The sequence below is a fragment of the Oncorhynchus nerka genome, linkage group LG25, assembly GCF_034236695.1.
Source record: "Oncorhynchus nerka isolate Pitt River linkage group LG25, Oner_Uvic_2.0, whole genome shotgun sequence".
In the NCBI taxonomy this organism is placed as follows: domain Eukaryota; kingdom Metazoa; phylum Chordata; class Actinopteri; order Salmoniformes; family Salmonidae; genus Oncorhynchus; species Oncorhynchus nerka.
Genome location: NC_088420.1, coordinates 55,681,338 through 55,753,426, shown reverse-complemented (window position 1 = coordinate 55,753,426; position 72,089 = coordinate 55,681,338). Strand labels below are relative to the sequence as shown.

The window sequence follows — 72,089 nt, the reverse complement described above, 5'->3', positions numbered from 1 at the left end:
CTTAGGGTCCCATTGACCTTTTGGTATGTTTACATCACATGTAGATCAATGTGTCCCTCCTCAACTGACAATTTAACTGGTACGCTGAAATGACCGCTAATTATTGCCATCAGTTTGTCTTTGCATGTATAGTTCGGAGCCTATTTTTTTTTTACTGTGCTGTAGTAGCAACATTAGAGAGAGCTAGGATTTCACATGGAACTAAACCTCTGATAAGTGACAGTCATTATCTAACGCTCTGCTTATCAGCTCTGTACCACTCAACCTGACCGCTGGAGTTGCACCTTTAATCCTGCTGATAGAGAAGAATCACACTCCATCCCCTTTAACTTCACACTCAATCAGACATATCCTCTTTAAAACTGTTCCTGAAGCACTTTCATAAGCCTGCTGTACAGCTGCCGATTAAACTGGGCATTGAACTTTACAGCTATGCCATGATACCCTTGTAACTGCCAGGTTCTATAATCATGGTGAGGGAGGAAGCGACTTCCCCCTTAAATGTTAATTGAATTGGAAAATTTGTCTGGAGTCATGATAAACTCGATGCTAAATGGGTGTGGTGGTTTGGTGTATGACTATGAGGGAGGGGGAGGACATGGTGGATTTAATTTGATTTGAATGTGAAGAACATTAAGTAGATGGCTCTGTTGAGTTACTCCATTTCCTTTCACCATCCTCATTTCTAAATGAAATTAAGATGATGAACACCGTCGATGAGGGCTATTCAAAATGGAAACAAATTTCAAATGATGCTTTCATGGCTTTCCACTGTGATGCTGGAAATGCTCTCCTGTTCATTAGGGGTCTGTGACCAGACAGCGTGAGTAGGACTGGAAACTAAAGGACAATCAACTGTTGCTGCATTGTAATGTGGAATTAGGGAATGTGTATTAACTTTACAAACATGCACACCATTGCTGGACTCCTGATTAGCGCAACACTTCTGTCGAAACCAATCTTCAAAGCAAACACACGCAAGTTGAAACATTTTTCTTCAATTTGCCACAAAATGAAAAACAGTTTTGTGCTGAAACAGCACATAGAGGTCAGGCAGCAATTTAAACTCTTCTGAATACCCTTCTCAGTGAGAATAATAAGATGAGTGGCCCCAACACTATAATTGGTTTTCCTTTGGCAGCCATCAGTGTCCCCATGGCGACGCGATCTGTCAACAGGTATCGCATCTCACTCCGTCTTATAGATCCTTCAACTCTTCAAAAGATCACGCCTCTTTACTTTTTTTACTTCAAAACATGGTTCTCCCAGACTACAGAGCCTTATATTTAGATGTCAATATATTTGTCTATGCCGGACTCCATTCCTTAGGACTGTGTTATTTGAGCAACATCTACACAAGATGTCAGGACTGGGGACTTGGTTTACTTAGAGATCAAAGTTCAGCGAGACTAAAAGGAGGCTCTCCTCTGAAGTGGGGGGGACCTTAAATCAACTTCATTGAAATGACGTGGAAACAACGTTGATACAACCAGTGTGTGCCAAGTGGGATGTAGGTCTTCTCACATACGAAAGGTGTAGCGTCTCAAGTAACCGTTTGAGGACATCAATCATCAATCACATCAAACATCTAAAAAAGGTCAACTGTTTATTTCCACTTATTCTATTTTTCACCAGTTTTGTGAAAATAGAGAGGAGCTGAGAGAGGAGTTTTTCGACTTTGTGTTTAAACTCGGGATAATTCAGTTATGAGAACATGGTAACAAACATTTTTCATAGTGTTTATTAGGGACGCACGATATAAATCGGTGAGCATATCGAAATCGGCCGATATCGGCTAAAAACGCCAACATCGGAATCATGTCTAGTTTAACAGCGATGTGCAAAACCAATGTCAAAGCTGACGTGCTTACGTATATCATGTAATGACGTCACGAAAAATACAGTGACACACAAAACAAAAGCAGAAAAATACTAAGCGCACACTTCCAACCTCTTGTTGGAAAGGTTGCATCCTACGATGGTGCCACGTTGAAAATGGGACTGGCTGAAATAGACAAATCCACTCATTTGAAGGGGTGTCCACATACTTTAGTATATATCTAATGTATTACACCTGAGCTTGAAAGAAATACTGCTTTAGATATTACAACAGTAGCTCAAAGATAATTTGACTTCAGACCAGGAGCATGGATGGATCCTTCAAAATGTGATTAAATACCCTGGCGTTATGAACACTGAATTGTTTGGTGAAGTCATGCATGACTTAGCGCTTTACCTTAACGCACAATCCATTAATAAAAATGAGGAGCATAGGTAAAAGAAAAATGTAAAAGCTTCAGAAATGTCCTTGAAAAGGAAGTGAAAAGTGGTGCATCAGCATCTTTATAGAGAATCTATGAATGACAAATTTTGGAAAGTCACAAGGTCCATGTTTTAATCCAGTTTATGAATTGATGAGAACTGGAGGACAATCAGGTCAACATTTATAAAAGGAGTCAGGTATTCGTTGTATTCCTTGTTTACGTTCCTGGATAAAATAGTTTTCAAGGAAAACAGTGGGCTAAAACGGTTTTGTCCAACCTGGAAGGCTTTGGATTGGCTAATTCCGTCCGACTGTGATTTGTGCCAGCGCTGTGGCGTGTATTCAAGGATGCCAAGGGGAGCCAGGCTTCCCAAATATTTGACCAATAAATGTTTTTAAATGTGTTTTCATAATTTTTCCGTCAATTCGCAAGTGGCTGAATCTAACCGGAGAAATCATCTGAGCGAGCCCACAGAGCTGTCATCAAGGCAAAGGGTGGCTACTTTGAAGAATCTCAAATATAAAATATACTTAGATTTGTTGAACACTTTGTTACTATAGGATTCCATGTGTGTTATTTCATAGTTTTGATGTCTTCATTCTACAATGTAGAAAAGAGTAAAAATAAAGAAAAACCCTAGAATGAGGAGGTGTGTCCATACTTCTGACTGGTAGTGTGTGTGTGTGTGTGTGTGTGTGTGTGTGTGTGTGTGTGTGTGTGTGTGTGTGTGTGCATACAGTTGAAGTCAGAAGTTTACATACACCTTAGCCAAATAAATGTCAACTCAGTGTTTCACAATTCCTGACATTTAATTCTAGTAAAAATGCCCCGTCTTAGGTCAGTTAGGATCACCACTTAATTTTAAGAAAATTAAATGTCAGAATAATAGTAGAGAGAATGTATGACTTATTTCAGCTTTTATTTCTTTCATCACATGACCAGTGGGTCAGAAGTTTACATACTCTTAATTAGTATTTGGTACCATTACCAATAAATTGTTTAACTTGGGTCAAACATTTTGGGCAGCCTTCCACAAGCTTCCCACAATAAGTTGGGTGAATTTTGGCCCATTCCTCGTGACCGAGCTGGTGTAACTGAGTCAGGTTTGTTGGCCTCCTTGCTCACATGCACTTGTTCCATTCTGCCCACACATTTTCTTTGGGATTGAGGTCAAGGCTTTGTGATGGCTACTCCAATACCATGACTTTGTTGTCCTTAAGCCATTTTGCCACAACTTTGGAAGTATGCTTGGGGTCATTGTCCATGTGGAAGACCCATTTGCGACCAAGCATTAACATCCTGCTGAGGTCTTGAGATGTTGCTTCAACATGTCCACAATTTTCCATCCTCATGATGCCATCTATTTTGTGAAGTGCACCAGTCCCTCCTGCAGCAAAGCACCCCCACAACATGATGCTGCCACCCCCGTGCTTCATGGTTGGGATGGTGTTCTTCGGCTTGCAAGTCTCCACCTTTTTCCTCCAAACATAACGATGGTCATTATGGCCAAACAGTTCTATTTTTGTTTCATCAGACCAGAGGACATTTCTTCAAAAAGTACGATCTTTGTCCCCATGTGCAGTTGCAAACTGTAGTCTGGCTTTTTATGGCGGTTTTGGAGCAGTGGCTTCTTCCTTGCTGAGCAGCCTTTCAGGTTATGTCAATATAGGATGCGTTTTACTGTGGATATAGATACTTTTGTACCCGTTTCCTCCAGCATCTTCACAGGGTCCTTTGCAGTTGTTCTGGGATTGATTTGTAGTTTTCGCACCAAAGTACGTTAATCTCTAGGAGACAGAACGCGTCTCCCTCCTGAGCGGTATGACGGGTGCGTGGTCCCATGGTGTTTATACTTGCGTACTACTGTTTGTACAGATGAACATGGTACCTGGTGTGGGGGCTGTGCTTTGGCAAAGTGGGTGGGGTTATATCCTTCCTGTTTGGCCCTGTCCGGGGGTGTCCTCGGATGGGGCCACAGTGTCTCCTGACCCCTCCTGTCTCAGCCTCCAGTATGTATGCTGCAGTAGTTTATGTGTCGGGGGGCTAGGGTCAGTTTGTTATATCTGGAGTACTTCTCCTGTCCTATTCGGTGTCCTGTGTGAATCTAAGTGTGCGTTCTCTAATTCTCTCCTTCTCTCTTTCTTTCTCTCTCTCGGAGGACCTGAGCCCTAGGACCATGCCCCAGGACTACCTGACATGATGACTCCTTGCTGTCCCCAGTCCACCTGGCCATGCTGCTGCTCCAGTTTCAACTGACCTGAGCCCTAGGACCATGCCCCAGGACTACCTGACATGATGACTCCTTGCTGTCCCCAGTCCACCTGGCCATGCTGCTGCTCCAGTTTCAACTGTTCTGCCTTACTATTATTCGACCATGCTGGTCATTTATGAACATTTGAACATCTTGGCCATGTTCTGTTATAATCTCCACCCGGCACAGCCAGAAGAGGACTGGCCACCCCACATAGCCTGGTTCCTCTCTAGGTTTCTTCCTAGGTTTTGGCCTTTCTAGGGAGTTTTTCCTAGCCACCGTGCTGCTACACCTGCATTGCTTGCTGTTTGGGGTTTTAGGCTGGGTTTCTGTACAGCACTTTGAGATATCAGCTGATGTACGAAGGGCTATATAAATAAATTTGATTTGACCTTCAGGCGTTTGGAAATTACTCTCAAGGATGAACCAGACTTCCAGTGGTCTACAATTTTTTTTTTTTTAGGTCTTGGCTGATTTCTTTTGATTTTCCTATGATGTCAAGCAAAAAGAGGCACTGAGTTTGATGGTCTGCCTCGAAATACATCCACAGGTACACCTCCAATTGACTCAAATGATGTCAATTAGCCTATCAGAAGCTTCTAAAGCCCTGACATAATTTTCATGAATTTTCCAAGCTGTTTAAAGGCACAGTTAACTTGGTGAATGTAAACTTCTGACACACTGGAATTGTGATACAGTGAATTATAAGTGAAATAACCTGTCTGAAAACAATTGTTGGGACAATTAGATGTCCTAAACTACTTGCCAAAACTATAGTTTGTTAACAAGACATTTATGGAGTGGTTGAAAAACGAGTTTTAATGACTCCAACCTAAGTGCATGTAAACTTCCGACTTCAACTGTATATAAACTCAGCAAAAAAAAGTCCTCTTACTGTCAACTGTGTTTATTTTCAGCAACCTTAACATGCGTAAATATTTGTATGAACATAACATTCAACAACTGAAGACATAAACTGAACAAGTTCCAGACAGGTGACTAACAGAAACGGAATAATGTGTCCCTGAAAAATGGTGGTGTGGGGGGGTGTCAAAATCAAAAGTAAGTCCGTATCTGGTGTGGCCACCAGCTGCATTAAGTACTGCAGTGCACCTCCTCCTCGTGGACTGCACCAGATCTGCCAGTTCTTGCTGTGAGATGTTACACCACTCTTCCATCAAGGCACCTGCAAGTTCCCGGACATTTCTGGGGGGAGTGGCCCTAGCCCTCACACTCCGAGCCAACAGGTCCCAGACGTGTTCAATGGGATTGAGATCCGGGCTCTTCGCTGGCCATGGCAGAACACTGACCTTCCTGTCTTGCAGGAAATCACGCACAGAACGAGCAGTGTGGCTGGTGGCATTGTCATGCTGGAGGGTCATGTCAGAATGAGCCTGCAGGAAGGGTACCACATGAAGGAGGAGTATGTCTTCCCTGTAACGCACAGTGTTGAGATTGCCTGGAATGACAACAAGCTCAGTCCAATGATGCTGTGATACACCGCCACATACCATGACGGACCTTCCACCTCCAAATCAATCTCGCTCCAGAGTACATGCCTCGGAGTAACGCTCATTCCTTTGATGATAAACGCGAATCCGACCATCACCCCTGGTGAGACAAAACCGCGACTCATCAGTGAAGAGCACTTCTTGCCAGTCCTGTCTGGTCCAGCGCAGGTGGGTTTGTGCTCATAGACAACATTGTTGCCAGTGATGTAAGGCAGGTCCTCACCAGACAACAGGCCTACAAGCCCTCAGTCCAGCCTCTCTCAGCCTATTGCGGACAGTCTGAGCACTGATGGCGGGATTGTGCGTTCCTGGTGTAACTCGGGAAGTTGTTGTTGTTGCCATCCTGTACCTGTCCTGCAGATGTGTTCGGATGTACCGACCCTGTGCAAGTGTTGTTACACGTGGTCTGCCACTGCGAGGATGATCAGCTGTCCGTCCTGTCTCCCTGTAGCGCTGTCTTAGGAGTGTCACAGTATGGACATTGCAATTTATTGCCCTGGCCACATCTGCAGTCCTCATGCCTCCTTGCAGCATGCCTAAGGCACGTTCACACAAATGAGCACGGACCCTGGGAATCTTCCTTTTTGTGTTTTTCCAGAGTCAGTAAAAAGGCCTCTTTAGTGTCCTAAATTGTCATAACTGTGACCTTAATTGGCTACCGTCTGTAAGCTGTTAGTGTCTTAATGACTGTTCCACAGGTGCATGTTCATTAATTGTTTCTGACTCATTGAACAAGCATGGGAAACACAGTGCTTAAACCCTTTACAATGAAGATCTGATTTTTACGAATTATCTTAGACAGGGTCCTGAAAAAGGGACTTTTTTTTAATGAGTTTATATCTCTCATCATACACACACTATGGACAGTATGTGGATAGAATGTAGTATATCTGAAGAATACATACTGTAGGATAGAATAGTGTACAGTAATAGTTCAATATGATGGCCTTGACTAGAACACAGTTTAAACATATGACATGGGGAAAAGAACTACGTAAACATTAGTCGAGTGACCAGTGTTCCACCAGGCGTATGTACTTGAGACGATTATTTTAAAATCGCACACAGAAAAGGTTAAGTATAAGTTAGTTGCTAATGGCAGCATGCAGTACCCTGGTCGACCTTCAAATGGAGGTACTCAATGAGAGAGCCTGCAAAGTCACTTCCTGGAGTAGCTCAAACTGCACATGTTATGTCTCCATGAGAGGCCATCGTAACCAACTTCATTTGGCTTCAATGTGCTATTGAGTCTTTACATAGGAAGGACTGGTGTCACGGGATTAATGTCCATTCATATATGCAGTCATTGCGAAGACCACAGGACCCCGGGAGACTGTAAAGAGTTCCAGTGCCTTGCCCGTTTCTTGTACAGAGCTCGAGAACAGCTCTCTTTCTGTGTGTGTGTGTGTGTGTGTGTGTGTGTGTGTGTGTGTGTGTGTACCTATTGTAGAGGATGCCATCCCACCCGGTAGACTGCCATGATGACTGTGGGGTGATTATGCTACCAGTTCAGGTCAGCCACAGAGCACCGCAGGGGTTTCACTGAAATCAGTTAAATGGTCTCGGACTCTGTTCCTCCAGCCATAATAGAACAAGCAGATGGCATTCATTAGGTCACACAGTAGCAAAACAGTTTTCAACGATACAGGAAAAAAAATGTTTTTTTATATATGACGATTAAGGAAAATATTGAGAAAATATCTTGAAATAAGATAAACTACTGGTATTAGGCCTATTTAGGTTCAAATAAGCAAAATGATCTGCCAGTTACATTAGATCATTTAGCTTGGTATGGAAAAACAAGAAATACACCAGTTAAGTGAATCATCACTCAGATATTTACACTTGCTTAGATTTCACTTTTTGCAGTGTACTGCCTCACCTCACAGCTACCACCACTCAAGCATCCCGAAATGTCTCATTTTAATGTAAATATTGTTCTAGGTATCCAGGAGATTGTCCTTTCGGGGGCATCTGAGATGAGTATTGAGGCCAATCCATCATGTTCAGACAGCTGTCAGGCTCACAGGAAAAACAATTAAAGGTTCCACATACAGGTCGAGCTCCACGGATAGTCAATGAAGCAACAGTTGGTTGCCTGCGTCCTAAATGGCACCCTATCGCCTACATAGTACACTACTTTTGACCAGAGCCCTATGGGCACTGGTCAAAAGTAGTGCCCTATATCGGCAATAGGGTGCCATTTGGAAAGCAGTGTCTGTGTGCGGTGCTGTGAACAATGGATTCATTAAAAGTTGCCAGGGACGAAGGAGAGGGATGGATGTGTGGTAGACTAGACACAATTAAAATGACCTATATTAGAAGGTTGAGGACTCACGGGACTATGTTGGAAGAGGGGGGAGATATTGATATTGTTTCCAATTTGGATTGGCAAAAACATACGGTGAAGGTGGTGTGCTGGGTTTATCTTCCCATCTCCACAGATCGACACAAAAAGAGTGTCTCAGAATTTATAAAATCATTATATGGTAAGGAACCTGTGTGCTCAGATAATAGGGAGAGTCTCCACTCTAGGTTGTCTGCACTGGCTAGCCCATGATCCAGGAGAGTGTTCATGGTCCAGACCTATAAGATTCTGCACTCTGGCTAGCCATATAGTCTACACTCTGGCTTGCCCATGGTGAATCTTCACTCCTGGCCAGCTCAACCACAGCACACATCATCCAAAGCCACCAGCCATCATGTTTGGCTAAAATGTCAAGCAAACTAAAAACAGGCATGTGGGCCAAAACTTCCACAGCTCAAAACACAGACACACATGGTCACATGTATGCATGCAGTACACATATACACACACACACACACACACACACACACACACACATTCTGTAAAATCAAAGTGCTATAACATTATAAACCCAGTTGGCATTTTGACAAGTCAATGCAATCTCCTTCTGCTGCCAACTCTGCCAGACACTGGGGTATAAAACACATTAGGCTATCTGTAACATGTGAGAGGCATACATCACACACAGTCATCTCAAGTTATTCATATATTTGTGTTGTATTTCAGTACAAGTCTGCAATGACAATGCAATCAAGACAGTAGCAAGTATTGAATCATGGAGCATATTGTTCTCTAACAGCACTTGACAAGCCATTGATTCCAGTCAATAGTCTCTACCCCACAGGCTCTGGGATTGGGGGTGGCTTATTGACATGCCACTTCGTCAGTAAAAAAAAAAGAAGTCAATTGAAGTGATTGATAACCTCTTATGTGTGGTAATAGACAGCGCATTACTTGGTGCATTCTGTATGATGAATCAGGCTGACGTGTGGTACAATTGGACCATAAAACCCCAAAGTGTGAGAGTGCAGTTACGTCCCCAATGGCACCCTATTCCCTATATAGTGTTCTACTTTTGACCATTGGGCTGCGGTCAAAAGTAGTGCACTATATAGGGTATAGAGCAGGGGTACTCAAGTACTATTTGAGAAGGTCCGGTAACACAAAATTCCTAGGTGGCAAAGGTCCGGATGGATATGGTCATTTATCGTCGTAGTAACAAACGCCCACCTTGCAACCCCACACTGTTCACGCCCTCTGGTTTGGCTGTTTTAAAGCTAATTACCTGCAATTCCACAACATTATCCATGTCTTGTGTGTGTTTAAATGATACCAGGGGCCAACCAAAGGAAGGGAGAGAGAGAGACTGGTGCCCCCAGGTAGCCTATGGATAGATTATTTGCTGCTGTTGAACAATTTGTCATTCATCTATCCCACCAATGTTCTTTCAGGAATACATTAATAGAACTTGCACATTGATGAAAACATTGAATGCAAGGACTCCAGTCGATAGGTGACAACTTGTGTTAAGTGAAAAAGACTGGCCATTAACCCTTATGAAGAAGAATTGAACACGCCAGGACAAGAGGTGAGGTAAAACTAAGCTCAATACAGATACAAAATCCACTTCATTTTAAATAACATACACAGATGGGTATGGGATTCCTGTTTTGTTTTCACAAACCAGTGCTCATGGTGAGATGAGATCTGCACGACCTCCATGCTTGTCACTGAACTGGCCATTTCATCACATTTGCATTATGCATATTTCAAACATGTCCTTGCTTACTGGAGGAGATTCCCAGATCAACATTACAGAAGAATAAGCCATGCATAGCTAATGCTTAATGGTAAATAACCGATATGTCCTAAATGGCTCCTACTTCCTATGTAATACACTACTTTTGACCAGGGCCCGGTTTCCCAAAAGCATCTTAAGGCGAAGATCCTCATTAGAACCTTCTTAGGAGCATCACTAAATCTCGGAGCCGTTTCCAAAAGGCATTCTTACAAAAGCCGCACTTGAAAACGCTCATTATTTACCAAATGCCTCAGACCACAAGAACAGCTAGTGCCTTCAGAACGTATTCACGCCCCTTGACTTACACATTTTTTGTGGCGTTACAGCTCTGAATTCAAAATGGGAAAACATGTTCTTATAGTATAGAAATGTTAGCAAATTTATTGAAAATTAAATACAGAAATATCTCAATTTACATGAGTATTCACACCCCTTTGCTATGACCCCGCCAAATTGAGCTCAGGTGCATCTAATTTCCTTTTATCATCTTTGAGATGTCGCTACAACTTCAATGGAGTACACCTGTGACCAATTCAATTGTTTGGACATGATTTAGAAAGACGCACAGCTGTCTAGATAAGGTCCCACCGCTGTCTAGATAAGGTCCCACCGCTGTCTAGATAAGGTCCCACCGCTGTCTAGATAAGGTCCCACCGCTGTCTAGATAAGGTCCCACCGCTGTCTAGATAAGGTCCCACAGTTGACAGTGCACGTCAGAGCAGAAACCACAAGCTATATTTGTTTTGGGGGGGGGGTAAACCACCGCCATTTTGGCATCACTGTGCCTTCTTCTGCTCTATACCATAACGTCCAAGGAACTGTCCGTAGATCTCCGAGATTGGGATGAGGCATGCAGTTGAAGTCGGAAGTTTTACATACACCTTAGACAAATACATTTCAAACTCAGTTTTTCACAATTCCTGACATTTAATCCAAGTAAAAAATTCCCCGTCTTAGGTCAGTTAGGATCACCACTTTATTTTAAGAATGTGAAATGTCAGAATAATAGTAGAGAATGATTTATTTCAGCTTTTATTTTTTTCATCACTTTCCCAGTGGGTCAGAAGCTTACATACACTCAATTAGTATTTAGTAGCATTGCCCATAAATTGTTTAACTTGGGTCAAACATTTCGGGTATCCTTCCACAAGCTTCCCACAATAAGTTGGGTGAATTTTGGCCCATTCCTCGTGACAGAGCTGGTGTAACAGACAGGTTTGTAGGCTTCCTTGCTCGCTCACACTTTTTCAGTTCTGCCCACAAATTTTCTATAGGATTGAGGTCAGGGCTTTGTGATGACCACTCCAATACCTTGACTTTGTTGTCCTTAAGCTATTTTGCCACAACTTTGGAAGTATGCTTGGGGTCATTGTCCATTTAGAAGACCCATTTGCGACCAAGCTTTAACTTCCTGACTGATGTCTTGAGATGTTGCATCAATATATCTACATAATTTACCATCCTCAGGTTTCCATCTATTTTGTGAAGTGCACCAGTCTCTCCTGCAGCAAAGCACCCCCACAACATGATGCTGCCACCCCCGTACTTCACGGTTGGGATGGTGTTCTTCGGCTTGCAAGCCTCCCCCTTTTTCCTCCAAACATAACGATGGTCATTATGGCCTAAAGGTTTTTATTTCATCAGGCCAGCGGACATTTCTCCAAAAAGTACGATCTTTGTCCCCACGAGCAGTTGCAAACTGTAGTCTGGCTTTTTTTTAATGGCGGTTTTGGAGCAGTGGCTTCTTCCTTGCTGAGCGGCATCTTCACAAGGTCCTTTGCTGTTGTTCTGGGATTGATTTGTACTTTTCGCACCAAAGTACGTTCATCTCTAGGAGACAGAACGCGTCTCCTTCCTGAGCGGTATGATGGCTGCGTGGTCCCATGGTGTTTATACTTGCGTACTATTGTTTGTACAGATGAACGTGGTACCTTCAGGCATTTGGAAATTGCTCCCAAGGATAAACTAGGCTTGTGGAGGTCTTGGCTGACATCTTTTGATTTTGACCATGATGTCAAGCAAAGAGGCACTGAGTTTGAAGGTAGGCCTTGAAATACATCCACAGGTACACATCCAATTGACTCAAATGATGTCAATTAGCCTATCAGAAGCTTCTAAAGCCACAACATCATTTTCTGGAAAGGCACAGTCAACTTAGTGTATGTAAACTTCTGACCCACTGGAATTGTGATACAGTGAATTAGAAGTGAAATAATCTGTCTGTATACAATTACTTGTGTCATGCACAAAGTAGATGTCCTAACCGACTTGCCAAAATCATAGTTTGTTAACAAGACATTTGTGGAGGGGTTGAAAAACGAGTTTTAATGACTCCAGCCTAAGTGTATGTCAACTTCCGACCTCCACTGTATATCTGGGGAAGAGTATAAAACAACATTTCGAGAAAGATACGTTAAAAACAAAGAGCACAGTGATCGCCATCATTGGGAAATTGAAAACAATACAGAACCACAGACTCTGCCTAGAGCTGGCCATCTGACCAAAATGAGCAACCGGGCAAGAATGACCACTCTGACAGGGTTACTTGCCTGAGATGGGAGAACCTGCCAAAAGGACAACAATCTGGGCTTTATGAGAGAGTGGCCAGGTGGAAGCCACTCTTGAGAAAAGGGCACATGACAGCACGTCTAGTTTGCAAAAAGGCACACGAAAGGCAAAATATTTGGTGGTCTGATGAGACTAAAATGCAACATTTGGACTGAATGCAAAGTGCTATGTCTTCAGAAAACCAGGCACAGCTCATCACCCGTCTAACGCCAGCCCTACAGTGAAGCATGGTGGTTGGCAGCATCCTGCTATGGGGATGCTTTTCAGTGGCAGGAACTGGGAGACTGGTAAGTATAGAGGAAACAATGAATGAAGCCAAATACAGGAAAATACTTAACGAGAACCTGTTTCAAAGTGCAAACGACAGACTAGGATGAAGATTTTCATTCCAACAGGACAATGAACCCAAGCAACACTGGAATGGCATCAGAACAAGAATGCCAAAGTCCAGACTTGAATCCCATTGAAAATCTGTGGAAATACTTACGATCATTGTTCACTGCTGCTCCCCATTTAACTTACTCCCCTAGTAGTCAATGTCCGGAAAGGAAACACTTTGAAGTTTGTGGACATGTGAAATTAAAATGTATGATAATATAACAATAGATCTGGTAAAAGATTTAAACAAATATGCGTTTGATTTTTATTGCATCATCTTTGAAATGCAAAAAAAGGCCATTGAGACAGGAAGCTGTGGATAATTTAGATGATGTCCACAAGAGGGCAACAGTGTTGTGTGCAAAGTTTCAGACTGATACATTCAAGAATGAGAGGGCTACATAATATTTTGTATGAAGTCTCCCAGGTATCCCTCACAAGTTTTCCCAAATGTACCCAAGTGGCTGAATTGATCAATCGATACATTTTCAAGTACATAACTAAAAAATGTCAGTTTACACACTCCCAGGAATGTCATACATGACGGATCATTAGCCTCCCTACATAAAAGGTACTAACCTTCACACCTCTAGATGGCCGGGCGGAGGTGGGTGTGGAGCCAGAGACAGCAGAGAGGTCAGACTGGAGGAACCCGTCCCAACGTTTGAATGAGATGGGGTTGGAGGACTTGAAAATGGTCTCTTTGGAACTCACAGATGTCATCTGTCTTTATCACTATTGAGGATGTTTTTTGTTTTTTTATTCAGTTGGAACAAGTTTACTTTTTTACTTATTTCATTTAACCTTTATTTTAGCAGGGGATGAGCCCTGCATCAGTACATCAAATACACATCACTTATCTATAAACATCCAGTACCAGTCAAAAGTTTGGACACACCTACTCATTCAAGGGGTTTTCTAAATTTTTGCTAATTTCTACATTGTACAATAAAAGTGAAGACATCAAAACTATGAAATAACACATATGGAATCATGTAGTAACCAAAAAAGTGTTCAACAAATCAGATTCTTCAAAGTAGCCACCCTTTGCCTTGATGACAGCTTTGCACACTCTTGGCATTCTCTCAACCAGCTGCACCTGGAATGCTTTTCCAACAGTCTTGAAGGAGTTCCCACATATGCTGAGCACTTGTTGGCTGTTTTTCCCTTCACTCTGCGGTCCAACTTACCCCAAACCATCTCAATTGGATTGAGGTCAGGGGATTGTGGAGGCCAGGTCATCTGATGTAATGCAGCACTCCATCACTCCCCTTCTTGGTCAAATAGCCCTTAACACAATTCCAGGCTGTGTTGAGTCATTGTCCTGTTGAAAAACAAATGATAGTCCCACTAAGCACAAACCAGAAAGGATGGCGTGTCGCTGAAGAATGCTGTGGTAGTCATGCTGGTTAAGTGTGCATTGAATTCTAAATAAATCACTGAGTGTCATCAGCAAATCATCCCCACACCACCTCCTCCATGCTTCACAGTGGGAACCACACATGTGGAGATCATCTGTTCACCTACTCTGCATCTCAAAGACACGGCGGTTGGAACCAAAAATCTCAAATTCGGATTCATTAAACCAAAATACAGATTTCAACTGGTCTAATGTCCATTGCTCGTGTTTCTTTGCCCAAGCAAGTTTCTTCATCTTACTGGTTTCCTTTAGCAGTGGTTTCTTTGCAGCAATTCGAAAATGAAGGCCTGATTCACGCAGTCTCCTCTGAACAGTTGATGTTGAGATGCGTCTGTTACTTAAACTCTGTGAAGCATTTATATGGGCTACAACCTGAGGTGCATTTAGCTCTGCTGCAGACGATTAGAGTTAACTCTGGGTCTTTCTTTCCTGTGGCGGTCCTCATGAGAACCAGTTTCATCATAGCTCTTGATGGTATTTGTGACTGCACATGAAGAAACTTTCAAAGTTCTTGAAATGTTCCAGATTGACTAACCTTCATGTCTTAAAGTAATGATGGACTATCATTTGTCTTTGCTTATTTGAGCTGTTCTTGCCAAATATGGACTTGGTCTTTTACCAAATAGCGCTATCTTCCGTATACTAACCCTACCTTGTCACAACACAACTGCTTGGCTCAAATTCATTAAGGAATTCATTAAGGAATGAAATTCCACAAATTAACAAGACACACATGTTAATTGAAATGAATTCCAGGTGACTACCTCATGAAGCTGGTTGAGAGAATGCCAATAGTGTGCAAAGCTGCCATCAAGGCAAAGGGTGGCTACTTTGAAGGATCTCATATATAAAATATATTTGGATTTGTTTAACACTTTTTGGGTTACTACATGATTTCATGTGTGATTTCATGTGTTATTTCATAGTTTCAATGTCTTCACTACTATTCTACAATGTAGAAAATAGTTCAAATAAAGAAAAACATTGGAAAGAGTAGTTGTGTCCAAACTTTTGACTGGTACTGTACATGATAGAGTATGGGGAACACAACCATAATGAAATATGTAGACCAATAGGCAATAAGACTATTGGTCTATCATAGCCAACATAACATACATACATTGTATGCCTCAGGTATATATATATATATATATATATATATATATATATATATATATATATATATATACACACACTGCTCAAAAAAATAAAGGGAACACTTAAACAACACAATGTAACTCCAAGTCAATCACACTTCTGTGAAATCAAACTGTCCACTTAGGAAGCAACACTGATTGACAATAAATGTCACATGCTGTTGTGCAAATGGAATAGACAACAGGTGGAAATTATAGGCAATTACCAAGACACCACCAATAAAGGAGTGGTTCTGCAGGTGGTGACCAGACCACTTCTCAGTTCCTATGCTTCCTGGATGATGTTTTGGTCATTTTTGAATGCTGGCGGTGCTTTCACTCTAGTGGTAGCATGAGACGGAGTCTACAACCCACACAAGTGGCTCAGGTAGTGCTGCTCATCCAGGATGGCACATCAATGCGAACTGTGGCAAGAAGGTTTGCTGTGTCTGTCAGTGTAGTGTCCAGAGCATGGATGCGCTACCAGGAGACAGGCCAGTACATCAGGAGACGTGGAGGAGGCCGTAGGAGGGCAACAACCCAGCAGCAGGACCGCTACCTCCACCTTTGTGCAAGGAGGAGCAGGAGGAACACTGTCAGAGCCCTGCAAAATGACCTCCAGCAGGCCACAAATGTGCATGTGTCTGCTCAAACGGTCAGAAACAGACTCCATGAGGGTGGTATGAGGGCCCGACGTCCACACCGTGCAGGACGTTTGGCATTTTCCAGAGAACACCAAGATTGGCAAATTTGCCACTGGCGCCCTGTGCTCTTCACAGATGAAAGCAGGTTCACACTGAGCACATATGACAGACGTGACAGTCTGGAGACGCCGTGGAGAACGTTCTGCTGCCTGCAACATCCTCCAGCATGACCGGTTTGGCGGTGGGTCCGTCATGGTGTGGAGTGGCATTTCTTTGGGGGGCCGCACAGCTCTCCATGTGCTCGCCAGAGGTAGCCTGACTGCCATTAGGTACCGAGATGAGATCCTCAGACCCCTTGTGAGACCATATGCTGGTGCGGTTGGCCCTGGGTTCCTCATAATGCAAGACAATGCTAGACCTCATGTGGCTGGAGTGTGTCAGCAGTTCCTGCAAGAGGAAGGCATTGATGTATGGACTGGCCCGCCCGTTCCCCAGACCAGAATCCAATTGAGCACATCTGGGACATCATGTCTCGCTCCATCCACCAACCGTTGCACCACAGACTGTCCAGGAGTTGGCGGATGCTTTAGTCCAGGTCTGGGAGGAGATCCCTCAGGAGACCATCCGCCACCTCATCAGGAGCATGCCCAGGCGTTGTAGGGAGGTCATACAGGCACGTGGAGGCCACACACATTACTGAGCCTCGTCTTGTTTTAAGGACATTACATCAAAGTTGGATCAGCCTGTAGTGTGGTTTTCCACTTTAAATTTTGAGTGTGATTCCAAATCCAGACCTCCATGGGTTGATACATTTGATTTCCATTGATCATTTTTGACGACTCAAAGCCGACGTACCCAAGACGACTCAAAGCCTACACAGGCGTACCCAAGCCGACTCAAAGCAGACGTACCCAAGACGACTCAAAGCAGACCAAAGACGACTCAAAGCAGACGTACCCAAGACGACTCAAAGCAGACGTACCCAAGACGACTCAAAGCAGACGTACCCAAGACGACTCAAAGCAGACGTACCCAAGACGACTCAAAGCCTACACAGACGTACCCAAGACGACTCAAAGCCTACACAGACGTACCCAAGACGACTCAAAGCCTACACAGACGTACCCAAGACGACTCAAAGCCTACACAGACGTACCCAAGACGACTCAAAGCCTACACAGACGTACCCAAGACGACTCAAAGCCTACACAGACGTACCCAAGACGACTCAAAGCCTACACAGACGTACCCAAGACGACTCAAAGCCTATACAGACGTACCCAAGACGACTCAAAGCCTACACAGACGTACCCAAGACGACTCAAAGCCGACACAGACATACCCAAGACAACTCAAAGCCGACACAGACATACCCAAGACAACTCAAAGCCGACACAGACATACCCAAGACAACTCAAAGCTGTATTCGCCGCTAAAGGTGCTTTTATAAAGTATTAGACTCAGGGGTGTGAATACTTATGTAAATGAGACATTTCTGTATTTCATTTTTAATACATTTTCAAAAATGTATGTTAACATTATGAGGTATTTTGTGTAGATGGGGGGGAAAAATACATATTTTATCAATTTTGAATTCAGGCTGTAACAACTCAATACTAGGAAGCTGTTCCATTTTATGTTACCTTTATTTAACCAGGTAGGCAAGTTGAGAACAAGTTCTCATTCAAATGTTTGGTATACTCAGTGTATTTGAATAAAATTGGTATACTCAGTGTATTTGAATAAAATTGGTATACTCAGTGTATTTGAATAAAATTGGTATACTCAGTGTATTTGAATAAAATTGGTATACTCAGTGTATTTGAATAAAATTGGTATACTCAGTGTATTTGAATAAAATTGGTATACTCAGTGTATTTGAATAAAATTGAAATACATGTATTGTTGAATCAATTGAGATCTATTTAGCCAATTGCAGGCTAGCGTACTGTCATTTTTGCCTCAACACATTTCATTATGTTTAACGTGTGCATTGCTGTGCCAAATCTGTGATTTAGTGCATTATTATTGGGTTAGCATTGGAATAAGCTGCCTCAATATAGGTGGTAAGATCTCTCTAGGAGCTGATCCATCGTCAGCATTGTGTAATAATTATAATGTTAAAAGGTAAGATTTGAATGGAGAAAGCTGAGCCGACAGCAGCGTTATCGTTCTTTCGATCCTATCAGTATGCTCCAACGACACACTTAGTGAACGTTATCTATGCATGGTGTTTTGGGAAACGCACGAAGCTTATTAAGTTCCATCGCTATCGGGAAACCAGGCCCAGGGCTATTGTCAAAAGTAGTGCTCTACATAGGAAATAGGCAGTCATTTGGGACACAACCCATGCATAGCTAATGTACAATAGTAAATTATATTAATTGTTCTAAGCCCTGACATATCAGCACAATTATACCTGCTCTCAGCAGCGCGATAGTAATGTATTATTGATCAAAACGTCTCTCTCTTCAAAAAAAGAATATCCTACTGCGCCTGGAGCGGGAAGGAAAGAAGCGAAAGAGGGAGACGGATGTGCTGCGGAGAAAACAAAATGTCCTCTTCCCGGGCCTGGCTGTGACAAAGTTTCTGTGTTTCCTCATCTCCAGTTTGTCACTTCAGCTCGTTGACACCGCAACAAGACACATGGCTGGCAGGAAGCTCTCTGTTTCTCTCAGCTAACAAGACTCATCATCCTCCGAGAAAGAAAAGGTGTTGGTGGGTGGATGGATGGATGGATGGGGGAAGGTGTTTTCACATTACAGGAGGTCTTGCTCTGTGACTCTCAAGACAAAAACATTTTATAAAACTGACATTACATCCAACATCTCATCAACATTTTCTTGACCTTCCTATTTGATCCCAAACATCTTCTCTAAAAGATTCAAAGATCCTTTCACAGTAGTGTGCAGTCTTTACTTGTAAAAGGTCAAATGAACCACAGTCCTTGTTGTGTACCCAATTGGTAACTAATTGCATGCATGACGATTCATTATTATATCATTTTGTTAGATTCTGGGCGGCAGGTAGCCAAGTGGTTAGAGCGTTGGGCCAGTAACCGAAAGGTTGCTGGATTGAATCCCGGAGCTGACGAGGTACAAATCTGTCCTTCTGCCACTGAACAAGGCAGTTAAACCCACTTAGGCCGTCATTGTAAATAAGAATTTGTTCTTAACTGACTTTCCTAGTCAAATAAAAAGAGAGAGAAGATCCTGTATCTAACCCTGTGAATGATAGATATAGTTTACCAGCTGACATTGAGACCCCAGCCCCACCCCTTTTACTTTACTGTGTTCGGCCATTTACCTCATACTTAATGTCTGGGCTTTTAAAGTGCTATTGAGCAGAAGGAAGGCAGGCAGGATTCCAGAGCAGCTGGGGGCGGACCACAACGTGGTGTCTCTGGGCAATTGTGCCTCATTGGCAAAAGCGGGCATTAGTAATCCATAACCAACAATCAAGTAAGTCGTGACGAACTAATTTACAAAACTCTGTTTTGGAAGAGACTGACATTACAATCAAAATGATTTTGTAGTCAATTATGACACTAGAATTCATGTTACGGGAATCATATTGATGCGACAGTCTTTTTAAAATCAGAGAAGTTGGTTCTGAAGGGGCAGTTGATCTTTAAACCCTATACTGGTACTCGTATACATACGGGTTGAAAATGGCAGATTTGGGCACTGATAAGCACCTAAAATTGGAACGTAGTGGCTTTACACAATAGACATGACGTCAGAGCTCTGGCTCTGTGCTTCAAAGTGGCGGTAATTGGAAAACTCTTGCACATGTTGTTGTCTTGAGTGAGGAAAATGCTGTAAATGAAGAAGACTCACTATATTTTGAAAGATGAAACATTGAGGATTATAATAAATACCGCTTTGATGTCATACAAGCAAGCCAAACACCCGTAAGTCTTTTAACATCAATTATCTTTTTCATATTCACATGTTTCCCACAGTTGTGTCAAGTTGGCTGGATGTCCTTTGGGTGGTGGACCATTCTTGATGCACACGGGAAACGTCTCAGCATGAAAAACACAGCAGCGTAGCAGTTTGTGACACAAACTGGTGCGCCCGACACCAACTACCACACCCCATTCAAAAGGCACTAAAACTTTTGTCTTGCCCATTCACCTTCTGAATGGCACACACACACACACACAAAATCCAGGTCTCAATTGTCTCAAGGCATAAAAATCCTTGTTTAACCCGTCGCCTCCCCTTCATCTACACTGATTGACATCAACAAGGGATCATAGCTTTCACCTGGTAAGAAAAAGTATATGTGAACCCTTTGGAATTACCTGGATTTCTGCATAAATTGGCCATCAAATTTGATCACAACAATAGACAAACGGTGTGCTTAAACTAATAACACACAACTTATTGTATTTCTCTTGTCTATATTGAATGCATCATTTAAACATTCACAGTGTAGGTTGGAAAAAGTATGTGAACCCCTAGGCTAATGACTTCTCCAAAAGCTAATTGGAGTCAAATCAACGACAAGATTGGAGATGTTGGTTAAAGCTGCCTTGCCCTATAAAAAGAAACCTCACAAAATTTGAGATTCACAAGAAGCATTGCCTGATGTGAACCACGCCTCAAACAAAAGAGATCTCAGAAGACCTAAGATTAAGAATTGTTGACTTGCATAAAGCTGGAAAGGGTTACAAAAGTATCTCTAAAAACCTTGATGATCATCAGTCCAAGGTAAGACAAACTGCGTATACATGGAGAAAGTTCAACACTGTTGCTATTCTCCCTAGGAGTGGCTATCCTGCAAAGATGACTGCAAGAGCACAGCGCAGAATGCTCACTGAGGCTAAGAAGAATCCTAGAGTGTCAGCTAAAGACTAACAGAAATCTCTGGAACATGCTAACATCTCTGTTGACGAGTCTACGATACGCAAAACACTAAACAAGAATGTTGTTCATGGGAGGACACCACGGAATAAGCCACTACTGTCCCCCAAAAAATAAAACATTGCTGCACGTCTAAAGTTCGCAAAAGAGCACCTGGATGTTCCAAAGGGCTACTGCCAAAATATTCTGTGGACAGATTAAACTAAAGTTTAGTTGTTTGGAAGGAACACACAACACTATGTGTGGAGGGAAAAAAAGGCACATCACAGCAACATCAAAACCTCATCCCAACTGTAAAGTATGGTGGAGGGAGCGTCATGGTTTGGGGCTGCTTTGCTGCCTCAGGGCCTGGACAGCTTGCTATTGTCGACGGAAAAATGAACTCCCAAGTTTATCAAGCCATTTTGCTGGAGAATGTAAGGCTATCTATCCGTCAATTAAAGCTCAACAGAATTTGGGTGATGCAAAACGACAACGACCCAAAACAGAAGTAAATCAACAACAGAACGGCTTTAAAAGAAGAAAATACACCTTCTGGAGTGGCCCAGTCTGATCCTGACCTCAACCTGATTGAGATGCTGTGGCATGACCTTAAGAGAGCAGTTCACACCAGCAATATTCTTGGGAAGTCTGAACTGAAGCAGTTTTGTAAAGAGGAATGGTCCACAATTCCTCATGACCGTTGTGCAGGTCTGATTCCCGACTACAGAAAACTTTTGGTTGTGGTTATTGCTGCCAAAGGAGGGTCAACCAGTTATTAAACCCAAGGGTTCACATACTTTTCCCACCCTGCACTGTAAATGTTTATAAGGTGTTCAATAACAAAACCTGAAAACCTATAATTGTTTGTGTGTTATTAGTTTAAGCAGACTGTGTCTATTGTTGTGACTTAGATGAAGATCAGATGAAATTATATGACCAATTTTTTACAGAAATCCAGGTAATTCCAAAGGGTTCACATACTTTTTCGTTCCACTGTATATACTCCATACAATGATTGCAGCCTATACACATGATATCAACTTTGAGGTAGACTTAATTAACAAAAATACCATTGTCTATACCATAGACCATATTATATAACTAATTATCTCCCTCCATTTCTCTTCGTCCGTTTGCGAAACCCCAAGACAACTACAAAAAAAAAAGACTGCTTAATTCCACCAACACTGTTCTATCGATTGTAGCCTTTTATATATGAAATATTGCACATTTACTGTGGGTCAAGCAGCACAACCAAGTTCACAACAAGGTGTAATATTTATTATAAACAATATATGGCTATAACATCACAATGAACAAACTTGTTTTACCATAGATTGGGTATCAATAAAACATGTCATACACTGTCAGATTTTAACATTGATATTTTAAGACGTAATCCATGTCCTGTACAATCAGTAGTGCAAAATCTGTTTTTAGCATTAGTTAGAAATGGAGGGAAAGAGTGACAAAAAAAATTCACTTCTTAAATACAGTTTGGTTGTGTTAAGTCAATGTACAATTCGAGAAAATGTATGTTATTTAAAATGTATTCAATACATATTAAAAAAGGTATTTTCAGTTGATTGTATGTTTGCTTCTTTCGTACCTATACGACCTATAAGATTCACATGTGAATCCAAAAACATGAATGAAGTTATAATGAAGTACAGTACGTACTTTTCAGATACAGCATAAACCTGGGGGATAAGTTCAATGCACAGAGCATAACAACCTATCGCATGTCAACTTCAGCTAAAACCAAACATGTTATGATTAAATCTCTGGGGGATAAGTTCAATGCACAGAGCATAACAACCTATCGCATGTCAACTTTAGCTAAAACCAAACATGTTATGATTAAATCTCTGGGGGATAAGTTCAATGCACAGAGCATAACAACCTATCGCATGTCAACTTCAGCTAAAACCAAACATGTTATGATTAAATCTCTTTAGTAAACCTTCATGCCTAATTCCACACAAATATTGATTAATGGCTATTATAGAATTCTATCTATGTTTACATGGAGACTATGGACGTATTCTTGGATAATTTACTCAGTAGTTATAATCATTATTGAGTTATAATATGGCAGACATTAAAAGTGCATTCTGTTGATAGATGTAATCTCATTTACAGTGCATTCGGAAAGTATTCAGACGCCTTCCCCTTTTCGCCATTTTGTTACGTTACAGCCTTATTCTAAAATTGAATGAATACATCTTCAATCTACACACAATACCCCATAATGACAAAGCAAAAACAGATATTTTTTATTTTCCCGTTGATCATCCTTTCTTATGTTTCTACAACTTGATTGGAGTCCACCTGTGGTAAATTCAATTGATTGGACAATATTTGGAAAGGCACACACCAGTCTATATAAGGTCCCACAGTTGGCAGTGCATGTCAGAGCAAAAACCAAGCCATGAGGTTGAAGGAATAGTCCGTAGAGCTCCGAGAGGATTGTGTCGAGAAACATCTGGGAAAGGGTACCAAAAAATGTCTGCAGCATTGAAGGTCCCCAAGAATACAACGGCCTCACACATTCTTAAATGGAAGAAGTTTGGAACCACCGAGACTCTTCCGGCCAAACTGAGCAATCGGGGGAGAAGGGCCTTGGTCAGGGAGGTGGCCAAGAACCCGATGGTCACTCTGACAGAGCTCCAGAGTTCCTCGTCGGAGATGGTTGAAACTTCCAGAAGGATAACCATCTCTGCAGGACTCCACCAATCAGGCCTTTATGGTAGTGGCCAGACAGAAGCCACTGCTCAGTAAAAAGCACATGACAGCCCACTTGGAGTTTGCCAAAAGGCACCTAAAGGACTCTCAGACCATGAGAAATACGATTCTCTGGACTAATGAAACCAAGATTGAACTCTTTAGCCTGACTCCCAAGCATCACATCTGGAGGAAACCTGGCACCATCCCTACGGTGAAGCATGGTGGTGGCAGCATCATGCTGTGGGGATGTTTTTCAGCGGCAGGGACTGGGAGACTGGTCAGGATCGAGGGAAAGATGAACAGAGAAAAGAACAGAGAGATAACCTGCTCCAGAGCGCTCAGGACCTGTCTGGGGCAAAGATTCACCTTCCAACAGGACAACGACCCTAAGAACACAGCCAAGACAACGCAGGAGTGTTTTTGGGACAAGTTTCTGAATGTTCTTGAGTGGCCCAGCCAGAGTACGGACTTGAACATGAGCTAACATCTCTGGAGAGACCTGAAAATATCTGTGCGGTGATGCTCCCCATCCAACCTGACAGAGCTTGAAAGGATCTGCAGAGAAGAATGGGAGAAACTCCCCAAATACAGGTGTGCCAAGCTTGTAGTGTCATACCCAAGAAGTCAAGGCTGTAATCGCTGCCAAAGGTGTTTCAAGAAACTACTGAATAAAAGGCTTGAATACTTATGTAAATGTGATTTCATTTAGATTTTTTAAATAAATTCCCCCCCCAAAAAATCTAAAAACCTGCTCTCTCATTATGGGTTATTGTGTGTAGATTGATAAGGGAGGAAAAAAACAATTGAATCCATTTTAGAATAAGGCTGTAACGTAACAAAATGTGAAAAAAGTCAAGGTGTCTGAATACTTTCCGAATGCACTGCATAACACCAATATTGATATCCTCAGATTCTAACCTCAAAATACTTCCCTTTAGCATTTGTTTTACAATCAAGTTTTGTACCAATGAAACTGCATTCATGGAATAGTTATGACAAACTTTAACCGGTGTGTTGTCATTCTTCATGACACTGCAGTTGTATATTTTAATCTAATTCTAACATTTAAATCTAATTGATATAATATTAACATATACTTTAAATAAAATATATACTTTTGGATCATGCGGGGCATATAAAGAACCGTGATGGGTTCTCTTCCTTGAATACTTCTGAGGATTGCAATGCGATCGTCAGACTGACATTCTCATCACAGGTGAAAAACATACAGCAACCCGATTGTGAAGTGTACCATTTTTGCAGTCAGATGATAGAAATGCCCAATTCTGTAGAGGGCAAAGAGATTTAATTTCAGCGCTTTCCCACATGTTTTGACTGCAGTTCCCTACCCTGATGATTATCACGTTCACGGGACAAAGTTTTGAGGAACAACAGCTCCACAGGAAAACAGACACGGTGTTACACTGATCATCTTCCCCTCAAAATGTTCTTTGGAGCAGTGTCGACGCGCCGGTAGCTGTTGCCCGTTTGTAAACAGAAGACGGATTCATCTAACTTTGGGCATGGACGGTTGAGGAAAGAGCGTGGGCTAAATCCCGCCCGGGATCATATACACATGCCAGTAATGCATGCTCTTCCCTGTACTCCTGGGGGCATAGTTTCGAGGTGTGCCACAGAGTGTCAATCAGCCATCGATGGTTGTAGGAGAGTGGTAGGGCTAGTGGTATACGTCACCTTCCCTCTATGGTTTCCTGTTGAAGTATGCTGATGCTCCGTTTGAACCTCTTAGTAAACATGTGGCTGGCTCTTCCACAGTAGGTGTGTTTGGTCTCCTGAAGCTTTGCCTCCAGGGGGAGGAGTAGGGACTGGACTAGGTTGTCCCCAAATGTGTACTGTGGAGAAGAAAACAAAATGTATATGATTACATGTCAGTGCAGGAATTTGGTCTAGTGGTAGCACTGCTGCGGTCAACTCTGGACGACCACAAATTGCCCCCAAAAGATCAGGCTTCGACCTTTGCTTCGGTTACTCATCACGGCATCTCCGCCTCATCTCTCCCTCCAAGACTCTCAGTCACTGCAGACCCAATCTCTTCAGTCATAGCCATGAATAAAGGATCAAGCTTTTTTACGTTCCGTGGGTGAGCCGCACTTTTACAGCAGGCACAGTAGAGAGGAAATGACCTTTTTACGAGGGCTCATTGGAACCCAGTTTGGCTAAGCATTAGTTCACTCAAAGGATGCACACACACTTGCTTTATCATCTATCATACACAACAGCAGGCCATAAAGCAGCATTAACTGTCTCTTATTGATTTTTATGTGGATGCTGTTGGGTGGTGATGGCGGTCTTCTTGGTGTGTGTGTGCTTCGTGTTCCTTGTCCACAACATCCCATCATTGTGTCTCAACATAGCATCATCAGCACTAACCTTTTTACAACTCTTCTGTGGATTTGGCTCATATCAGTAATGGTGAGCCCGGGTTTATTGCCAAGCAGCCTCAGTGCAAGCTGGGATAGGTCGTCTAGGGAGAGACACTGACTGAGTTCTTTGTGTGCTGAGAATGAGAGTGTTCTCCAGAAATGCCTGCTACAGTATGGGCTTCAGGCCTGCTGTCCTCAAAGGACTGGGAGGGGAGGGAATGGGGGAGCAGGGAGAGAGGAAACTGAAAGAGGTGTAAAGGAAGAGAATGAAAGACAGAGCGGCAGCAAAGGAAGAACTGGTAAGAGCTTCTTCCAAATGCTCAACAGACGGAACACAAGCTGTTGAAAGGCTGGTTAAATACTAAACACAGCTTCAACTATAAGAAAACGGATAAATAATTATCAACCTAAAGAGCACTATTGGCTTAAGTTAACACACAGCAAGTTTCAATAACAAACTATTTCCTTCTCAGTTGTTCGTGAGTGGACTCTGGGTTAGAATGCACCTGGGCATCCCCGCTGTAAGAGTGAGGTGTGTGCGTGTATTATTATAATCAATTAGAATCACATGGAGCTGATTTGCTGGTGTTTTTACATTATTTTATGCCATTTTGTTTTTGCTCAGAAAACTTTGGGGCTAAATAAAAAAATCACCCATGGACCGCCAGTTAGGGAACCCTGCTCGTAAAATGTCAGTACTAGGAGTGATCGGTGGGTGGACGCAGGTCTGGTTAGTAGGTAGGTAGGGAGGGATTAGCCTGTCTTTGGGAGAGCGGAGGCAGAATTACAGAGAAGTTAAAGGGACTATCAATTTAGCATTTTCATCTGGATGGATGGAAGTCCACCAAATAAAAAGCAATGGTCCGGAGTGCCCTGATGATGTAGTTGAGCAAATGTTAAGAGGATAGGTTGTTTATTAAAAAAGGTCCAACGCAGCACTTTTTATCTCAATTTCAAATCATTTTTGGGTAACAATTAAAGTACCTTGCTGTGATTCTTATTTTGGACCATTTTAATGAAAACAAACAAAAATAGCTTATTTAAGAAGCAATATCTCAAGCCAGAAATTTTGAGTGAAAACTAGCCGTTATTGGCAGAGGGGTTCGGAACTATTTCTTATTGGTCTATTGGCTACAGCCTGGTGATGTCACCAGGCAGGCCAAAACTCTATCGCACCAAATCAGGATGAAACTTCAGGCAGCTCATACACAAAAAAGGTATTATTAACTTTCTCAATTTCACAGTAGAAATGTATATAAAGACATAGGAAAATCATGTTTGACAGCACTGGGCCTAGAGGACAGAAAGACAGGAGAGGAAATGTTAACTCCCACACTAAGGGTATTTGACAAACAGCCCGACTGATCTCAACGCTGTGCGTTACAGGGAAGACATCCTCCTCCCCTCATGCGGTACCCTTCCTGCAGGCTCATCCTGACATGACCCTCCAGCATGACAATGCCACCAGCCATACTGCTCGTTCTATGCGTGATTTCCTGCAAGACAGGAATGTCAGTGTTCTGCCGTGGCCAGCGAAGAGCCCGGGTCTCAATCCCATTGAGCATGTCTGGGACCTGTTGGATCGGGGATGGAGGGCTAGGGCCATTCCCCCCCAGAAATGTCCAGGAACTTGCAGGTGCCTTGGTGGAGGAGCGGGGTAATAACTGGCAAATCTGGTGCAGTCCATGAGGAGATGTACTGCAGTACTTAATGCAGCTGGTGGCCACACCAGATACTGACTGTTACTTTTGATTTTGACCCACCTTGTTCAGGGACATATTACTCCACTTCTGTTAGTCACATGTCAGTGGAACTTGTTCAGTTTATGTCTCAGTTGTTTAATGTTATGTTCATACAAATATTTACACGTCAAGTTTGCTGAAAATAAACACAGTTGACAGGGAGATGACGTTTCTTTTTTTGCTGAGTTGAGTTAAATGCATCAGGAAGCACATCCTGCCTCAGGTTTGATGTTCTTTACTTCAATAACCCCCCTGTCTGAATTCCCAGGTTACAGGCATAGCTGAGGATGTCGTTACCTTCTGGATGGCTTCATAGACGGCCCGGAACGCTGGCTGCTTGTCGTCATGGTAAACACCTCGATTTCCGTGGAGAATGAAGACTCCCTCTTGTTCGGCCTCGAGACAGTTGCTGCCGTAGATACAGTGGTCTGGACGGTAGTTCCATTGGCACGGGAACACATACAGGCTCTCTGCACAAGGGAATACAGGAGGGAGAGAGGTAACTGAGGGTTTCTGTTACACCATTGCGTGAGTTGTATACTTACAGAAAAACAGTTATTCCTCTAGAGGAAGAAGAATAGATCGTTTCAACAATAAAGCAATGTGTCTGTCTGGGTCATGTTCACTTGAATTAAACTAAATAAAAAGATCAGAAACATGGAAGTACTAGCTGCACCCGTCCAAAAGGAAATGCACATTTTTGTTTTGGTTGCACAACGGTATGAGGCGGTGGGACCTAATGAAGGTGAGTTTCACCTGGGTTATGATGGAATATGATGTTGAGCAGGTCCTGGTCTCCCCAGGTGATGTTGAGTTTATATTTCTGGAGAAGTGGCATCAGCAGCTCCACCCATTTGAGGGGGACTGACGTCATGTCATTCTGTCATAACAAGTCATAGTAAAGAAAGAACCAAAAATATGTTAAATGACAGTGTGAACCACATTCATTCTGGGTAATGTGACACAATATAAATGGAAAACTAAAAAACAGCCAAACTCCTGACTGACACCAAACAATTAATAAATGATTGCATCCTTTCTGTGTCTGAGGCATGGCAATATGTTTATAACAGTACACCAGCGTTTCCCAAACTTAGTCCTGAGGACGCCAAGTGATTTTGGTTCTTGCCTTAACCCCACACAGCTCATTCAAAGCTTGATGATTAGCTGATAGGGGTCCCAAAGACCGGGTTGAGTTTGGGAAACCCTATAGTACACAGTTGGTGAGCCACAGCTGGTGAGCTACGCAGACGAATGGCAACAGTGACCTCCTCTGGTCAATAATGCGGGTGCAGAAGACTTACAGAAAATGCCTTAGCCAACATTACAAATTGAAGAACACAACTACGATCATTTACAAATGACAGTACCAGTCAAAAGTTTAGATACACCTACTCATTCAAGAGTTTATTTGTACTATTTTATACATTGTAGAATAATAGCTAAGACATCAAAACTATGAAGAAACACATGGAATCAGGTAGTAACCAAAAAAGTGTTTTATACATTTTTGATTCTTCAAAGTAGCCACCCTCTGCCTTGATGACAGCTTTGCACACTCCTGGGATTCTCTCAACCAGCTTCACCTTGAATCAGTCTTGATGGAGTTCCCACATATGTTGAGCACTTGTAGGCTGCTTTTCTTTCCTCTGTGGTCCAACTCATCCCAAACCATCTCATTTAGGTTGAGGTCGGGTGATTGAGGAGGCCAGGTCATCTAATGCAAAGCTCCATCACACTCCTTCTTGGTCAAATAGCCCTTACACAGCCTGGAGGTGTGTTGGGTCATTGTCCTGTTGAAAAACAAATGATAGTCCCACTAAGCACAACCCAGATGGGATGGCGTATCACTGCAGAACGCTGTGGTAGCCATGCTGGTTAAGTGTGGCTTGAATTCTAAATAAAAGCACTGACAGTGTCACCAGCAAAGTACCCCCACACCATCACGCCTCCTTTTACGGTGGGAACCACACATGCGGAGATCATCCGTTCACCTACTGTGTGACACAGCGGTTGGAACCAAAAATCTCAAATTTGGACTCAGACCATCCACTGGTCTAAACGCCCATTGCTCGTGTTTCTTGGCCCAAGCCGGCTTGGGCCCTATCTCTTTTCCTTATTGGTGTCCTTTAGTGGTGGTTTCTTTGTAGCAATTCGACCATGAAGACCGGATTCACACAGTCTCCTCTGAACAGTTGATGTTGAGATGTGTCTGTTACTTGAACTCCGTGAAGCATTTATTTTGTCTGCAATTTCTGAGGCTGGTAACTCTAATGGACTTATTCTGGGTCATCCTTTCCTGTGGCGGTCCTCATAAGAGCCAATTTCATCATAGGGCTTGATGGTTTTTGCGACAGCACTTTTTTTGTTGTTGAAATTTTCCGTATTGACTGAACTTCATGTCTTAAAGTAATGATGGATTGTCCTTTCTCTCTGCTTATTTGAGCTGTTCTTGCCATAATATGGATTTTTATTTGTTTATTTTGACCAAATACGGCTATCTTCTGTATACCACGCCTACCTTGTCACAACACAACTGATTGGCTCAAACGCATTAAGGAGGAAATTCCACAAATAAACTTTATAAAAGGCACACCTGTTAATTGAAATGCATTCCAGGTGACTACCTCATGAAGCTGGTTGAGAGAATGCCAAGAGTGTGCAAAGCTGTCATCAAGGCAAAGGGTGGCTACTTTGAAGAATCTGATTTGTTAAACACTTTTTTGGTTACTACATGATTCCATGTGTTATTTAATAGTTTTGATGCATTCACTATTATTCTACAATGTAGAACATAGTCTAAATAAATACATGTCTTGAATGAGTAAGTGTGTCCAAACTTTTGACTGCTACTGTACCTTCAACGGTTTGGCCTTTCTAGACACAAAATGCTTTAACAGAACATACAAAAAAATAAGCTGAGAAAGTTCAAGAGATCCTGACAACCTCTTCTCAAGCATATACACCTACACACAAAGACGCTCATTCTCACTGACACAATCACCTTGAAGTATTTCTTTCTTATCCGGGTCATGTTCATGAGCATGACGCCAGAGTTTACCCCGGTCTTTCCATAGTAAGGGTGACGTGCGAAGCGGTTGTACCAGGCGATGCGTGGCTCCTCATGCTCAGGGGCCATGGCTGCCAGATGGGTGGAGTTGAAGAGGGAGAGCAGGGACCAGATCTCCTCTACAGGCTGAAGGAACAAGATATCGGTGTCCACGTACAGCAGAGAGTCTAAGTCTTTTAGGATCAACTGGAGAGGAGACAAAAAAAAGGTTAGAATGCCCAAGAACATAGTCAAACATTACACACATTACTCTGACAGCACGCCATTTTCCTGATTCCCTGACCCAGATTTCAAATGGAGAATCTTCAATGAAAGTTGTTGAGGTCCAGGAATGGGCTTAATCTGGGTCCAATATCTCATGAACAAACGTGTATTGTTCTCAGCAAGGGGGACACTGAACAGTTTAATTGAGTTTTTTTTTATTATGGCCAGTCTCATCAAACCCTGAGGACTCACCGGAAGGAAGAGCCTTTGAGAAGCACAGGGTTTGAAGAGTTTCTTCCACTCCTTGGCGTTCTCACTGGGGAAGGTGATGGGGTACGTGGTGTAGTTAAACCTGGTCTGGAAGACACTGGGCCACAAGTCCAGCTGAGGGAAAATACGCAGGAAACAGACAAGTGAACAGTGACAACCACACACCGGCACAGGTACAGACATCTAGTTCAACAGCTTCTAGTTCCATCCTCTTAACTGCTAGGGCCATATCACTTAGTACCAAAATTCATCCTGCCACTAATTCCTGTTCTCCATACTTACAGACTCTCCAAAGCTGCCATGCAGATGGTCCTCTGCGAAAATGTGAAAGTGTAGCGGTTTGGCGCTGAAGAGGAGTGCAGACTTTAACATGGTGAGAGTCTCCTCTAGTCTGGGACCACAGGCCACTACAGCCAGATGGAGCCGCTCATCTCTAGTGGCCTCCTGGACGCTGGCGGAGGCTGGCTTCTCCCTGAGATAGTAAGAGATAAAAAAAAGGGAGGAGCGCAACATCTTAGGGCACTTTAGAAGAAGGGCACCACTTGCACAGTCCCCGTCAGGAATTTAAAAGCATTGGATTGTGGTAAGTATTGGATGGTGGGAATTCACAACATATTAATCTTTTGAGCTCTATGAACTTTATCCAACATGTTACTGGGCCCACCCATACTCTGGACCTGGTTATTACCAAGGGGTTTTCTACTGGGCCCACCCACAATCACACCCATACTCTGGACCGAGTTATTACAAAGGGGCTTTCTATTGACGTATCCTCTATTGTTGATGTTGCTTTATCTGATCACCACTGTGTATTATTTTACTACCTCGTTGCCTATTGCACAGGGTAATACTGAACACATTATTAAGAAATGCTATCTTACCTGTGAAGTTACTATAGATTTTATTGAGTGTATGAACAATACTCCACCTATTCTGCCTTCCTCTTGTGATGATTTAGTTGATCACTTTAATAGCAAATGAAAGGGCAAACATTGATGCCACAGCTCCAGTAAAGCTGAAAAGGGCCTCATCCAAATGGAGTGAGGAAACTCCCTTGGATGAGTGAGGAAACGATAATCAATTACAAAGAGAAATTGCAGAAAGGCAGAGCGGAACTTGAGAAAATCAAAGTTGCAGGTTTTTTATGATATTTCATGGCAATAAGACATGCCAGACGAGCTCATTTTTCTAACTCGATCACTATTCAAAATCAGAATAATTTGAGAGTGCTCCCCAACCATTGACTGTCTGATAAATTTGTACCCTGGCAAAACTGTGGACTTCCCACATCTAAATGTGATGAGTTTGCAGCATATTTCAGAGATAAGATAACCAACATTAGGCTGGGTATCATTCAAGCAAGACCTGATGAGAAGAATGATGATATGTGCCCTAGACTACCACACAAAGGCACTATGGATTTATTTTCCCTGGTTGACATTTCTCAGGAAAGTGAGATCACAACTTAAGCCGTGTACCTGCCTTCTCGATCCTATCCCCACCACCTTCATCAAAACTGTTTTTAATTGTATATCTGAAGAAGTGCAAGCTATTATTAAAATCACTCATTGTTCACAGGCACTTTCCCCACTGCACTAAAAACTGCTATGGTGAAACCCCTTCTGAACCAAAGTAATCTAGATTTTTTTGGGGCAACCCCCACCTTTCATTCTTAAGCAAAATTCTGGAGAAATAAAGCAAAATTCTGGAGAAATTGGCATTCATAACAAAATATTTGTTTAAGTGGCAACATTTTTTAAAACATTTCAAATCTGCTTTTTGTCCACACCACAGCACATAAGACAGCCTTAGTTAAAGTTGCATTCGACACTGTTAACCATGATGTCCTTCTGGACAGACTGGAGAGGTGGGTTGGCCTCTCCGGTCCAGTTCTAAATGAGTTCACGACGTATTTAACCGGTCGAGAGTTTGTCAAACTTTGGTGAACATAACTTAGAGAGAAACTATATATTACATGTGGCGTCCCACATTGTTAGATTTTGGGTCCGGTACAGTTCAGTTTATATATGTAACCTCTTGGCAGCGTTATCAGGAAGCACTGCATTGATTTTCACGGCTACGCAGACAATACACAACTTTACATTTCTGTGTGGCCGGAGGATTTTAGCTCCACGGATAAATGAGACTGTATTGGAGATGTAAATACTTGGGATGGCTCACAACCTCCTCCAGCTAAATCAAGACAAGACCGAGGTACTTGTTGTTCGAGCCAAAGCAATGAAAGAGAATCTAGCTGCCAATTTTAATTCACAGGCCATAAAAAAAGAGAAAACAGCAGCCAAAACACCTAGGTGTTGTTTTAGATTCTGAACAAAATCTTGAATCACACATCAGGAATGTGACCAAAATAGCTTTTTAACCGCCTGAGGAACTTTGCCAAGGTGCGGCCGTTTCTCTCTCGGGCTAATCCAGAGACTCATCCGTGCGTTTATTACAAACAGGCTTGACTGCTGTAATGCTCTGCTGTCTGGTCTACCCAGGAAAGCCGTTGGTCAACTGAAAAAACATACAGAATGCTGCAGCACGGATACTGACAGAGACCAGAGCACCACATTACACCGGTTTTAAGGTCTCTGCATTGGCTGCCTGTGAGTTTTTGAATAATAATTTTTAAAAAAAGAGTCTTCTATTGGTTTTTAAAATCAATCCAGGATTGTGTACCCCAATACATGTCAGACATGCTTTTAAGTTATGCACCCAGTGGGTGCCTCAGGTCCTCTGGCACTGGTATTTTAACCAAAGTCTAGGACCAAGAGGCATGGAGAGGCAGCCTTTAGGTATTATGCACCCAGCCTCTGGAATAGCATGCCAGAGAACCCGAAGGAGGCTGAAACTGTAGACATAATTAAAACGGATCTTCAAACACATTTTTAGCTTTGATTTTCCTGATTTTTAGTTCTCTTTTGTTTATCTTATGTTTGTTTGTAGTAAATATTTCAGCTTTTTATTTTTGTGGGGGTTTTTTCTTCCCAAAAGCATCGTTCATCGTTAGAACCGTTGTAGGTACATTGTTTAATCTAAACAACTCTGAAGCAATTATCAGCAGACAAAAAATAAATCACGAAAAACAGAGATTACCCAAGAATAAATATTCGATATTGTTAAAACATTTTCACGGTAAAAAGTACCAGGAACGGGCGGCTTTCCCATAGAATTCCATTCTAGAGCAAGTTTCAGTTTAATACAATATGCAAATATATATATCTATCAAAAATGGCTGTTGATGCCGAAAAGGCTTGACCATCTTGAATGTCCTTTTCTACTAAAAACTTTGGAAGCTTTCAACTTTCCAGATGAAATAACACATTTTCTAAAAACATTGTATAAATTGTCCTAAAGCTAAAATGTACACAAACAATATCTGATTAAATTGCTTTATGTCCCCTCACCCCCCTCCTGTTTGCACTGGCAATTCTACCGCATGCAGAAAGAACTAGTAGACAGGACCCAAAACGTAACAGGTATCAGTATTGGTAAAACATGAATATAAACTTAACGGTTTTGCAGATGATCTCCAGATATACCTGACCAATATTGAAAACTCAATGCCCCCTTTGCTAAAATTATTTTCAGAATACTCAAAAATCTCAGGATATAAAATTAACGTGGGGGGGGGGATCCTTTAAGTGGACCACAACAAATATTTAATACTTAGGATGATTAATATGTGACAAACAAATATATAAAGACAACTATTTTCTAAACTCAGCAAAAAAAGAAATGTTCCTTTTTCAGGACCCTGTCTTTCAAAGATAATTCATAAAAGCCAAATAACTTCACAGATCTTCATTGTAAAGGGTTTGAACACTGTTTTCCATGCTGTTCAATGAACCATAAACAATTAATGAACATGCACCTGTGGAACGGTCGTTAAGACACGAACAGCTTACAGACGGTAGGCAATTAAGGTCACAGTTATGAAAACTTAGGACACTAAAGAGGCCTTTCTACTGACTTTGAAAAACATCAAAAGAAAGATGCCCAGGGTCCCTGCTCATCTGCGTGAACGCACCTTAGGCACGCTGCAACAAGGCATGAGGACTGCAGATGTGGCCAGGGCAATAAATTGCAATGTCCATACTGTGAGACGCCTAAGACAGCACTACAGGGAGACAGAACGGACAGCTGATCGTCCTCGCAGTGGCAGACCACGTGTAACAACACCTGCATAGGATTGGTACATCTGAACATCACCTGCAGGACAGGTACAGGATGGCAACAACAACTGCCCGAGTTACACAATCCCTCAATCAGTGCTCAGACTTTCCGCAATAGGCTGGACTGAGGGCTTCTGGCCTGTTGTAAGGCAGGTCCTCACCAGACATCACCAGCAACGTCACCTATGGGCACAAACCCACCGTCACTGGACCAGACAGGACTGGCAAAAAGTGCTCTTCACTGACAAGTCACAGTTTTGTCTCACCAGGGGTGATGGTCAGATTCGTGTTTATCGTTGAAGGAATGAGCGTTACACCGAGGCCTGTACTCTGGAGCGGTATCGATTTGGAGGTGGAGGGTCCGTCATGGTCTGGGGCGGTGTGTCACAGCATCATCGGACTGAGCTTGTTGTCATTGCAGGCAATCTCAACACTGTGCGTTACAGGGAAGACATCCTCCTCCCTCATGTGGTACCCTTCCTGCAGGCTCATCCTGACATGACCCTCCAGCATGACAATGCCACCAGCCATACTGCTCGTTCTGTACGTGATTTCCTGCAAGACAGGAATGTCAGTGTTCTGCCATGGCCAGCGAAGAGCACATATCTCAATCTCAATCCCATTGAGCACGTCTGGAACCTGTTGGATCAGAGGGTGAGGGCTATGGCCATTCCCCCCAGAAATGTCCGGGAACTTGCAGGTGCCTTGGTGGAAGAGTGGTGTAACATCTCACAGCAAGAACTGGCAAATCTGGTGCAGTCCATGAGGAGGAGATGCACTGCAGTACTTAATGCAGCTGGTGGCCACACCAGATACTAACTGTTACTTTTGATTTTGACCCCCCCTTGTTCAGGGACACATTATTCCATTTCTGTTAGTCACTTGTCTGTGGAACTTGTTCAGTTTATGTCTCAGTTGTTGAATCTCATGTTCATACAAATATTTACACGTTAAGTTTGTTGAAAATAAACGCAGTTGACAGTGAGAGGACGTTTCTTTTTTTGCTGCATTCATTACTCAACGATATGAAAGCAGATCTAATTCAATTGAATAATCTTCCCACAAATCGTACAGGTAGAACAAACCTCTTTAGAATGGCATGACTGCCAAATCCAATACCAATTACCCCACCGAAGACATTCTTTAAAATAAAAAATAAATACTCAGTCATAACATAACAGACAAATAAAAAATGCTGCTTATATTCCCCAAGTCTGAAGTGGTTGCTACACTTGACACTTACAATGCGACTTCTGCTATCAGAATACGAAGATCACATTGAAAACACGGGTCTAGACGCACAAAAAAAAATCGCTTCGTGGACTGATTGTGTTTAAATCTGGAAGACCAGATTTCTCCTGTCTGGACGCAAATCAGGCTACCTACCGAAAGTGCACAGTGGGTGACGTTGGAGGACAGAGTGCGAGGAAAGTGTTTGCTGGCTTCATAAATGCTAGCCAGTTAGCTAATGCTAACCCAGTTACAATCCCTTTAGCATCGCTTGCTAGCTAGCTACAGAGGTCAGCTGGCTAGTTTGCCACAGTATTTACCTACAGCCATCAGTGGTTGTGTTATCATTCCTTGCCGTGTCTGAATCCTGGCTCAGGAAGGCCACCAAAAATTCTGAGATTTCCATACCCAACTATAACATCTTCCGTCAAGATAGAACTGCCAAAGTGGGAGGAGTTGCAGTCTACTGCAGAGATCGCCTGCAAAGTAATGTCATACTTTCCAGGTCCATACCCAAACAGTTCGAACTACTAATTTTGAAAATTACTCTCTCCAGAAATAAGTCTCTCACTGTTGCCGCCTGCTACCGACCCCCCTCAGCACCCAGCTATGCCCTGGACACCATTTGTGAATTGATTGCCACCCATCTAGCTTCAGAGTTTGTTCTGTTAGGTGACCTAACCTGGGATATGCTTAACACCCTGGCAGTCCTACAATCTAAGCTAGATACCCTCAATCTCACACAAATCATCAAGGAACCCACCAGGTACAATCCTAAATCTGTAAACAAGGGCACCCTCATCGACGTCATCCTGACCAACTGGCCCTCCAAATACACCTCCGCTGTCTTCAACCAGGATCTCAGCGATCACTGCCTCATTGCCTGTATCCGCTACGGAGCCGCAGTCAAACGACCACCCCTCATCACTGTCAAACGCTCCCCAAAACACTTCTGTGAGCAGGCCTTTCTAATCGACCTGGCCCGGGTATCCTGGAAGGACATTGACCTCATCCCGTCAGTTGAGGATGCCTGGTCATTCTTTAAAAGTAACTTCCTCACCATTTTAGATAAGCATGCTCCGTTCAAAAAATGCAGAACTAAGAACAGATATAGCCCTTGGTTCACTCCAGAACTGACTGCCCTCGACCAGCACAAAAACATCCTGTGGCGGACTGCAATAGCATCGAATAGCTTCGGTTTTTCGGAAGACTGCCTTGCCTGGTTCACCAATTACTTTGCAGACAGAGTTCAGTGTGTCAAATCGGAGGGCATGCTGTCCGGTCCTCTGGCAGTCTCTATGGGGGTGCCACAGGGTTCAATCCTCGGGCCGACTCTTTTTCTGTATATATCAATGATGTTGCTCTTGCTGCGGGGCGATTCCCTGATCCACCTCTACGCAGACGACACCATTCTATATACTTCCGGCCCGTCCTTGGACACTGTGCTATCTAACCTCCAAACGAGCTTCAATGCCATACAACACTCCTTCCGTGGCCTCCAACTGCTCTTAAACGCTAGTAAAACCAAATGCATGCTTTTCAACCGTTCGCTGCCTGCAACCGCACGCCTGACCAGCATCACCACCCTGGATGGTTCCAACCTTGAATATGTGGACATCTATAAGTACCTAGGTGTCTGGCTAGACTGTAAACTCTCCTTCCAGACTCATATCAAAGATCTCCAATCGAAAATCAAATCAAGAGTCGGCTTTCTATTCCGCAACAAAGCCTCCTTCACTCACGCAGCCAAACTTACCCTAGTAAAACTGACTATCCTACCGATCCTCGACTTCGGCGATGTCATCTACAAAATTGCTTCCAACACTCTACTCAGCAAACTGGATGCAGTTTATCACAGTGCCATCCGTTTTGTCACTAAAGCACCTTATACCACCCACCACTGCGACTTGTATGCTCTAGTCGGCTGGCCCTCGCTACATATTCGTCGCCAGACCCACTGGCTCCAGGTCATCTACAAGTCCATGCTAGGTAAAGCTCCGCCAGGTGTATTATCTCAGTTCACTGGTCAAGATGGCAACACCCATCCGTGTGTAGAACGCGCTCCAGCAGGTGTATCTCACTGATCATCCCTAAAGCCAACACCTCATTTGGCCGCCTTTGGAATGGTAGTTCCAGTTCTCTGCTGCCTGTGACTGGAAAGCTAGTGACTAAGTGCAAAAGAGATTTTTGTAGTTCGCTGAAGTTGGAGACTTTTATCTGACTCACCAACTTCAAACATCTGCTATCTGAGCAGCTAACCAAAACGATCGCTGCAGCTGTAAATGACATAGTCTATCGGTAAATAGCCCACCCATTTTTACCTACCTCATCCCCACACTGTTTTTATTTATTTACTTTTCTGCTCTTTTGCACACCAATATCTCTACCTGTACATGACCATCTGATCATTTATCACTCCAGTGTTAATCTGCAAAATTGTAATTATTCGCCTACCTCATGCCTTTTGCACACAATGTATATAGACTCCCCTTTTTTTTCCTACTGTGTTATTGACTTGTTAATTGTTTACTCCATGTGTAACTCTGTGTTGTCTGTTCACACTGCTATGCTTTATCTTGGCCAGGTCGCAGTTGCAAATGAGAACTTGTTCTCAACTAGCCTACCTGGTTAAATAAAGGTGAAAAAAATAAATAAATGCAAGACGCGCTCAGAATTCCATGATCAGAATACTAAAGCTGCATGAACTGTCAAGTCTAGACACGGCCTGAAGGTGGTTTTAACCTTCCAGACTTGGAATTGTATCAACTCGCTACCCAGGGCTTTTATTTGCAACATTCGGAAAGTATTCAGACCCCTTACAGCCTTATTCTAAAATGGATTTAAAAAATAAAATCTTCAATTTACACACAATAACCCATAATGTCAAAGCGAAAAGAAAAAAAAACTTTATACCTTTATTTACATAAGTTTTCAGACCCTTTGCTATGACTTTAATGAGACTCGAAACTGAGCTCAGGTGCATCCTGTTTCCATTGATCATCCTTGAGATGATTGGAGAACGCCTGTGACAAATTCAATAACTAGCCAGCTAGATTGTGGCTTTATAAAAGGCCAAAGAAAGCTAGAAATCGTTTTTAAGAATTCCTCAAGCATTTAAATGGCTAGACAAAAATGGCTAATGTAGCCATCCAGCCAGGATAACGTTGCTAACGTAGCCATCTAGCCAGGATAACGTTGCTAACTAGCTAACCATGAGCTAGCTAGCTAACAGGCATTTTCCGAAAAAGAAAAAAAACTTGCTCAAGACAGTTAACAGAATTGTCCATTTAAACAACTTTAGCCAATTTACTAATTACTACATTTTTGCTAACATTAGATAGTTAATCCAGAGATTCTTACCTTTGCCTCGATTTGTCAGTCTCGTCCAGATCATCATAGCCCTGGTGAGTGATGTGAAGCTTGAGACAGGTATTTGTAGTTCTGTATGATAGCCACATTAGCATTTCAATTTCGGGGGTTAAATACAGGCAAATATATTTATTTAAAAAAAAGTCATTGTCAGAGAGATTTACACGGTTTTCAAAACGAACGAAACACAGCCCTTATTTTGAAGTGTTTCTAAAAACCCACAATGGATCAAATGAATGGTGGAAAAAAAATGATTGGAACTATTTCTGTGTTTGACCGCTAGGTTTAACGGGTATTATGACTCCTACTGTGGTAGACTACACTACAAAGCCAGGTTTCCCGATGGAAAAATGGAATGGATGGAATTTACAAATGTTTTAATGATGAATCGTAAAAGCAACGGGCCGAAAATGACACAGCCGTTTCCCAAAACACCATGCTGTGCACTCGATACAAAGTTAAATTTAACTGTGTCGTTACAGGTGCTGTCACGTGTTGAAAATGACTCCAGAATATAGCCTATTATGTATTCATGTTTTTGTGTTATGTTTGCCGTGTATTCCGTTTTCTCCTGATCTTTTGTATGCAATGTTTGATTTGAGTAAATTCTGTATTTCTTGAGTGTGTGTGCAAACTGGGAGCAACAATTGAATAAAGCCACATTCAAATCGCTCGTTCCCTCGTTGCTATAGAAAATATCAAAGTGACCTAAAAATAAAATATGATGACAATGGTTTTCGCAATTTCTGAACAAATCATTGTAGTCTAACGTCAGGCAGGAATTGGGCTTCAAGTATGCCTACAGATATTAAACATTAAGTGCCAAGTCAAGCGACATTGGCATAGACCTAACATGGTAACCTTTAGGTTATTGGTTAGGCTACAGTGTAATTTCTGAGCTTTTTGATGGTTGTAGCCTATAGGCCTAATAGATATAAATATTGACGCAGCTCAGATGTAGTCTAACCATTTAATGCCAGGTACACTTCCTTTCAAAAGTTTAGGGTCACTTAGAAATGTCCTTGTTTTTGAAATAAGAGCACATCTTTTGTTCAATAAATAACCAAATTGATCAGAAATACAGTGTAGACATAGTTAATGTTGTAAATGACTATTGTAGCTGGAAACTGCATTATTATTTTTATGGAATATCTACATAGGAGTACAGAGGCCCATTATCAGCAACCATCACTCCTGTATTCCAATAGCACATTGTGTTAGCTAATCCCAGGTTAACATTTTGAAAAGGCTAAATGATCATTAGAAAACCCTTTTGCAAATGTTTTAACAGGTGAAAACTGTTGTTCTGATTAAAGAAGCAATAAAACTGGTCTTCTTTAGACTATTTGAGTATCTGTAGCATCAACATTTGTGGGTTTGATTACAGGCTGAAAATGGCCAGAAACAAAGAACTTTCTTCTGAAACTCGTCAGTCTATTCTTGTTCTGAGAAATGAAGGCTATACCATGCGAGAAATTGCCAAGAAAATGAAGATCTCGTACAATGCTGCGTACTACTCCCTTCAGAGAAGAGTGCAAACTGGCTGTAACCAAAATAGAAAGAGTGGGGTGCACAACTGAGCAAGAGGACAAGTACATTAGAGTGTCTAGTTAGAGAAACAGACGCCTCACAAGTCCTCAACTGGCAGATACGTTAAACAGTACCCGCAAAAGACCAGTCTCGACATCAACAGTGAAGAGGCGACTCTGGGATGCTGGCCTTCTTGGTAGAGTTCCATTTTAATATTTTTTGGGGGGCCAGTCTGAGATATGGCTTTTTCTTTGCAACAGCATCCCAGAGTCGCCTCTTCACTGTTGACGTTGAGACTGGTGTTTTGCGGGTACTATTTAATGAAGCTGCCAGTTGAGGACTTGAGGCATCTGTTTCTCAAACGTGACACTAATGTACTTGTCCTCTTGTTCAGTTGTGCACCGGGGTCTCCCACTCCTCTTTTCTAACGATGCCTTTGCCTTAAGATGCTTTTGGGAAACTGGGTCCAGGTTGCAGTGGTGTGTATTCATGGATGCCAAGGGAAGCCAGGCTTCCCCAAAACATTTACCAAGAAAACACAGAAAAAAATTCATCTTTCAACAGTGTTTCATAATTTTCCTTTAATTTGCAAGAGGCTGAATGTATCTCACCGGAGAAAGCGTCAGAGCGAACGAAACAGTGCCCCTCTGTCTCGGTTTGTGTAGCCCATCTATCTGATGCTGTCTGGTCAAAAAGAGTAGGACATTGTTGCAGCATGTAGAATTGAATGCAAGGGAAGCCAGCGAGCATTTGGCCTCCCTTGATACATAATTTTTTTAAAAGTATAAAATAGTCAATCAGCATTGAGCTAAACTGTGTGTGCTCAACTGTGAAATGGTGTCGAGGGAAGCCAGTTTGGATTTGGCTTCACACCAATCCCACTGAGAGCAAAATGTTATTTACAGAAAAAACTAGAATTGTTGCATCTCGTTGTGTTGTGGCTAGCTAAAATAGGCCCTTTCCTAAACTAGCTGGCTCATTGTTGCCCATGAAAGGAAGTTAGACTACCTGGATAAAATTCTTGCTCGCTAGCCTATGACAAAAACTAAAAGCGTATTGTATGACGAACTCATAGACCGTTTAGTCAACATGAGGAAGGCATTGGCGTTCCTCATGATTCCCACAAGCAACTACAGCCCCTCAGGAGTTTTGAATTTTTGTAGCCCTCACCAAAGTTTCCCATGCTCTACAAGTACGGTGAGTCAAAATGTTGATCTACTTGCACAAACACACACAGACAAATCAGAACCAGACAGCCAAATCATATTTAGCTTACATTGATTGGACTACATTATTTTTTGATATCTTTTAGTTTTAGACTAAGCATCTGTGATTTGATGATGTTGAAACGGTGCAGCTCCTGTTCTTTGCGATTTGCAGTTACTCTTCGTGTTTCTAACAAGTTGTTTAGTAGTCCAAAAATGTTAAAACCATTAACTTGCTGTACGTAACATAACTGTTTGTTACATGCAATGTGGTTTGTGGACTTCGACAGGACAGAGCTCACTCACCGGTTTTGTTATGAAACAACATTTATTCTGCCACTGTCTTATTGTCTCGTCCTTTACATATCACGTTGTAACATGGCTTTTTTTTCTGGCTTGGCTTCCCCAGTGATTTTACCCAAGCACAGCTACTGCCAGGTTTAAAAATGAGTAAAGTGGCCACCCAGCCATGCATACATAGGTCCCAATCAGTTCATTCCACAAACATCAGGAGGCAGTCTACAATAGGGATTCCAGTAAGACACTGACAATGCCTTACACAAGACAGAACAACAAGTTGAATGCCTTTTGATTCCATGGTGATTGAATCATGGTAGGGGTAGATTAGAGAGCTACTTGGTTATCGAGCAAGCTGCTTGAGTTTCTCTAATATTTGCAGAAATAGATAACTAGTTAGGTAAGAACCAATCATCTTGAACTAAGCAGGACATCTAATGATAGGTAACGTTACCTAACGGGGGGAAAAAACTGAAATTGCAATGTGGATAATTGTGAATTAGCAAATTAATGGATTTATAGCAGGCAATGATGATCAACATCCTCCCCATGGCATTATGACTTTGGTTAGTTAACCCACGAGCTCATTGATCTGTGGTTGTACATCGTCATCCTTACGGTACGGGGCAATGTTTTATCGGTAAAGTCAACAGATTAGCTGGTTAGCTAACGTTAGCTAGTAATCCTGCTAGCGAAGAGTTGTGGCTAGTATTTTACAAGTGTGGCTAGCTTTAGCGTGTTAGCTAGTTACTTGGCTGACTTCTGTAGCCAACTAACTACCTAGTTGGCTAATCAATTGTTATTTTACCTGGTCCTGTCATGTTCTTGGTGGGCAAAAAGGCTTGGCACTCCTCCACCATTCCTGACTATGTGCCCAGTGTCTTGGGCCCCAAATTGGGGTTGCCTGCCACTGGATTTTTTTGTTCTTCTGTCGGTCCATCCGTCTTCGTATTGCGACTCAAAAGACGAGGCTACCGGTAGTTGATTAAAAACATACAGCACCGAAAAGACAGCAAAGACCATGCACAGTAGAAGTGCATGAAGATAACATCGCATTTTGTGAATTTAAAAAATGCACTTAACCGTGCTACCGTAACATTCTTTCAGATATGGATTTACATTGACTAACTAGGGTTGTGTTTACGTCAACTTTGAGCTCCACCTTCTGTCAAGAAACCAAAGCACAGGGGTGTATTCATTACGTCTTGCAAAGGAAATCGTTTACAGTTTAACCAAACGGAAGCAAACGGGACGAAACGGAGGGACTTACCTGCATTTGTCCAATAGAAACTGTAGTCTTCGTTGTAAACACGTTTTCGGTTTGGAGTAAACCGTTTATTGCAAACGTTTTGCAACAGAATCAGCGTGATGAATACACCCCTAATTACTGTTCCAGATATTATTTAATACACACACGGTCAAAAGTATGTGGACACCGGCCCATAGAACATCTCATTCCAAAATCATGGGCATGAATATGGAGTTGGTCCCCCCATTGCTCCTATAACAGCCTTCACTCTTTTTGGAAGGCTTTCCACTAGATGTTGGAACATTGCTGTCAGGATGTTCAGCCACAAGAGCATTTAGTGAGGTCGGCATTGATGTTGGGCGATTTGGCCCGACACGCAGTCGGCGCTCCAATTCATCCCAAAGTTGTTGCCACAAAGTTGGAAGCATAGAATCATCTAGAATGTCACTGTATGCTGTAGCATTAAGATTTCCCTGCACTGGAGCTAAGGGGCCTAGCCCAAACCATTGAAAACAGCCCCAGACCATAATTCCTCCTCCACCAGTCTTTACAGTTGACACTATGCAGTCGGACAGGTAGCATTCTCCTGGCATCCGCCAAACCTAGATTCGTCTGTCAGACTGCCAGATGGTGAAGCGTGATTCATCACTCCAGAAAAAGTGTTTCTACTGCTCCAGAGTCCCATGGCGGCGAGCTTTACACAACTCCACCCAAAGCTTGGCATTGAGCATGGTGATCTTAGGTTTGTGTGTGGCTGCTCGGACATGGAAACCCATTTCTTGAAGCTTCCGACATTCAGTTCTTGTGCTGACTTTGCTTCCAGAGGAAGTTTGGACTCAGTAGTGAGTGTTGCAACCCAAGGACAGTCAATTTTTACACACTTCAGCGGGCCCGTTCTGTGAGCTTGTGTGGCCTACCTCTTTGTGGTGAGCAGTTGTAGCTCCTAGACATTTCCACTTCACAATAGCAGCACTTACAGTTGACCAGGGCAGCTCTAGCAGGCCAGACATTTTACGAACTGACTTATCGGAAAGGTGGCATCCTGCCATGTTAAAAGTCACGAGTTCTTCAGTACAGGCCATTTTACTGCCAATGTTTGTCTATGGAGATTGCATGGCGGTGTGCTCGACTTTATACACCCGTCAGCAACGGGTGTGGCTGAAATAGCCAAGTCCACTCATTTAAAGGGGTGTCCAAATACACACAAAAAAGTATGGCCAAAAGTATGTGTGTGTATCTGGGTGTCTGGAAAGCACCCATTGGCTTGCAGGACAAGTTGAACTATGATCAAATAGCTTCCTACTAGATACTAGCTAGCTAAATACATTAATAATTAGATATGAAGGAAAGAGATTTGGAAACATTAGCCTTATAAACATCTGCAATACAATACCACCTCATGTATACCAGTGTACACATTTCTAACATACATGAACTAAAATAAACCTATTTATTATACATACATACATACAGTGGGCAAAAAAGTATTTAGTCAGCCACCAATTGTGCAAGTTCTCCCACTTAAAAAGATGAGGACTGTAATTTTCATCATAGGTACACTTCAACTATGACAGACAAAATTATTTTAAAAAGTCCAGAAAATCACATTGTAGGATTTTTAATTAATTTATTTGCAAATTATGGTGGAAAATAAGTATTTGGTCAATAACAAAAGTTTCTCAATACTTTGTTATATACCCTTTGTTGGCAATGACAGAGGTCAAACGTTTTCTGTAAGTCTTCACAAGGTTTTCACACACTGTTGCTGGTATTTTGGCCCATTCCTCCATGTAGATCTCCTCTAGAGCAGTGATGTTTTGGGGCTGTTGCTGGGCAACACGGACTTTCAACTCCCTCCAAAGATTTTCTATGGGGTTTGAGATCTGGAGACTGGCTAGGCCACTCCAGGACCTTGAAATGCTTCTTACGAAGCCACTCCATTGCCCGGGCGGTGTGTTTGGGATCATTGTCATGCTGAAAGACCCCAGCCACGTTTCATCTTCAATGCCCTTGCTGATGGAAGGAGGTTTTCACTCAAAATCTCACGATACATGGCCCCATTCATTCTTTCCTTTACACGGATCAGTCATCCTGGTCCCTTTGCAGAAAAACAGCCCCAAAGCGTTTCCACCCCCATGCTTCACAGTAGGTATGGTGTTCTTTGGATGCAACTCAGAATTCTTTGTCCTCCAAACACAACGAGTTGAGTTTTTACCAAAAAGTTATATTTTGGTTTCATCTGACCATATGACATTCTCCCAATCTTCTTCTGGATCATCCAAATGCTCTCTAGCAAACTTCAGACGGGCCTGGACATGTACTGGCTTAAGCAGGGGGACACGTCTGGCACTGCAGGATTTGAGTCCCTGGCGGCGTAGTGTGTTACTGATGGTAGGCTTTGTTACTTTGGTCCCAGCTCTCTGCAGGTCATTCACTAGGTCCCCCCGTGTGGTTCTGGGATTTTTGCTCGCCGTTCTTGTGATCATTTTGACCCCACGGGGTGAGATCTTGCGTGGATCCCCAGATCGAGGGAGATTATCAGTGGTCTTGTATGTCTTCCATTTACTAATAATTGATCCCATAGTTGATTTCTTCAAACCAAGCTGCTTACCTATTGCAGATTCAGTCTTCCCAGCCTGGTGCAGGTCTACAATTTTGTTTCTGGTGTCCTTTGACAGCTCTTTGGTCTTGGCCATAGTGGAGTTTGGAGTGTGACTGTTTGAGGTTGTGGACAGGTGTCTTTTATACTGATAACAAGTTCAAACAGGTGCCATTAATACAGGTAACGAGTGGAGGACAGAGGAGCCTATTAAAGAAGAAGTTGCAGGTCTGTGAGAGCCAGAAATCTTGCTTGTTTGTAGGTGACCAAATACTTATTTTCCACCATAATTTGCATATAAATTCATAAAAAAATCCTACAATGTGATTTTCTGGATTTTGAAGTGTACCTATGATGAAAATTACAGGCCTCATCTTTTTAAGTGGGAGAACTTTCACAATTGGTGGCTGACTAAATACTTTTTTTGCCCCACTGTGTGTGTGTATATATATAAATATAGTTTTAAAACATTTTATTTTACCACCTTTTTCGATCTTGTCTCATCCCTGCAATTCCAACAGGCTTGGGAGAGGCATGCGTCCTCTGAAACATTACCCGCCAAACCGCTCTTCTTAATAACCCGGCCGCTTAACCCAGAAGCATCAATGTGTCAGAGAAAACACTGTTCAACTAACGACAGAGTCAGCCTGCAGGCGTCCAGCCCACCACAAGGAGTCGCTAGAGCGCGATGAGCCAAGTAAAGCCACCTGGGCCAAACCGTCCCCTAACCCAGACAACGCTGGGCCAATTTTGCGCCGCCCTATGGGACTCCCAGTCAAGGCCGGTTGGGACACAGCCTGGGATCTAACCCGGGTCTGTAGTGACGCCTCAAGCACTGCGACGCAGTGAATCATAGACCGCTGCGCCACTCAGGAGGCCCATAAAGACCCATTTCTAACAAAATTCCCAAGCATGTCAAGTTATCCAGACTCTAGTAGATACAGTACTTGTAAATAGGTTATAAAAATGAGGGCTATCCATGAATATCCCAAATAGTCTCCTGTGTGAGGAGCTTAGGCTGCATTTAAGTAGGCAGCCCAATTAAGATGTTTCTTCCACTAATTGTTTTTTTCAGAGCTGATCTGATTGGTCAAAAGACCAATTAATGGAAAAAAATATCTGAAATTGGTTACCCGTGTAAACGCAGTCATAAAAGTATGTATATGTATATGGTTAAGACCCATCTGCCATCCACTGAGCACAAATGGAGGAAACTCAAGTCTGACTGATGAACCTATCAGTTTATTTTTATTTCATATTTTCAATATAAACCACTGTTGGATGACAGCATGCTTGACTCTACAAACTGTGGAAGAGAAGCATACTTCTTAACAATATTCTCAATTTTGAATCAAACATTAAATAGTAACGCAATAATTGAGATGCTCATTGATGTACATATGACAACATGGCCGGCTATAACCAGTAACATAAAGCAGTGATATGATTCAGTAACATGTGCAGTAAAATTTTGGCCAAACTGAAATGCTTTATAAAACAATGGGCCCGTTTCCCAGACACAGATTCAGCCGACTGTTGGACTAAGAAGAATGTTCAATGGAGATTCTCCATTCAAAGTGATTAGTCAAGGACTACTCTGTATCTGGGAAACTGATCCAATAGCTTCTCATTAATTAATGCACACCATATGCCAGCAGGTGCAATCTGCTGCTAACAAAATTAATCTTTGTCAATCTACAATCAAGAGATGGACCACTCGCTTCACATTTATTCTCTCATAATTAGGGTTGTTGCAAATTTTGGTAACTTTGCCAGAATTCCCAGGTTTTCCAGTTCTCTCAGTTGGAGGAATCCTGAATTTCCTACTTATTCTCTGAGTCGGGGAATCGTCCAGGTGATTTCTGGAAAACCTATGGATTTTGGGTAAGTTACCAGAATTTTGCAACCCTACTCATAATGCATATTCATATTCCTCTGTAGCTAAAGCACTCTCTTATTCTGCAATAGTCCACATTGGTAAGAGACAGAAACCAACCGACCACTAAGTGTGTGATGAGGGATGACACGATAACACTGAGGTGTTGTAAGTAAATACCATCAGATCCCGTGGCATCACTCAGCTAGCTGTGCATGCAAGGCAGGGTTCATTCAACACAGTCAAGACCCAGCTTCAGTTCAGTTCACTCAGGCCATGGTCGTTTTCATTAGGGCACACCATAACAAAATGTTTTCAAACTTTGTGCAACAGAAAACAAACATGATCGTTTCTTATTTATTGGATAAGTCCAGGTATTTACCTTCCAGTTTCAGTCTATTTTCTTCTGCTTGCTGCCGACTGAACACGACCCAGATATTGGCTGAAACCAATTCGTTGATGATACACAGCGTCCTCCCAGCACCAGCCTCATAATACATACATTTTATTTTATTATTATTTCTTTTTTTTACAATGTGTGCATGTTGAAATGTTGGGTTGGAGTGTGGGGTGATGGATATGGGGGACACATAAGGGTGTATGTAGCGTTGGGTGTAATCTTGCATGCCAGACTTGTATGTAATATTCAGAGACACACTTGTCTGGTTCCACAAGACTATGTTAGGTGAGGAGGGAGGAAATGGGAGAGAGAGAGGGAGATTAGTGACTCTCGCTGTTAACTGAGGACCCCTCCCCCCGCGGCGAGGACGACCGGGACACCCCCCTTTCAGTGTTGTCAGAACTGGTGTTGCCGCTCTGGCTGTGCTGGTCTGCCGAGGCGGCACTGGAAGGAGTGGAGGCGGGCTTGGTTTTCTCCTTAAAGTCTGTGATTATGACCGTCAGGTCACCCACCGTTACCTCTAGGTGCTGGGCACTGCTCCGGTCCACGTTTTTTAACCTGGGCCTGGGATGGGGACAGAGAAGTATGGATGGATATATAGTAGGTATCGTGTTCATCCCCTTGGATTTAGTCATATTTTACTGTCTTACAAAGTGGGATTGGAATGTATTTAATTGTAAATTGTCAAAGAACTACACAAAACTCTCAACATATTAAAGACATTTTCCTAATACTGAGTTGCCCCCACACGTAAAATCTAGGCCCAGAATGATACTAGTATTTCAAAAGTTTCCATGGCAAAAAACAAATACATGAAGCAGACCAATCTTGGGTGGGTCCTTAAAAACCTGCTGTAAAATAGTGTGCTATAGCTTGGAAAATAAATCAAGTGACTCTGGATGACAACATAAGGTTTGTTTCCAACATTAGGGCTGTTTTCCTAAAGAAGTTTCGGCCTTAGTAAAATCGGTGCACAAATTACAAATCAGAGGTGCTAAGTACTCTAACACGGAACCCAAACCGGCTGCGCGAGTGCACCATCGTGAGCTATCGTGCATAAATTTATTTTGTCCCCCTACACCAAAGGCGATCACGACACGCAGGTTCAAATATCAAAACAAACTCTGAACCAGTGACATTAATTTGTGGACAGGTCGAAAAGCATTAAATATGTATGGAATTTTAGCTAGTTAGCTTGCACTTGCTAGCTAATTTGTCCTGGGATATAAACATTGAGTTGTTAGTTTACCTGAAATGCACAAGGTCCTCTACTCCGACAATTAATCCACAAATAAAACAGCCAACCGAATCGTTTCTAGTCATCTCTCCTCCTTCCAGGCTTTTTCATCTTTGAACTTATATGGTGATCGGCATCTAAACTTCTATAGTATTACCACGATGACCGGCAAAACAGTTCGTCTTTCAATCACCCACATGGGTATAACCAATGAGGAGATGGCACGTGGGTACCTGCTTCTATAAACCAATGAGAGATGGGAGAGGCAGGACTTGAAGCGCAATCTGCGTCAGAAATAGGAGTTCTATTTTAGCCCTTGGCATCGTAGACGCTCGTTGGCGCAGTAATTGAATAACATGGATTTCTACATTTATTTTGCGGCGCTCGCGCACGCGACTGTCCGGTCTGGTCAGCATGTGAGCCCTAAATCTAACATTTTCACATTATTTATGCTCTGCCAAGGTGTTGGTGATCATAGCTAGACAGCGATGTTTAAGTATTGACATTATAGCAGATTTAAGTCAAAACTGTACCCCTGAGCAGTCTCCTTCCTGTCCTGCAGCTCAGTTCGATTGCATCTTTGATTTGTCTGGGTGGTTTAATACATCATCCACGCTTAAAGAGATATTCAGTGTCTGATTTGTTATTGTTACCCATCTACCAATCACTGCCCTTCTTTGAGGCTTTTGAATACCTCCCTGGTATTTTAGTTTAATCTTTGCTTGAAATGCAATGAGGGACCTTAGATGTACACTACCGTTCAAAGGTTTAAGGTCACTTAGAAATGTCCTTGATAAAAATGTCCTTGATAAAAACTTTTTTTTTTTTTTTTTAAACAATCTTTTTTTGTCCATTAAAATATCATCAAATTGACCAGAAATACAGTGTAGACATTGTTAACGTTGTAAATTACTATTGTAGCTGGAAACTGCTGATTTATAATGGATTATCTACATACATGTACGAAGGCCCATTATCAGCAACCATCACTCCTGTGTTCCAATGGCACGTTCTGTTAGCTAATCCAAGGTTATCATTTTAAAAAGGCTAAGTGATCATTAGAAAACCCTTTTGCAATTATGTTAGCACAGCTAAAAACTGTTGTTCTGATTAAAGAAGCAATAAAACTGGCCTTCTTTAGACTAGTTGAGTATCTGGAGCATCAACATTTGTGGTTTTGATTACAGGCTCAAAATGGCAAGAAACAAGACCTTTCTTCTGAAACTCATCAGTCTATTTTTGTTCTGAGAAATGAAGGCTATTCCATGCGAGAAGTTGCCAAGAAACTGAGGATCTCGTACTGACGCCTCAAGTCCTCAACTTTGAGCTTCATTAAATAGTACACGCAAAACACTAGTCTCAACGTCAACAGCAAAGAGGCGACTCCAGGATGCTGGCCTTCTAGGCTGAGTTGCAAGGCAAAAGACATATCTCAGACTGGCCAATAAAAAGAAAAGATGGGCAAAAGAACAGACACTGGACAGAGGAACTCTGCCTGGAAGGCCAGCATCCCGGAGTCACCTCTTCACTGTTGACATTGAGACTGGTGTTTTGCGTGTACTATTTAACGAAGCTGCCAGTTGAGGACTTGTGATGTATCCGTTTCTCAAACTAGACACTGAAATGTACTTGTCCTCTTGCTCAGTTGTGCACCGGGGCCTCCCACTCCTCTTTCTATTCCGGTTAAAGCCAGTTTGCGCTGTTCTGTGAAGGGTGTAGTACACAGCGTTGTACGAGACCTTCATTTTCTTGGCAATTTCTCGCATGGAATAGCCTTCATTTCTCAGAACAAGAATAGACTGACGAGTTTCAGAAGAAAGTACCTTGTTTCTGGCCATTTTGAGCCTGTAATCGAAACAACTGATGCTGCAGATACTCATCTAGTCCAAAGAAGGACAGTTTTATTACTTCTAATCAAAACAACACTTTTCAGCTGTGCTAACATAATTGCAAAAGGGTTTTATAATGATCAATTAGCCTTTAAAAATTATAATTGGATTAGCTAACACAACATGCCATTGGAACACAGAAGTGATGGTTGCTGGTAATGAGCCTCTGTACACCTATGTAGATATTCCATAAAAACAAATTCTGCCATTTCCTGCTACAATAGTCATTTACAACATGAACAATGTCTGCACTGTATTTCTGATCAATTTCCTGTTATTTTAATGGACAAAAAACAAAACAAAAAAAAGAGGGGATTTTCTTTCAAAAACAAGGACATTTCTAAGTGACCCCAAACTTTTGAACAGTAGTGTATGTATCGGGATGTCATTTGTTTAATCCGGATCTAATTTAGGCTTGCCTCAACAAAGAGGGTGAATACTTAAGCAAAGTCTATATAGCTGTTATAAAAATAAGTAAATATTAGTACACACTTTGTGAATGTTCTTTTCACTTCAACATTAGTGTATCTTGTGTAGATCAATAAATAAATAAAAACAATTAAATCTATTTCAAATCCACTTTGTAACGAAACAAAATGTTGAAAAAAAAGAGGGGGTGAATACTGATACCCACTGTATATTGTCAATAATAGAACAGGATGAGAGTCAATAGTAGTCAATAGTATGGATAGTCACTTGGAACCTGTAAATGATTTTGATAGAATGTAATAATCATAATAAAATGAGATGATTAAAATATTCGCCAACCTTCATAGTATCTTTGCGAATATGTTGTTCAAACAGTTCCCTCCTTACCTCGTCTTCTTGTGGTTGTTCTTTTTCTGTGTTGGTTCCTTTTCACTCTTCTCTTTCTCCGATTTCTCCTTCTTCTCTTTTTTGGGTTGTGTGGGTGAAGCAAACTGTGCAGTGACTTGCTGGGCAACCATTTGGGAGACAGGGCGAGGCTTCCTAGAAACAGATTAGTGATTATTAACATTGGATATTAGGCCATGAGCAGCAGGTACATACATATATGCACTGCATATTTATGCACACTGACTCGTTTTTCTAGATTTCTAGTGTATGTTGAATTGTATGTATGGGGAAAAACTATCATAAGGAAGCACACTGCACATAGACAAATGCTGCATAGCGACAACATATTGAGGGTACAGGAACGCATACACCTGACATTTGTGCTCAGTGGGTTAAGTTCTGTGCATGGCTCCGGATATCTTGAGAAATGTTCATTTAGAAGGGTTTAAACTTGTTGTTTTATCCCTTTATTGATAAAAACAACATTTGACACTATCTGTCAGACGAACTACACCATAGAATCTGTCAAATAATGTCCCCATAATAGAAATGTCTCACTCAAAACAACCACTTGAATTTAGGCAACAATTAGAATGATTTATGAATATTCTGCACAATAGGTTTACATCCAAAAGTCAAACTGTCTGGACATCATCTTTGAACTTCTTCCCAGTCATCACTAGTTACCACAGCCACAAAGTTATGAACCAGCATATTTCTTTAATATGTTCTTAAAATGTGATTTTAAACCTAATCTCAACCACACTGCTAACCTTAAATAAAGACCAAAAAGCAAATGTTTATTTTCATAAATTGTTAAGATATAGACTATTTAGACTTGTAGCTGTGGTATCTAGTGGAAACCCTTCTTACCGTGTTGACGTTCCCTTTCTGACATCGCACATCATACACTTGAAAGCTTCGGCGGTGTTCCTGAAAGTACATACGCTACAGTCCCAGTAGGCATCGTCAGAAGAGGGCTTGGGTTGCCGCTTCGGCCTTCAAAACAAACACACACACACACACACACACACACACACACACACACACACACACACACACGATAAGAGGAGCGACACTGTCAGCATAGCCATTTTAGGTAACATTCATTGATGTGTATTTGTACAAAAACACAACAATACAAATTACTCTCATTTGAGCCGTATGGTCAGATTTACGAGGTAAAACTCTTCTATTTGACACACGGTGGCCCCGGCATAAAAGAGCCAGTCAGCCGCCATGAAGCTACAATGTAGCTAGCGCTACGCATCCATTGGTCGTACCCTGTTTACAAGTGTTCATCACATTTTTTGGTCATTTTTCTAGATAAATGTCATTTTACCTTGTGGGGCTCTTCTTGTCTCCCATCGTATAAAAGCTTTATTTGTTTGAACTCAATATAGATTAATTTGACGGGGAAATTACCAACGCCGCTCTCTGCTGTCGTAGAACTCCAGTGGAAGGATGATGATCACGTGGCAACGCCTACCCAATCACTCTCTCAAGGCACTCAAAGTACCCCTCGCCGACCCACTCTAAACGGACCGGTCCCGCCCATCACACGTTTTTATTGGTTGAGGTGCATTCGCATTACCCACGCTCGACACAACGTAACATGTTTGTGCAGCGTTCACAAAAACGGGGAACTCAGAAACATCTGATTTCCGACTTCAGATTGTTGAAGACATCTGGGAACTCGAAAAAAACAAACAGTTCCGACTGCGAAAATTCGTTTCAAATGGTCATCAATCTCGGAATTCCAACTCCGGACCTCGGGCCTCTTTCTCGAACTCCAACCTGAAAATCACAGAAGTCATGATTTCACCTCGTATTTTTCCGAGCCCCGGTTATCTTGAGTTATGTACTTTGCTAAATATGCATTTCGAACGTATAATTACAATTCCATATATTTTTAAACACTTTTAAAAGTTTCATAAAATAAGAAAAAAAGTATCAGCTTGCCCCCAAAAAAAAAAAAATGCTAGTTTGCCACACTAACTAGCTAATTAGCAGTCTAACATTACATCACAGGTTTACAGAATAACGTATAACAATACACACAATTGTTTTCTAATCTATTTTTGGGTAAATCATTTTTGTTGACTGTAAAAACGTTTTATACATGCTTTTTCACACGTTGAAATGTTTTGTTTACTCCGTTGCCATGGTCACGGTGATCGTCGCCCTTGGTGTTGAGTTTGCGGTTTGCCTTCAAAATAAAAGTCCCCAATTGAAAGCGTCGCAAACCGACACATAGAGCGTAATCGTGCCATATTTGGACTAGACATAGAATATATTGATATGCCATGCATGAGACAAAGGAATGTGTAGCGGTATGTGTTAATTGTAGGGGTGCCCATGGGGCTGGGGATCAGAAATGTTCAGTGCGAGAGGCAGGTTCAGGTTTCCAGGGTTAGAGTACTGCAGAAGTTGTCAAATGCTGAGGCAATGAAGAATGTAGAGGGAGATGGGAGGGATCCTGCAAAGATTTCTACCAGTACAGAAGGATAAACCAACAAGTGATTTAAAAAAAACTTTATTTAACTAGGCAAGTCAGTTAAGAACAAATTCTTATGTACAATGACAGCCTACCAGGGAACAGTGGGTTTAACGGTTCATGGGCAGAACGACAGATTTTTACCTTGTCAGCTGAGGGATTCGATCCAGCAACTTTTCAGTTACTGGCCCAAGGCTCTACCTGCCACCCCAATATATGTTTCAGTCAGATTGGATATTTAGCTTTAATAGCAATGGTTCGAGTCTCTGAAAATTGAGGTTGTGGTGGCAGCTGCAGAGGTATTTGGTTGTGCGAGACTTGACATCGGAAGAGTGGTGGTATCCCGTCCTTTCAGGCTGTTGGCCCGAAGTAGGCCAAAATATTTTGAAATTGTGGAGTATGATGTTTATTTATTTATTATAAAAAAAATATAAAAAAATTGTGAGTATAGTGTTAGACGGTAGGGTATTTGTTTATTTTATTATTATATATATTTTTATTCAAGCTAAGTTTAAAGTGTTAAACTTTGGACACCAACCGCCGCCGAAGACAAAAAGGTCGAAGAAGAAGATAGGCGGCGGTAAACTCCGCGTAACATACTGCACTCCGCCAATCAAACACCGACGAGGAAGAGGTTGAATTTTACTCGTGGTGTTTGTTGTCAAATGTTGCACATGCAGAAAGGGTTGGAACTGTATAAAAAAATCAACCACTTTATCGCAAAAAGTGCAAAACTACCTTTTAATACACAGAGCACGTTCAGCTGGTAAGTTCGTTTTTCCTAGCAACAACAGCTTCAGTGTACGCTAGCTAGCATTGGCCAGCATCTCTTTGCAAGCTAGCTAGGCTAACTTCAGCATCTATCCAATTGTTTGTACATTACTAGCTAGAGACACTATCATTGCAATTGACTTGGAATGTTCATATAGAAACATTATTAATTGTCAGGGTCGAATTCATTAAACAGACTCTGTTGCTAAACGTTTCTTAAACGGAAGCAAACGTAATTAAACGGAGGGCCCTAGCTGCCTGAATTCTGTCGTTAGAAATTGTGTGCCGTAATTATTAACGTTACACCCCAGCGGTAATTCAGGTAGGTCCTTCTGTTTAAGAGACGTCGTAAGGAATATGCCCCAGTTGATTTTGTTTTACATGTGCAATTTTTCGTTCTGTGTCTTGTATCCTAGTTTTTGAATATCAACCACATTTGTGTCAATACACTCCATAGACAACTCAATAATTCCTAAATATTCATCAATATTTGCAGGTTTTACATTCTCCAAGTCCCACATCGAGGAGCCCTTCAGCAACTTGGAGTAAGTTAGCTACAGCTCTCCCACACTCCACTACAGTAACTGAAAAATCAGTGTGCACAATATGAAGGGACAGTCATACTGTAACCCTGATGCCTAGCTCAGATACTTTCATAGTTTGATTTGCGATCTGTTTGTCAGAGTATAAACGTTACTTAAGTCTCCCTAGTGCACACACTACACTGCCTGTACACACTGCACAAAGTTACTATCTAATGAGGTATTCATGTGCTTGTGGGAAACTGGGTATTCCGACATGATTGTGTTTAGTTGCATTTGAAGTCAGACCAATTCTTCAACCAATAGGATTTTAGCTAGCTTGATCTCAGTGCAAACTCGGTCTCCAACTTAACAGTTCACAGGCGAAACGTCAAGGATTTAGTTGCCGACTTTAGGATTACAGCTTCTTGTCACACAAGTAGGGCTGTCGTGGTGACCGTATTACCGTATTCATGATCAAACATTGAATCTTTGAAAGTTTAATTTTTTTTAATGAGAGAGATACAAATCTAATGAGAAATTTAAACAAATGATGCATGCATTCAAGTCTGGAAAAAAAATCCCTCCTTGCCATTATGAACCAAATGACTAAAAGCCTAATCCTACTCACTGATCTATCTTAAAAGCATTAAGACAAATTAAAGTTACGAAGAGTATTTTCCAAATTATTCCTATAAAGTGTTTGTCCTAAAGTTGCAGCTTTCTATGGGAATAATTATTAAAGTTGGATTCTATGCTATACTCATTCACAGATTTATTTTGAGTGACAAATACAGTTGAAGTCGGAAGTTTACATACACTTAGGTTGGAGATATTTCACTTATAATTCACTGTATCACAATTCCAGTGGGTCAGAAGTTAACATACACTAAGTTGACTGCCTTTAAACAGCTTGGAAAATTCCAGAAAATGATGTCATGACTTGAGAAGCTTCTGATATGCTAATTGACATCATTTGAGTCAATTGGAGGTGTACCTGTGGATGTATTTCAAGGCCTGCCTTCAAACTCAGTGCCTCTTTGCTTGACATCATGGGAAAATCAAAAGAAATCAGCCAAGACCTCAGAAAAAAATGTAGACCTCCACAAGTCTGGTTCATCCTTGGGAGCAATTTCCAAACGCCTGAAGGTACCACGTTAATCTGTACAAACAATAGTATGCAAGTATAAACACCATGGGACCACTCAGCTGTGATACCGCTCAGGAAGGAGACACGTTCTGTCTCCTAGAGATGAATGTACTTTGGTGCGAAAAGTGCAAATCAATCCCAGAACAACAGAAAAGGACCTTGTGAAGATGCTGGAGGAAACAGGTACAAAAGTATCTATTTCCACTGTAAAACGAGTTCTATATTGACATAACTTGATAGGTCGCTCAGCAAGGAAGAAGCCGCTGCTCCAAAACCGCCATAAAAAAAAAGCCAGACTACGGTTTTCAACTTCACATGGGGACAAAGGTCATACTTTTTGGAGAAATGTCGCCTGGTCTGATGAAACAAAAATAGAACTGTTTGGCCATAATGACCATCGTTATGTTTGGAGGATTAAGGGGGAGGCTTGAAGCATGGGGGTGGCAGCATCCTGTTGTGTGGGTGCCTTGCTGCAGGAGGGGGGACTGGTGCACTTCACAAAATAGATGGCTCATCATGAGGAGGAATTTTATGTGGAGATATTGAAGCAATATCTCAAGACATCAGTCAGGAATTTAAAGCTTGGTTGCAAATGGGTCTTCCACATGGACAATGACCCCAAGCATACTTCTAATATTGTGGCAAAATGGCTTATGGACAACAAAGTCGAGGTATTGGAGTGGCCATCACAAAGCCCTGACCTCAATTCTATAGAAAATGTGTGGGCAGAACTGAAAAAGCGTGTGAGAGCAAGGAGGCCTTCAAACCTGACTCAGTTACACCAGCTCTTTCAGGTGGAATGGGCCAAAATTCACCCAACTTATTGTGGGAAGCTTGTGGAAGGCTACCTGAAATGTTTGACCCAAGTTAAACAATAGGCAATGCTACCGAATACTAATTGAGTGTATGAACACTTCTGACCCACTGGGAATGTGATGAAAGAAATAAATCACTCTCTACTATTATTCTGGCATTTCACATTCTTAAAATAAAGTGGTGATCCTAAATGAATTTTTACTTTGATTGAATGTCAGGAATTGTGAAAAACTGAGTTGAAATGTATTTGTCTACGGTATGTAAAACTTCCAATTTCATCTATGTTCTGCCACAAGAAGTGAAATTGGGCAAACAATGCCAAGATGGAAAAATCTAATGAGAAGAAAATAAAAAAAACTTTGGCTACAGCTGAGTAAAGCTTGTGAAAAAGATTATGCGTTGTTGGCTTAGGCCTATATCCATATTATTCTATCAACATGCAACCTACCTACAACACCTATAGAAGCCTTATAAGGGAGGAGGTGAAAATGTGAATCCGTTTATAATGATCCAGTTCTGAGGACAGCCGAGTTGCTCTGCAGCCAATGATTTTTACAACCCATCGCAAGAGCACAGTCAGTGAGGTTCGTTGACTGCGTTACTCGTTCTAGACTGTGGAGCCCAAATAACTGTTTTGACTAGCAGTCGCTGCCATACGAAGGAGGAATGAGAAGTTTTTTACTTTTACCTGCTCCTCAAACCCGTTTTGTTGTCGTCTTTTGGTCAAAAAAGTTGAAAGGTCAGCGGCGAAACGTCACAACTTGACAACTCTTGTAATAACATTTTCTTTGAGTTTCCCCACTTGTAATTATGACTTGGAGGGTCGTTCAAGTGAAACTTCCCAGTTGGAACTCCGAACTTCTTTATTACTCCGACATTATGTGAACGCCGCATTAGTTTACATACTTACTTGTGGACAATTAACACATTTTAGTTTGCGTCCCCTTGTGTTAATTATTGTCATGGCTGTGATTGTATGCTTGTTGTCCCTTACTTGCAGTGGCGTACAGGCGAGACCGAAGCCGAATCAGAGAGGCCACCGATGAGCATATTTCAGAGAGAGCTGTAAGTGACTGGTCATTCTAGCACTTTGCACGAGCACTCTTTGGGCAGACGGTGACGATTATTTTCACGTATGTATTGTCATCACATGAGTGTTTATTAGGCCATCGACCATCCTTCATGGAGTTGTCAATGTAAATAGATGTACAACTTATTCGTTCATGCATAGAGTAGATTTTCTCTCTGCACTTGTGTTTTTGAAATAAACTAATCCATGTTGTAATGCTTCTTGTTTAGGGAACGTACCAGAGAGTTGTGAATGTTGTCGAGAGGAGGACTGCTGTGACAAGACCGGAGCAAGAATATGACAGAGAATTTGAATATGAAACCAAACGGTATGGTGGTGTTCAAAGTTACCATGATGATGACCAGATAGGATACCCTAGCGACAACATTCACACAGGAAGTGATCGTGGATACCATGGTGACGTGGTAGGCAGCATCCGAGGGAGGAACTCCCCATCTCCCCGAAAGGTCGGTAAAGCTTTATCATGACCATTGTCATATTGATCTCAGAAAAGTACGATTTAGTTTACTTTCTTTGCAGTTGGACTAATATAAAACGGACCATTTAGGTGGTAGCCTAGCTGTTGAATGTATGTTGATTGTCAGTAGATTGTATTTTTCAGCAGTCTGTATTATTCACACGTTTCAACACATGCTCTATCTTTGTATGCAGGAGGACTACAGGGATCCATACTACAGGGGATCCAGAGTTGATTCTCAGATGGGCCGTCAAGGAGGGATGAGGTAAATCAGGCTTGACCACATCTATAAGATTGAGAGACGTTGAGTAATACTTTGTTATTGACCTGTTTAAAATACTGTGATGGTTCTATTCTATGAACCACCAGATGGCAGCAGAGTTCTACATTTCTGAAGCCACCATAATGATTAAGATTAGGATCACTTTATTGGTCAATTGCACACAAGGTCCCCTCCGAAAGACACAAGTATATACAGGTTTTGGAGTCGTGCGGGGGGCTGCCACACTGGGCAGCATTTTGAGCAGCATTTTTCAAATCATGTATGTGTCTTTGTTTAAAGCACAACAACTAGCATTGATTAAACTCTCAATTTTTTGCTTTTTAATTATTGCAGCTCGTTAGGTAGTGAAAACGTTCCACAGGGTTGCTGGCCCATGTTGACTCTACTTCCCACGGTTGTGCCAAGTTGGTTGGATGTCCTTTCGGTGGTGGACCGTTCTTGATACACATGGGAAACTGTTGAGCGTGAAAAACCCAGCGGCGTTGCAGTTCTTGACACAAACCGGTGCGCCTGGCACCTTATACCATACCCTGGTCAAAACCACTTACATTTTTTGTCTTGCCCATTCACCCTCTGAATAGCACACATATGCAATCCATGTCTCAAGACTTAAAAATCCTTCTTTAACTTGTCTCCTCCCCTTCATCTTCACTGGTTTGAAGTGGATTTAACAAGTGACACCAATAAGGGATCATAGCTTTCACCTGGTCAATCTGTCATGGAAAGAGCTAGTGTTATTAAGGTTTTGTATACTCAGTGTAAATCCCCACTCAAGATATTACATTTGACATATATCGCACAGTCACTGATTTTGAAGAGGGATTGAAAACACACTGAAGCTAATTTGCCAACCTGTCTCTGAGGTATTGGGCGGGAAAGACAGAGTAGGTTCTTGGCTCGTTTCATACCATATTCCACTTATCAACCACCAGATTCCTTACCTTGGGGAGCTTGTCAGCCTGACCCCACACAGAGCACAGCTAAAGCCTGTGGATCTCCTCTGCCCCTGTGCTGCCGAGACAGCCGTCTAGCAGTGACCCAATACAGAGTGCCAACAGTTCACAGGCCAAGACCCACCCCTCCCCATTCACTCCTAACCAAGTGTCATACCAGACTCCAGACAGGGACAAAGGGCACCAGTGTCAACTCATTGAGCCAACAAGGCTAAACCCCCACAGGAAAACCTTCTGGGCCGCCAGCCACTCCCTCTCCAGCCAGACAACCTCCACCACACTCTCGGCTCTCCTCAGACTCTCTGTACAGCGTACACACTCTCTATGCTGTCTTCTGTGGGAGAGCAAGCTAACTATGGTCTAGTTTCTCACCTCTTCCTTCATTACTGCCACCAGTCCAGTTATTTTCACGATCCATAGTATGACACCTCACACCTTTTATCACCGACATTTGCAATTCTGTCTCCCACATTGGTTCTAGTTGGTTCACCATTGTCATTAAAGCTCCCTTGACTTGTTGGCAATGGAGCCTAAAAGAGAGACTCGTGGTGTGGTTTTGACAGGGCAGCAGGCGGGCATCTGGGTCCATTTTTCCGCCGTTAGTGTGGTAAAGAGGTTTACTGGAGGCCTCACCCTTGCAGTGTAGTCCACAAGAAGCAGCGGTCAGGAACTCTTTGTTGGGTCTCTCTCACCTGGCCGGAGGTGTTGAAGACTGAGGTGGCCAGACACCAGACAAACAGCAAGGCCTCCCCAGCACCACACCCTTATCCCTTTCCCCTCAACACAAGACAGAGTCCCGGGCCTGGGGGCTGCTGTTCATGGGCCTTCACTCGACTCCGACACATACATTTTGAGGGGGGGGTGCACACTGCAGGTGTGCCTTTGCAATAGAGGCAGGTGGGCGGCAGCGGGTGGATTGCTCAATCTGCTCCGTTGTGGAGCTCTTGACCTCATGCGATGATAGCAGATGAGTGAAATGGGAAGCCCATTAAGTGCACTCATATTATATTTGTGCACAGGGCTGATTGCATTTGATATATTATTGATTTCACTATTCAGGAAGATGAGAGGGAGGCATTGGCTGTAATAACCTTATGACTAAAACCAATTACCTAGATTGATATTGGGGTTTATGTTATTTGTTTTCAAAATGAGTTAATTTCATGTTTAATTTGTTTGTGTAACACTTTCAATGTAATGGATTGGCTTTAACGGCATGACCTTGTAGAGTGAGGCTACGTATTCCCTGTGTAGAGGCTTTGGTCAAAGGTAGTGCACTATAGGGAATAGGGTGTCATTTAGGATGCTGACCTTGTAGAGAGACACTCTCTCAGAACCTCTTGAATACTTTCTAGCTTAGTCAGGCCAGGGTCATCCTTTTCCCCCTCTGGTATTCTGCAGTTGTCTTTCTTCCTGGACCTGAAAGAGCTTGTGTTTAGTTTTCCTGTTATTGCAGGTGGGACTGTGACACCCAGTTGCTTCGACTCTTGTTTTCTTTTGGTTACTCTTGCTCTCAGATCAGCGTTTTCTTCTCTTTGGTTTGTAAGGATATAACCTGCGTTTAGAGAACCTGTTCCTATGCTTGGAAGAACAGCTTTGAAGATGCAGCTATAGACATACTGAATCAACAATTAGAACTAGGACTTTTCTTTAAGATGACATTTTATGTATAGCGACCACAGAATTCCTTTTTCATTGCTTTCTTATGGAAAGACGCGAGGTGAGTTAAGGTGGAATCAGTCACATTTATTTACTAAGCCCTTTTTACATCGGCAGAAGTCACGAAGTGCTACACAGAGACCCAGCCTAAAACCCCAAACAGCAAGCAATGCAGATGTAGAAGCACTGCAGATGTAGGATCACTCACTGCAACGGTGGTAATAAACTTTATTTGGCAGGCTGAACCTTGGCTACTTCAAACGGGCCTGGGGGCGTAAATGCTGGAGGCCTTGTTAGGCCTGATCCTTGTTTGGGACATGGCCCTCGAAGTTCAAGCAGGGGTCATGAAAACCAGGTGCCGCTGGTTGGTTAATTTATACAGTTGCGGCCAAATATATTAGCGTCTTTGCACTTTTCTTAAAGGCAGAGTATTAGCTATTTCTTAATTCCAGAAACGCATATAATAGTAACTTCCTGCACCCCAAGAAAACATTCCTAAATGACTTACTTTTAAATCAACAAAACGTATGACATCCTAAACCTGTGTTTACCACAGACCTTATTTTCGCTGTTCATCCTAAACCCCTACAAAGTCTCCCTTCTCTCATAGGCTTTGTCCAACGAACCATGGCAGAGTTACAAAAAGACACCATTTACTATTGCTCTCTGTGTCTATGTTGTGAATATTGTAGAAAAATCCTCACAGCCGTTTCCCATACTAAAAAGTGAAGTGCCTCTTGGTGCGCACCTGCTTACCATGTACAGTAGGCTACAGGCAATATGATCCTCCACCTTGTGAATCATATACATTACTATCTTGCATTCAAGGCTTTCTTTGTGGTTTTTATATGTGGGGAGCATACATTGTACAGTTGTAAATGAACAGACTTTCAAGTTAGAACCAAGTAAGGTCCATTATCTGCTACCTGGACATGAAATAATTCCCCATTTCTTGAAAAATAAGTTGAAATTGAGAAGTTTTGGTCTCCACACCTTTTAGATTTTCAACATTGCAGAACCAAATGTATTTTAGTACATTTTGAAGTTTGCATTTTATTATTTAGAAAATAAAGACAGATGTCATGGGCAGAATTATTGGTGCCCCCGAGCTAGTATTTGGTTGCATAGGATTTGGCAAAGAGAACTACAGACAAACGGTTCTTGTACCCATCAATGTGCTTACTGCACCTTTTTATTGGCAATTTGGCCTAGTTTTCAGCAGCAAACTGCTCTAATTCTTCAACGTTTGAGGAGTGCCCTCCGCCAACTGCTGTTTTCAGCTCTTGCCATAGTGTTTGGATGTGATTCAGATTTGGACTCTTCGCTGGCCACTGGTTACGAAAGTTATTTTATGCTCCGGGCATTTTTTTCCCAATCCCACAAAAATCACAATAACGAGCCTTTGCAAAGCTTTCACTCTGTCACTCAAACTTATTCCAGCGTCTGCCTGCCAGCTGGACATCTTTGTGTCTGTGTGTGTGTGTGTGGTCAACCTATGCTTCATAGGGGAGGAGTAGGTCAACTGTAGCCTACTGACAACGTTACAAGTGTAATTCAGAAATTAGGGAGAGATGTTTTAGTTAGAGAATAAGGAATTAGACTTTTTCAATGCTAGGTAGGGATACTATAGTTATCACGTTTTCACATTGGATTTATTAACTACAAAAAGGTAAGATGTGTTTTTAATTATAGTGCTGCTCTGCACACACAAGCTTGTTAGCTTGCTCTGGTCTAATGTTAAAACCAACTCGGAGGTTCGGAAGACATTAAAAAAATTCCTCCATTAGAAGCCGTTCCTCCGTAGGTATGACTCTGTGGCCTAATTCAGATAATGCATGTCATACAGTACCTTCAGAAAGTAATCACACCCCTTTTTTTGTCCACTTTTTAGTTGTTACAGCCTGAATTTAAAATTGATTGTATTGAGATGTTTGTCAGTGGCCTACATACGATACCCCATATTATCAAAGTGGAATTATGTTTTTTGTAATTTCCAAATTAATTAAAAATGAAAAGGTGAAATCTCTTGGGTGAATAAGTATTCAACCCCTTTGTTAAGTCTAGCCTAAATAAGCAGGAGTAAACATCTGTGTGCAATAGTAGTGTTTAACATGATTTTTGTGAATGACTACCTCATCTCTAACCCAAACTTACAATTATTTGTAAGGTTGAGCACTGAGTTCATATTCAACCACAAATACCAGGGAGGTTTTCCAATGCCTCGCAAAGAAGAGCACCTATTGGGTAAAAAAAAGACATACAGTACAAGTCAAAAGTTTGGACACACCTACTTATTCAATGGTTTTTCTTTATTTGTACTATTTTCTACATTGTAGAATAATAGTGAAGACATTAACTCTGAAATAACACACATGGAATAATGTATTAACCAAAGAACTGTTAAACAAATCTAAATATATTTTAGATTCTTCGAAGTAGCCACCCTTTGCCTGGATGACAGTTTTGCAACGCTCTTGACATTCTCTCAACCAGCGCCATGAAGAATGCTTTTCCAACCGTCTTGAAGGATTTCCGACATATGCTGAGCACTTGTTGGCTGCCTTTTCTTCACTCTGCGGTCCAACTCATCCCAAACCATCTCAATTGGGTAGAGGTCGGGTGATTGTGGAGGCCTGATGCAGCACTCCATCACTCTCCTTGGTCAAATAGCCATTAGCTGACAAGGTAGAAATCTGTCGTTCTGCCCCTGAGCAAGGCAGTTAACCCTATGTTCCCCAGACGCCGAAGACGTGGATGTCGATTTATGGCAGCCCCCTCGCACCTCTGATTGAGGGGTTAGGTTAAATGCCAAAGACACATTTCAGTTGAATGCATTCAGTTGTACAACTGACTAGGTATTCCCCTTTCCATTATACAGCCTGGAGGTGTGTTGGGTCATTCTCCTGTTGAAAAACATGATAGTTCCACTAAGCGCAAACCAGATGGGATGGCGTATCGCTGAAGAATGCTGTGGTAGCCATGCAGTTAAGTGTGCCTTGAATTCTAAATAAATCACGGACAGTGTCAATAGCAAAGCACCCCCACACATCACACCACCTCCATGCTTCACGGTGGGAACCACACATGCAGAGATCATCCGTTTACCTACTCTTTGTCTCACAAAGACACAGTGGTTGGAACCAAAACCCCTGATTCATGCAGTCTCCTCTGAACAGTTGTTGATGAACCGCCAGGGTGCCATAAATACGGGAAGTGTATACCACAAAGAGAAAGAAGAGGCACTCTTGCACCGCAAACGGTTAACCATGACCTCTGTAGTTGGTCCCTGTATGGTGACAACGTGTCTGCTGAACCAAGTGTGTACACGGGGAAAGAAGAAACACACCCTTGCGCTGCAAACGGTCTGCCCCCATCTGGTCCCTGTACTGTCACCAAAGAGTGTCTGTAGCAGATCCTAGTCTGACCTTTGATGTGCCTGTACTGCACTCCAGCGCACCGGGACACTATGGAGAAGAAGCACCGCAGATACTGCCTAACCAGTTCTAGCTACCTGTAAAAGAGGATCAGTTCTCCACTGTAATGTCCATGGAGAGGGAGAAAAGTGAGACATCACACCAGCCAAAGCAACGTTTCAAGTGATCAGAAATCAATTGTGAGCGCAAGAGGTGGTTGGCTGTGGCTAAATTTGACTATCTGGCTTGTGGCCAGGCTAGCTGCGTGCTCAACATGGCGACCTTGCTGCAAGGTCTTGGCCGAGCATGCTACCAAACCTATTGACTAGGATACAGAAATTCAAATCATCAAAGCTACAGAGCTAGCAATGAGACTCCCAGGTGATAGCCATGTAGCTAAGTACCTGATTAACAAAGACGACAATCACTTATTCTTTTTGTCCATGGACCAAAGCAAATCGGCTTTCCAAATGGCCAGGAGAAATTTACCGTGACCTGCTATAGATGGTTGGAAGGGCTCTGGTCAGGTTAAACTCACCCTCGCCAGATCTTCCTCCCGCTGTCCTAACCAGAAAGGACAGTGTTGACCTCGAACCCCCATTGCAAAGGCAATCCCTGGGCCCTTAGCCCTCCCTCCCTGACCTCCATGAGGTACCCAGAAGCTCCTGGGATCGTCCATAGTGCCTGTATGGTCATGGACAAAAAGACAGAGGAAGGATACATAGCCAGAGGAAAGTGAACACCCTCCAAAACCTAATGACAAGGACACTGGTATTAAGATCGTCAAACCTATCGACCAGGACATGATCATTGAGTTCACCAAGGCCACAGAGAAAGCGATGATAGGTTCCCAGTTGATAGCTGAGGACCTGGGATGTGCCATGGGAGCAGCAGAGCGCCACCTTTGGCTCGCTGACTGAGCTGCCAAACTAGGAGAGGTTGGGCCTTCTGGATGCCCCAGTCAGCCTTAAGGGACTGTTTGGAGAAGATCCACCCAGATCCTGATCAACAAGTTCTAGCCTGCAGAGGAAGAGGTCGAGGAGCTAGAGAAAGAGGTCGTGGAGGAGCCCATAGCCTGGATGACCATGGTTCCCCGCAGGCATAGATGTTGTAGGCAGAAGAATACTACAGACCGCTCACTTACAACACGCGCACACACAAGTGCCTGGTTTGGAATACGTTTTTGAAGTTGTTTGTCCCTGCAAATGAGTGGATGTTATTAGTTTTATCTAGTCCTAACAGTTTATAAGATGTACTCGCCCTCAAGTTATCATTCAATCTTTGCAAAGGGTTTTACAACTGCATAAGTCCTTTGTAGGGTAGTTTTATTAGGGATGGTTGAGTCTGACTCATTAGAGGGAAAATAAATCATCTAGACTAATCTTTGGATTAGAACTACTTGGTTATAAAGGTTGGATAGTATTTTATTCAGATATACGGTTTAAAGGTTGATTAATTAGGGCCAATTTCAAGTTTTCATAGCAATCGGTATTCGGCCTTTTTGGACGCCGATTACATTGCATTACACAAGGAGACTGTGTGGCAGGCTGACTACCTGTTACGCGAGTGCAGCATCAAAAGGACCTTGTGGCTGCAAGGAGCCACTGTAAGTTGCTAGTTAGCATTAAACTTACCTTATAAAAACATCAATCTTAATCACAAATTAACCTAATAATTTCATCAACCGTGTGTAGTTAACTATCTTGTTCTGCGTTGCATGTAATCAATGCGGTGCCTGTTAATTTATCATCGAATCACAGCCTACTTCAACTTCGCCAAACAGGTGATTTAACAAAAGCTCATTTGCGAAAAAGCACAATCGTTGCACAAATGTACCTAACCATGAACATCAATGCCTTTCTTAAAATCAGTACACAAGTATATTATTTTAAACCTGCATATGTAGTTAAAATAAATTAATGTTAGCAGGCAATAATAACTAAGGAAATTGTCACTTCTCTTGCGTTGAGTGCAAGCAGAGTCAGGGTATATGCAGCAGTTTGGGCCGCCTGGCTCGTTGCGAAACTGTGTGAAGCCCATTTTTTCCTAACAAAGACCGCAATTAATTTACCAGAATTTTACATAATTATGACGGTTGTGCAATGTAACAGCAATATTTAAACTTAGGGTTGCCACCCGGTCGATAAAACACTGAACGGTTCCGTATTTCACTGAAAATAAACGTTTTGTTTTCGAAATGATAGTTTCCGGATTTGACCATATTAATGACCAAGGGCTCGTATTTCTGTGTGTTCCAAATACTAATTGAGTGTATGTAAACTTTTGACCCACTGGGAATGTGTGATGAAAGAAATAACAGCTGCATTTTTACTTGGATTAAATGTCAGAAATTTGAGTTTAAATGTATTTGGCTATGGTGTATGTAAACTCCTGATTTCAACTGTGTGTGTGTATTTTTAATCATTATCGGCTTTTTTTGGTCCTCCAATTATCTGTATCGTGTTGAAAAATCATAATTGGTCCACCTCTAATACAGTGCATTTGGAAAGTATTCAGACCCCTTGGCCTTTTCAAATGTTGTTACGTTACAGCCTAATATATTTTTTTGCACATGTATTAAAAAACTAAATTTTTACTTTAGTACTTTGTTGAAGCACCTTTGGCAGCAATTACAGCCTTGAGTCTTCTTGGGTATGATGATACAAGCTTGGCACACCTGTATTTGTGGAGGCCTCTCCAACATAATCCAGGTAGAATCAGGAATTCCCCAGGGCAGCTGTCTAGGCCACTTGAAAAAAGTCAATCTTTACTAACGACATGCCCCTGGCTTTGAGTAAATTATACATGTCAGCTACTACAGCAACTGAAATGACTACAACACATAACAAAGAGCTGTAGTTAATTTCAGAATTGGTGGCAAGGAATAATTCAGTCCTAAATATTTCAAAAACTAAAACTATTTGGGACAAATCATTCAATAAACCCTAAACCCCAACTAAATATGTTAATAAATAATGTGGAAATTGAACAAGTTGAGGTGACTAAACTGCTTGGAGTAACTGGATTGTAAACTGTCATCAAATGTATTTATATAGCCCTTCGTACATCAGCTGATATCTCAAAATGCTGTACAGAAACCCAGCCTAAAACCCCAAACAGCAAGCAATGCAGGTGTAGAAGCACGGTGGCTAGGAAAAACTCCCTAGAAAGGCCAAAACCTAGGAAGAAACCTAGAGAGGAACCAGGCTATGTGGGGTGGCCAGTCCTCTTCTGGCTGTGCCGGGTGGAGATTATAACAGAACATGGCCAAGATGTTCAAATGTTTATAAATGACCAGCATGGTCGAATAATAATAAGGCAGAACAGTTGAAACTGGAGCAGCAGCACGGTCAGGTGGACTGGGGACAGCAAGGAGTCATCATGCCAGGTAGTCCTGGGGCATGGTCCTAGGGCTCAGGTCCTCCGAGAGAGAGAAAGAGAGAATTAGAGAACGCACACTTAGATTCACACAGGACACCGAATAGGACAGGAGAAGTACTCCAGATATAACAAACTGGCCCTAGCCCCCCGACACAAACTACTGCAGCATAAATACTGGAGGCTGAGACAGGAGGGGTCAAGAGACACTGTGGCCCCATCCGAGGACACCCCGGACAGGGCCAAACAGGAAGGATATAACCCCACCCACTTTGACAAAGCACCGCTCCCACACCACTAGAGGGATATCTTCAACCACCAACTTACCATCCTGAGACAAGGCTGAGTATAGCCCACAAAGATCTCCGCCATGGTCATAACATATTGATACAACAGTAGCTAAGAGGGGGAGAAGTCTGTCCATAATAATGTGCTACTCTATCTTTTGAACAGCACCATCAACAAGGCAGGACCTACAGGCTCTAGTTTTGTCACACCTGTAATACTGTTCAGTCGTGTGGTTAGGTGCCACAAAGAGGGACTTAAGAAAATTGCAATTGGCTCAGAACAGGGCAGCACGGCTGGCCCTTGGATGTACAAAGAGAGCTAATATTAATAATATGTATGTCAATCTCTCCTGGCTCAGGAGGAGATATTGACTTCATCACTACTTGTATTTGTGAGAGGTATTGACATGTTGAAAGCACCGAGCTGTCTGTTTAAACGACTAGCACACAGATTAGACACCCATTCATATACCCCACAAGACATGCCACCAGAGGTCTCTTCACAGTCCCGAAGTCCAGAACAGATTATGGGAGGCGCACTGTACTACATAGAGCCATAACTACATGGAACTGTATTCCACTTCAGGTAACTCATGCAAGCAGTAGAATGAGATTATTTTTGACTGATAATTATGGAACAGCGGGGACTGTGAAGCAACACAAACACAGACACATGCATACATACACACACATGATAACATACACACTATACACTCACGTACACATGGATTTTGTGTTGTAAATATGTGGTAGTGGAGTGTGGGCCTGAAGGCGCACACTTAGTGTGTTGTGAATTCTGTAATGAATGTATTGTAATGTTTTTGAAATTGTTTAACTACCTTCATTAAGCCAAACCCCAGGAAGAGTAGCTGCTGCCAAACCATAATAAATACAAATAACCTGTCATAACACTGTCATGATCAGTATATTTACAGCTGTTACATATTGTTTTTTTTATGGCTGATAATGACACGTACATAAGTGTCAACCCACATTTATTACAATTTATTTTTTCCCCGCCAATAAGTTTTGTTTCATTTTGAAAGTTTGTTTCTTAAGTCTGTTGTTGTTGTAATGAATTATTTTGTCATGTTTTTTTCATCATATTTTAATTAACTTGCAGAAAATATACTTTGTTACACTGTCATGAAGCATTATGACCATCCTATGTCACTTTACTTGGACTAAGAAAATACACTTTGACACTGTCATGAAGCATTATGACAGATTTCATCAAATATGCCAGATATGCCTATCACATACATGTCCTTATGTCAGTCATCAATCAAGAGGGTGTCTTGTCCTGTACCTGAAATCTGCTCCTGCGTTCAGCAACAGAGCATTGGATTCGGTGCATGTCTGACCTAACCCAATGCACTATTACAATGATGATTTAATATGGTCCATT

The 72,089-nt window shown here is 42.2% G+C and overlaps 2 protein-coding genes and 1 pseudogene across 3 annotated transcripts; 1 reads left to right on the top strand and 2 right to left on the bottom strand.

Annotated features, from left to right (window-relative positions):
- Nucleotides 1-22,393: 22,393 nt before the first annotated feature.
- Nucleotides 22,394-44,502, bottom strand: LOC115109690 (glucoside xylosyltransferase 1-like). Of its 2 annotated transcripts, XM_029634912.2 has the most exons (8): nucleotides 44,149-44,502; nucleotides 40,300-40,380; nucleotides 31,814-32,003; nucleotides 31,514-31,645; nucleotides 30,992-31,243; nucleotides 28,744-28,867; nucleotides 28,285-28,457; nucleotides 22,394-25,714 (listed from the first exon to the last, which is right to left on the bottom strand). In XM_029634912.2, exons 1-8 carry the CDS (start codon nucleotides 44,394-44,396, stop codon nucleotides 25,553-25,555), a joined length of 1,362 nt encoding a protein of 453 aa, XP_029490772.2. In that variant the 5' UTR covers nucleotides 44,397-44,502; the 3' UTR covers nucleotides 22,394-25,552. The 2 variants fall into 2 exon arrangements, with proteins under 2 accessions (XP_029490772.2, XP_029490773.2); XM_029634913.2 differs by lacking the exon at nucleotides 40,300-40,380.
- A 3,908-nt stretch (nucleotides 44,503-48,410) lies between these two features.
- On the bottom strand, nucleotides 48,411-54,909 carry LOC115109689 (YY1-associated factor 2). The gene is made up of 4 exons (XM_029634911.2): nucleotides 54,749-54,909; nucleotides 54,280-54,405; nucleotides 53,407-53,559; nucleotides 48,411-50,028 (listed from the first exon to the last, which is right to left on the bottom strand). The coding sequence occupies exons 1-4, from the start codon at nucleotides 54,772-54,774 to the stop codon at nucleotides 49,785-49,787; spliced, it is 549 nt and encodes a 182-aa protein (XP_029490771.1). The 5' UTR covers nucleotides 54,775-54,909; the 3' UTR covers nucleotides 48,411-49,784.
- A 1,585-nt stretch (nucleotides 54,910-56,494) lies between these two features.
- Nucleotides 56,495-72,089, top strand: part of LOC115109688 (periphilin-1-like) — a 32,150-nt pseudogene continuing 16,555 nt past the window's right edge.

Excerpts from the sequence above, each read along its gene's own strand:
- LOC115109690 (XM_029634912.2), bottom strand. The coding sequence starts at position 44,396 with ATGCGATGTTATCTTCATGCACTTCTACTGTGCATGGTCTTTGCTGTC. Across the intron at positions 31,646-31,813 it reads ATGGCAGCTTTGGAGAGTCT|CTGGACTTGTGGCCCAGTGT; the intron begins GTAAGTATGGAG and ends ATTTTCCCTCAG. Across the intron at positions 28,868-30,991 it reads TAAGAAAGAAATACTTCAAG|AATGACATGACGTCAGTCCC; the intron begins GTGATTGTGTCA and ends TTGTTATGACAG.
- LOC115109689 (XM_029634911.2), bottom strand. The coding sequence starts at position 54,774 with ATGGGAGACAAGAAGAGCCCCACAAG. Across the intron at positions 54,406-54,748 it reads GACAAGAAGAGCCCCACAAG|GCCGAAGCGGCAACCCAAGC; the intron begins GTAAAATGACAT and ends TTTGTTTTGAAG. Across the intron at positions 50,029-53,406 it reads AACAACCACAAGAAGACGAG|GCCCAGGTTAAAAAACGTGG; the intron begins GTAAGGAGGGAA and ends TCCCCATCCCAG.